At 43.2% G+C, this 72,089-nt stretch overlaps 1 protein-coding gene across 1 annotated transcript; it reads left to right on the top strand.

Moving 5' to 3' along the window:
* Positions 1-35,056: 35,056 nt before the first annotated feature.
* Positions 35,057-38,461, top strand: LOC109756758 (O-methyltransferase ZRP4). The gene is made up of 2 exons (XM_020315594.4): positions 35,057-35,940; positions 37,851-38,461. Exons 1-2 carry the CDS (start codon positions 35,131-35,133, stop codon positions 38,157-38,159), a joined length of 1,119 nt encoding a protein of 372 aa, XP_020171183.1. The 5' UTR covers positions 35,057-35,130; the 3' UTR covers positions 38,160-38,461.
* The last annotated feature ends 33,628 nt before the right edge of the window (positions 38,462-72,089 follow it).

Raw genomic sequence — 72,089 nt, 5'->3', positions numbered from 1 at the left:
TACTCCTACTAGGAGGAGGACTCCTCCTCCTGGCGCGCCCACAAGGGGCCGGCCGGCCTCCCCCTTGCTCCTTTATATATGGGGGCAGGGGGGCACCTCTAGACACAAGTTGATCTGTTGATCTCTCCCAGCCGTGTGCGGTGCCCCCCTCCACCATAATCCACCTCGATCATATCGTAGCGGTGCTTAGGCGAAGCCCTGCGTCGGTAGCATCATCATCACCGTCATCACGCCGTCGTGCTGACGAAACTCTCCGGCGAAGCTTTGCTGGATCGAAGCTCGCGGGACGTCATCGAGCTGAACGTGTGCTGAACTCGAAGGTGCCGTGCGTTCGGTACTTGGATCGGTCGGATCGTGAATACGTATGACTACATCAACCGCATTGTGCTAACGCTTCCGCTTTCGGTCTACGAGGGTACGTGGAACACACTCTCCCCTCTCGTTGCTATGCATCACCATGATCTTGCGTGTGCGTAGGAATTTTTTTGAAATTACTACGTTCCCCAACATTGCCGGCACACGCGCGGATTCAATGAAGGCAGGCGGGGCAGTCTGAAGCCGGTTGCATGTGGCGAGGAGGCGTGTTCAGCCGGGCCTGCAGCGAGTGGGGCCCTCTTGGCCGGCGCACCGGTTCAATGCCTGCGCTATGAGAGGTCGCGTCCGTGTCAGAGCAATCACTCCCTCCAGTCCTTTTCTGTTTGGGTATAACAAAATCTCGTTTTCCATTCACATTTTACAAGTAAAATTCGTGGACAAACTTTGACCCAAAATACGATGGGGACTAGTAAACCAGAACGGAGGTCGTAGTTTTTTTTAATCACAGAAGGGTTTCCCCCTTCCGATTTTCATTACTGAAAACCAACATCTAAATCTAAACCATAGTATTTGCCATAGAACTACCAGGTTCAACATCTCGCAACATAAACCCATACAACCATACGCCAAGGAGGTACGTAGTACTATGAATTCCATTTTTGCTCCATACCAATCGTTCTAAAAACTACTTAGTACTTATAACGTGCCATTGAAAATCAGAACTCTTAACCCCGCTAAAAATGATATTTTAAATGTGGCTACTCGATCTGTGGCAACTGGCGAGCCACCGCCTCCAAGTCGTTCACCTGTAGTCCCGACCATCAACTCCTACGGATCAAATTATCACGCGAGCTGACTATTCCTACAAAGGTGCGCTCCACCACGTACCCGATACCCGCGAATGCAACAATCGTGCACCTAGGGTTTTAGGGTTTATTTTTTAACGTTGCCTTTATGTAACACTCATGTGTGCGAGACAGCGAGAGACCGACTGCGTGCGTGCGCCTCTTCTCTTCGTATATGTACTCCACCGTTTGTCTGGTGTCCAAAAAATTATAATAACTACTAGCAATGTGCCAATGCGTTGCCACACGATCAGAGTAGATTAATACATATTCACCGATTTGATAGAAAAAAGTCTAGTTTTGAAATACGTATATCACGAAAAATATGTTTTGTTTCACTCAAAATTTATTCCTTTGGCGGTTTTGATGAGATAAGGGAGGAATGTTGTTGGTTTCAAGATTCGAGAAGTGGTATATGTCTAATTTCTACTCTTACTAGCAAGATGCCCGTGCATTGGACGGAACATCAAGATCTTGTGGGAGAAAGGATGAACGAGGGAAGGCCTTATCTGCAAATGTAGAGAGGAGTGCGGGTAAATTGCCATAATTTCCTTCCTATCCGTCAGATATAAATCGGACGGCCTATATTGCAGGATGGCAGGCCCACCATCATCACCAACTCTGTTTTTATCCCTACTCTTATAAAAAGCATAGTCGGTGATGATCGTGTGCCTGCCATCCTACAATATAGGCCGTCCGATCTATATCTGACGGAAGGAAGGAAACTATGGAAATTTTGCAAAAATATACCCACACCCCTCTCCACACTTGCAAATAAGGCCTTCCCTCTTTCATCCTTTTCTCCCACAAGATAAACTACTCATACAAATGCATCTTGATGTTCTCTGCAACGCATGGGCATCTTGCTAGTTGTTGCAAAAAGCCCATGTGTGAGATAGAGAGAGGGAGAGAGGAGGAGGACGGAGTGCATGTGTGACAAAGACACAAAGAGCGTGTGTGCGAGAGGTATCAGCTTAAAATGTGGCGATAGTGTGTGTGTGCACGATCGAGAGGGCGTGTCTCAAGAAGGGAAGAAAAATCTACATAGATACAAGGAGCGAGAGAGAGACATGTATGTGATAGTGGAAGCACGAGTGTGCGGGTGTATAAACCTATCTAGAGGCTAGTCGATAAATGTTTGTGAGAGAAATACGAGTCGGGGTTGCGAAAGCGAGAGTTTTGTGTGTGTGAGACAGAGATGGTAGTCGGGAAGGGGAGCGGAAGCAGGAGTTGTGTGTGTGTGTGAGAGAGAGAGAGGGGGGGAGTTTGTCTGATCGGTAAACAAATGAATAATGTCAGTCTGGGATGGAGATGAAAAGTTGACCGCAACAAATGTTGTGTCTACAGGAGAGAGAGAGTAATTTTAGTGGTATGAGTCATATCTAGAGACATATAGGGTGTGTGAGAGAATCCGATAGAGATAAAGACAAAGTGAAAGACGAGTGGAGACTGTGTGTGTGGCGGTGAAAAAGAAAGCTTAGGTACCTAGTGATACCAGAGAACGGTAGAGACGTGAGAGATAATGAAAACTGTGTAATGTATAATGACAGGGAGAGTGTGACACTTCTCAAGGGAGACGTCGAGAGACCATGTTTGCGAGGATAGGAGAAACATGAAGTGAGCGTGCAGGTGAGCTGGAGAAAAGAGAGTGATAGCTACATGAAGGAGCATGCATGCGAGAGAGAGATGGGCGTGAAAGGAGTGAACATAAAAGGGATTCAAATATTTGAATCCGATATGATGATACGTGTAATCCATACTCGAACCAAAATTGATCTATCAAACATGCATACTCATATGAATTCACGCGCATCTATGTTATTTAATATGAAGATATTACTGATCCATACATTTTAGTAGAACATAATTTGGTTTAATTTTTTTGAATTCAACCTTATGATTTTGAGATCATTGTATTTGCAAATCATATTATACATATAAAGGAGCAGAATTCTTTGTTGTGCTTTTGAAAGTATATATAAAAAATGATGTATATAGAATTTTATTCCAATCGAAAATGGATCCCGCCCGAAAAAATAGAATACAAACGGGATTCGAATTGAGTTGGCACGGTAAACGTGCACTCTGCAAAATTTGAACGAAGCGGGGAAAGTCGCAGTAATCGCCTGAAACCAAAATCTGCGAGATGGAAATTACTACTGCCTATCCCTGCCACGCAAAGCCTCTCTGCTCGATTTCTATAGGTTTCAATAGGGGTAGGTTTGTAATTTCACTCAAATGTGACATAATCGCCTCTCACCCGGATTCACATGGTGGGTGCCAAAACACAGTGTGTCCTCGGCCGGACTCCCTCCCCGATTCATACACGGTGGCGCCAAAAACAAACTCTCGTCGGCAAATATTCGGTGTATGCGAGATTACCGTCCTATCCCCAACCGACTAATATTGCTGTGATGTAGGAAATTTGAAACGGGGGCTAAGTTTGTAAATTTCCTCGCATTTGAGACAAGCGCGCCCTGAAGACATGGTTCCCCCTTCCTCTCTACCTCCATTTCCCCATTCGTACTCCGTGGGCGCCAAAACACCCTCTCCACCCCAGCCTCCTCCATCCGCCACCCCATCCACCGCCGTCCTCCTCCACCATGCCGGAGCTGATACCCCGACACCGCCGTCCATTACAAGAGATCGAGCTCTCTCATCCACGGCTTCGGACCGCGATCCTTGCATCCCGTCCTCTCGCTTCATCCCCGCCGTCGTCCACCTTGCCGGCGCCGCTCCTACGACCGTCTCTTCCACCGTGCCCCGCCGCCACCGTCTACCCTCCTAGATCTGCTTCCACGCCACCGACAACCATCGCTACCGCAGCACCGTCAAATTCTCAGCAAATGCATACACGGCGCCGCACCAGAGGCGGTACTCTTTCGTATCTGCTCAACTTATTTATCGCAGCAAGAAAATAGATCGCCACTGCTTTACTCTGATTTCTTGTCCATCACTTACTTGCTAGTTGAAAGCAAACATTGGTTGTGAAGTTGCCTTTGTCCGGTTTGCACCTTCAGATCCGCCATGGCACGCCCAACACTATACTCCCAATGCTTATGGTTTTCCCCTTTTATATTCCACACTAGTTAAATCACAGTAGACTAAATTTCAAAATTGGGTCAGTCGATTTTTCAGAGCTCGCCGGTGCGAACGAAGGGGCTCGTGTGGGGACGGTGGTTGTGGGGGGTGGTGGGGCCTCACCGAATGAAGAAAACTCGACGCGGGTGGGGGCGGGGGTGGGGGTGGGGGTGTGTAGCGACCCGACCTCAGACGGTCAAGTCTCTGTGCTTAAGTTTCATCCCTGGATCGGTATGCTGACACACACAGTACTCGAGGATTTATAACAGAGGTAAATCACATGTATAAAGTAACGTAAATACTATTAGCTCAATCCAAATAGCAGAAGTAACGACAAGGTTGTGGATTCCCATCAACACCAACGGCAAAGTTGAGTGTAGAAATCATAACCCTAACGTATCACTTACTCGTCGTAAGATTCCTGCAACATGAGACGTTGCACCCACAAAGGGTCGGTACATTGAATGTACTGGCAAATTCACACCATAGGATAATGATGAATAATAGCTATCACTACATGCATATATGGCTGGTGGAAAAACTCTATGGTTATAATGTTTTTGTGAAAAGCCAATTTTTCCCTACATCGAAGGAATAAATTTTATTTAACAACCAAGTTGGTTGAAAATTATTGAGAAGGTTCCTCCAACTCAATCCCAATTAAAGTTAACATCCCAACAAATTGCTTAGGTAAAGTGATGAGATGAACATGATAATTCAAGAACCAGATACTCAAGATGTCCATAACCGGGGACACGGCTAATCATGATTAGTTTGTACACTCTGCAGAGGTTTGCGCACTTTTCCCCACAAGACTCAATCTCCTCCGTTGGTTTTCTCGCACTACATGGTGTTTGAGAAACGGATGACCGAGACACAGTCTTTCAGAAGCATTAACTCTAACCCCAGGTAGACAGTACCAACCTACATCCCGTACATCTGCTAGCCTACCACTGGAAGAGGTCATGCAACTTACTCAACTATGCTAGAGCCCATAATAGCTTGTGGCTGCACACGGAAGTTTCCAGCATGAATAATCTTATGATCCCTTTGAGCCTGGGTGGCATTCCATAGGGTGATCACACGGGTCCTCCGGGATCCCCTTGGGCAAGAACTGGGTTCTCTAGGTGCCCTGACAACCACTGGGAGCTCCAGGATGCCTCTTTCAATCCACCCAGATGTGTATTAATGTTGCCACCTTAAGTTAACCATTAATTAAACAATCTCACATCTGTCATGGATACACTCAAACCCAATCCACGTCTAAGAGCATAGCATAGCAATATAAGCATAACGTAGAAGTAACTCCCAAGGTTTGAATGGAGGACAATAGGTTCCTACCTCATCAACTACTTCCCAATACCCACATGTTATCAAGTCCGAACCATGCAGTGTTTGAGGGTGAAACTAATGCATAAAAACTGGGTATGAAAGGGATATGATCAAAGTGTGAACTTGCCTTGTACGATTGATGAAGATGATTCGCACTCATAACTCCTGATAGTTCTACTCGTCACACTCCGGTCAATCTATCGTGAGCAGGCAATAGTAACCGCACATAAGCAATCACTCAAAATATCGAAAAGAACGAAGAAGACAATTCGGAAAACATCAAAACCAAGCAAATAACTCTTGCAAACATAAAAAAATTCTAACAGTAACAAAATTAAGTGAATTTGGCCATATCAGAAAGTTTAGGTCAAGAGCTTCGATTTGCAAAAAGAATCAACTCAAACGGAGTTATAATACTCAAGTTACGATCAAACGAAGTTCAAATAAAAATTGTTTGAATTCAAAGTTTAAAACTTTCAAAAACTTGTTTAAGTTGTTTTACTGGATAGAGGAGATCATAACAAAGAAGTGAGCATTGGTTTCATTGGATTTGGATAAACAAACAAGAAGTAACGAAGGTTTGAAGATCAGGGACTAATTTGTAAATAAAATATTCACGGATGGGTCCCTGGCCGAAGTTAAACAGAAAAAAGAAAAATCTATCTAACGAACGTTCGTTGTAGAAGCTTATAAGACAAAAACCGTTCGCTGCAAACACTAAAACAACGAACGTTCACTACTGAAAGAAAACGGTTGAAACTAAAAAAAACGAACAGATCTAATCCTAACTGTAGATCTCGGATCGGACGGACGAGGGGGAGAGGCGGCGGTTACCACGGCGTGGAGGTCGCCGGCGACGGGGAAGACGGCAGCGGCGGCTCGGACATCGACGGGGCGGCGGCTCCGGTGGGTCTCCGGCAGCGGCGGGGGCGTTAAGGCGCTCGGCGCGGCGTCGCGATGAGGATGGAGTGGGCGGCGTCGGTCGGGAGTGGCGGGGTGGAGCGGTGCGACGGCGTGGATCTCCGGCGGCGGCTAACTCCGGCGAGGGCGCGGCGCAGCTGCGGGGCCCGGGGGCTTCGGTTTTTTAGGGAAACGGGGCCGGGGTGCTCCGTTTATATAGGAGGGGAGGAGGATGGCGTGGGGAAGGGGCTAGAGGAGGCCGGGGCGATGACGGCGGTGCCGGCGGAGTCGGGCGGGAGCCGGACTCCCCGCTGGAGGTCGGGGACGACCGGGGTGCGGCGTCGGGCCGGCTGGGCCGTGGCCTGGCGATTTGCTGGGCTGGCCCAGTTCGGTGGCCTAGAAGGTTTTTTTGTTTTTTTCAAATAAACATTTTTTCCAGACAAACAAAAATGATAAATAAAATAAATAAAAAAATTTATATAGGCATATAATATATCAAAATTTTCAGAAAAAGATTTTCCATGACATGAACATTATTCTGGCTTCAAATAAAATATACATAAATTCAAATAAATCAAAAAGTGCTACTTCTCTAATAAAATCCAATAAAAATCATTTTAAAAATAAAAAATGATTTCAAATTTATTTCTCGCCAATTTTCTGTTGTAGCGAATCATTTTACCCTATTTTTCATATATTTTATTTTTGGAGAAAAATAATTTGAAAAAAAACCATATAACTCCAAATTGCAAATAATTTGCAAAAGGACTTTGAATTTAATTCTTTTCAAACTTCCAACTCATATTTCATATGTTTTGAAGAAGTCATTTTATCTTCTCTCATGAAAATCATTGAGTTGCTTAAAGTTTCTGAATTTGAAATATTTCCAAGTGAGATTCAAATATTTTCAAAAACATTTTCATTTATTTTAATGGAAGAAGTCATGTCATCTTCTCTGTAGAGTTTTGTATTTGAAAAGAATTTGAATTCAAGGAGATCATAAAAGCAAAAGGAAAGTTTGGGAAAGTCCTTTTATTCCCTCTCATTTAACTTTTAAAAGTTTCAAATTTCACTCAATTTCACACAAGCAACCACACCACAATCAAACAAACAATCAAAACTATTTATTTATTATAACATTCCAAAATTTAGAATTTTGGGATGTTACAGGGTGGCGGAGGAACACAGGCGGTGGGGGCCGGTGGTCCGGCCGGCGGCCCGTGCGGTGTTCTGTATGGGAAGAATCAGAGACGAGGAAGAAGAAGGGTTAGGAGACGTAGGATCTTCATCCAACCGCCTGAAATGGTCGACTAACCCAAATGACAAAAGTCATGCGACTTGCATGAAGACATGCCTTTATATTCCGTACCATCATCGTACCTGCTTAGCACTGCTCCTGAATCCATCAAGCTAAACAACGTGCCACTCATAATTCCAAACTTGCTGCTCAAGTACGAATCTGATATGATGCTAATATTACTAAAACAGATAACATTTAATTGGTCAACTAATGTTCTTACTTTACTTTCGAAAAGCACGTGCACCACATATAGAGAGACAGCAGGGAGTTGCTTTCTTAATGTGCTCTGGTTCATCATGTGTGGGCACTGCGCAACGAACATTTTATTATCCAAAATCTGCTTGCTCTTATTTAGTTTGTTCCTCTTCCGTTCTTCTTTAATAAGTACTCTTTCCGTTCCTAAATACAAGTCTTTGTATAGATTCCATCATGGACTACATATGGAGCAAAATGAGTGAATCTACACTCTGAAATGTATCTGGATACATCTGTATGTGATCCATAGTGGAAATCTCTACCAAGACTTATATTTTGGAACGGGGGGAGTATGATAGTAGTACGGTATGTTCCTTGTAGTGAAGATGAGCAGGGACATTTGTAGTGTAGAGGTCTATACGGTCGGTTGTGATGGACACTTTGAACTCTTCGGGCCTCTTTGATTCGTAGGATTTTGTAAACATGGGGATATGATTTTTAGTGGCCTGCCCACTTGAATCCTATAAGAATAGCAAGGAAATGCGGGGAGCTGTGTCGCCTTTGAGAGTTACACTGATATTAACAGTACCGCACCTTCAGTTGAAGAGAGCTGGTATCCTAAGCCTTTCTAGCCGTACCGGCAATACTAGCACATATATTCCAGCAAGTTCCACTTTGCTAATTTTACTCTCATGCTTACGGTTTTCCCGTTATATCTACACTATGATCTGTGTAGCTGCTTTGTGTCGCACTAGCAGCAGTCCACTCTTGAAGCTAAACACTGCAATGACTTACAAAATTGGCACCAAGGCATTGAGTGCCATTCTGGATGCAATGAAACTCATACGCTCCCCACCTATTGATTCTTGTTCAGAATATGATCCTAATGACTATTCTAACCTCGAGGAGTCAAAGGAAGATGGCCTGTCCTATTCACCCATCAAGGTGTCTGTTCTAATTTGGCAAGGTTTTATTGATTGCGCGTATCTTGCATATGTTGTCTTGCATTTCTTCTACTTTGTTGCACCGCCATCTGCTTAGTTTACTCATCATATATGTCGAGATGCCATGCCCATCCATTATCAATACATATTCCATCTGTCATCATACCATGTTTTTTCACTCAAATGCTGTTCTTGTGCATCAGACATCAAAAAGGAAGAGGGTGATTGCTGAACCTGAAGGAGCACCAGCAAAGTCCTTGAAAAACGTGGTGGTGCCGGAGAAATCAGACAGCACCCTACTTATATTGGTTGAACAACCAGTGACACAAAACGTAGGACCAACTCCAGCAGACTGTACCCATAGTTCACTGGCCACACCACTAGCCCCACCACACAGGACCTGCACTCCAGCAAAAGGTATACCGATTTCAGTTGCCATAGCACCAGCCGTACCACAGAAAAATCCCACTCCAGCAAAAAGTACAGCAAGTCCACCGGCCGAAGACCTATCCCAACTTCAGAGACGGCCAATTCCTGCAGATTGGAACCCCATTCTAGTTATTCCTAGTTTAAAAGACAATGCTTTCAATGTTGTTAGGGACTACGTGCATATATTCCCATCATGGGAAGATTATAGTGAAGACAAACACCATTTTCACATCTTCCTGTCCAATTTACGTGTAAGTGCTATTATTCATGGTTATTATTTTCCTGTTTTCTGCTTATTGAACACATCAATGATTTACATTACATTGTTGTAAGTGGGCGAGGCTCAATCTGGATAGTCATGACGAGCAAAGCTTGCTTGTGCTTTTCAAGGAAGCATTGCAGCAGTATCGGTGTTACCTGAGGAAATCACACTTTGATGGCAAGTCTATAAACGAATTTCCGGTGAAGTCTCCTGTGCTAAATTTAGAAGACATTGAATGGAAAAACCTTATTATGCACTGGCCTCGTTCCCAGGATGAGGTACTGTCTATGAAATCACATGACAATTTGAACTTCTACTTTTCCGCATGTGCCTTACGGATCTTTTTTGCAGGAAATCTGCTCGAAGAAGAATTCCGGTTTGAAAAGAACGACAGGATATCGCAAATATGCTGCCCGCTGCTTTGCTCTTGTTAGTACCTGTTGTCATGTATCACTGTACTTGCATACATACCTGGTTCATTATGTGACAGCAGTATGCATGATAGCTTGCTTATCAATTTTGTTCGCTCCAAATTATCTAATCTGTATAAATGGTTACATTAGTGTAGAATATATCCAATGCCAATGAATTTTTTTAGCTCTGCATTGTTCTTGTAAGTACTTGTTGTCCTTTATCAGTGTACTTATATTGATAGGTAGTTGTTCATGTACGATCACTCTGCAGCTTATTTTCCTTTGCCCTCCATTTTCTACACATCAGATCTATATTTACTCTTACCATAAGGTTGGATAACACCGATGGTACTGAAGAAGTTTAGCTGTGCATTGCTCTTGGCTGTACCTTTTTCCTGTATCGCTGTACTTACATTTATAGCTACTTGGTTATGTAGCATCACTGTTCATCTTATCTTAAATATTCTGCATTTTTTCTTATATTATCACATCTACATTTACTCTTAACAAAATGTAGAATAAAGGCAATGCTTATGAAGAAGATTATGTGGAAAACTTCTTGAATTGCCCCCCCCATCAGCATGGACAAGGGCTTTATAGAGCCTGTCTTCACCAATAATGTAATTTTGTCATTCTCAAGCCTTCAAATTTTGTTGTGTATATTTGGTTAGGCATGACTGCAACAGCTGTTTATTTTTGGTGTTTGCATCAAATTGCATGTTTAAAGTTTATTATGTAGTTCATAAACAAAAGTTTGTCCTTCTCAATTTAAGTTTTCAGTTGTACAACCAAGTTCCTTCTTCATACCATGTAAATTAAACTATAAAGAGCAAGTGATCTTCTTTTGCACTGCATGTATGCTTCTTTTCTTGATCCATAATCCAGTGGTGTGGTGAACCTACCCACTACAGCACAATGTCATATTCTGCAATGTCTTAACTATGAACAATGTCATATCATTCTACTATTATTTAAACTGTCTCTTTATTTGCCAATCTGAAATGGGATAAATTGACAGCACACTAACCATTGATACTTATGAGTTCTTGATCTGTAATCCAGTTCTACGATAGCACAGGTATGACTATCTTGATTCTGTCATAAAATCGTCATGGATGTACATGCATGACAGAAAACGCGACCTACTGTGACAAACACGTATCATAACGGAAGTGTATTTTTTTTGTAGTGATGGTTCGACCAAGCCCAACCTCATGCCACCATCAACAACGGCCTTGTCGGCAAGACTAGGATCACGAAACAAAGAGGGACCTCTTTCCTTGCCATTGACCTTCTTATAAATTTGATTTTCTTGCGGCGTGAATCCATCCTCATCCAATTCTTCCGGTGGACCCTCATCATCTGACTCATACCTACACATACGGCTATAAGGGAGGTTACGGTCCGTGTCTTGTTGATGCACAATGAAATCCAAGTCACCAATGGGATTTTAATGAATCTCTTCTTGTTCCGCATACACATCATCTTGAGCAATAGCATCTCCATCAACATGAGCAATGGAATCTTCATCAACATGAACAATGGCATGTTCATCAACATGAGCAATGGCCTCATCTCCAACATGATCATCACCTCAAAGAACTATGGCTCTAGCATTGATGTCCTCTTCATTTGGTTGGCTACTTGGTGGCTGACTACCCGCATTGTGGTCATACACCACGACACCATCATGTATTGGGGAGGACACATTCCGGCTCAAGTCGAGTAGTGGCCGAGGAACTTCAACCTTTACTTGTCTTGTGGCAAATAACTCAAGTGACTTGTCTTGTGATCCCTCAACTTTCTCCTTATACACATCCCAATGCAATTGAGAGGTGATGGACATACTCTTTAATCGGGATTTTACTCCCACTCCCACATCATACCGCCTAATAAGCTTCACACCATCACTCGGGTTAATCCAATTGAGGACGCTTCTCACTTTCACGACAATATCATCATAGCTCGGGCTTGTGTCAAAAACCATGGCCTCCTCCCCTTCGTCGGCATTTCCATCCATGAAAGCCGCCTTGTCCAAATAATGCGCATTCACTAGTTTATCCATCTAAAAATAATGGAACAAAATTGAGTCATCCATGGACCGGCCATTTCATATGGATGAACTATCTAAAATATATAATTTGAATCAAACAACTAGTATACCTTAATCATAACACTAACCCTAACCCTAACCTAACTAAACCGCTAACCCTAGCACTTAAGCTAGCTTGCCACAACAAGGATTGACACAAATTACTTAGGCCAACCATTAATGCACCATAAATGCAAAACTAGAGGAAGAAGCTAGGGATTGCAAAACTAGTTGATTCCAACAAAAGTAGATGATTTGAACCAACCAAATGAAGGGGGAATGGGAGAGGTACCTTGGGTGATGCAAATGCCCACGATCCACCGGACAAATCTCAGGCAATGGAGGGGGATCTAGTGGGTGCTTGGGTGGGGGAGAAGAGGGGGAGAGAGTGAGAGCTCGGGGAAGAAGATGAGTGGAGTGGGTGGGTGGTGGTGGGTAGGCCCCACAAACCTTATCCTCCAGGACCCTACCGCCAGAGACCTCGGCGGTATGGTGTTCGTGCCTACCGCCAGGGTCTACGGCGGTAGGTCCCTTTGCCACGTCAGCGTCCGTTAACGGCCAGGCGGCCGTCAACAGAACCTACCGCCATGAGGGATAGTGGTAGCCTGTAGGTTGATACCGCCAGGGCCTCCGGCGGTAACCAAAAGGGTCAAATCTCGAAAAAAATCATACCGGGGTCAGATCCTGTTAAACTACGCCAAAAGGGTCAAAACACGAAATTTTGCCGCCTTGGGGCGTTTGGGACTACTCAAATAGCTGCTCACACACACACCCACACACATGTGATTCGAAAAGCAACATGCGAGGGTCACATGGCTGGGCCCCATCGTGTACAAACAACTCCCCAACAGTGTTAAAATAAACAATCTTATGCAACGCAATTTCTTTACAAGATTGCAATGATGTATACACCGTAGAAATCAGGAAAAAGCCTAAAAATGCAAATGATGTAGCAAGTATTTACAAAGGTCGTGATAAACGAGTAGTGACTCACACGCAGGAAGAAGTTTGTTACAGTTGGGCCGTCCGGCTTCGTTGCACTGCTAAAGCTAACGTCGACCGGCGTGGAGCTTCGGTGGCCGGGCTTCTCGGTTTTGGCTGCCGACCCCGGTAGCATATCACGCCCCCCTCTTGCAGCAATAGTAACTGTCCCTTGCGGCAGTGGAGGTCCTCTCTTGCAGCGTTTTGCACCTTGCTCGCAGCAACGACAATTAACAGTGTTGCGTCACATGTCTCAACCACAACAACGACGACGGACCATTGCAGCGTCGTGCGTCCGCAACAACTACTACCGGCCATTGCAACATCATGCATCTGCAGCAATGACAACCGGTGATACGTCTCCAACATATCTACTTTTCCAAACACTTTTGCCCTTGTTTTGGACTCTAACTTGCATGATTTGAATGGAACTAACCCGGACTGACGCTGTTTTCAGCAGAATTGCTATGGTGTTATTTTTGTGCAGAAATAAAAGTTCTTAGAATGACCTGAAACTTCACGGAGAATATTTTTGGAATTTATAAAACATACTGGCGAAAGAATCAAGACCAGGGGGCCCACACCCTGTCCACGAGGGTGGGGGCACGGCCCCTGCCTCGTGGGCCCCCTGAGGCTCCACCGACCTCAACTCCAACTCCATATATTCACATTCGGGGAGAAAAAAATAAGAGAGAAGGATTCATCGCGTTTTACGATACGGAGCCGCCGCCAAGCCCTAATCTCTCCCGAGAGGGCTGATCTGGAGTCCGTTTGGGGTTCCGGAGAGGGGAATCCGTCGCTGTCGTCATCATCAACCATCGTCCATCACCAATTTCATGATGCTCACCGCCGTGCGTGAGTAATTCCATTGTAGGCTTGCTGGACGATGATGGGTTGGATGAGATTTATCATGTAATCGAGTTAGTTTTGGTAGGGTTTGATCCCTAGTATCCACTATGTTCTAAGATTGATGTTGCTATGACTTTGCTATGCTTAATGCTTGTCACTAGGGCTCGAGTGCCATGATTTCAGATCTGAACCTATTATGTTTTCATGAATATATGTGAGTTCTTGATCCTATCTTGCAAGTCAATAGTCACCTATTATGTGTTATGATCCGGCAACCCCGAAGTGACAATAATCGGGACCACTCCCGGTGATGACCGTAGTTTGAGGAGTTCATGTATTCACCAAGTGTTAATGCTTTGGTCCAGTACTCTATTAAAAGGAGGCCTTAATATCCCTTAGTTTCCAATAGGACCCCGCTGCCACAGGAGGGTAGGACAAAAGATGTCATGCAAGTTCTTTTCCATAAGCACGTATGACTATATTCGGAATACATGCCTACATTACATTGATGAACTGGAGCTAGTTCTGTGTCACCCTATGTTATAAATATTGCATGAGGAATCGCATCCGACATAATTGTCCATCACTGTTCCAATGCCTACGAGCTTTTCACATATTGATCTTTGCTTAGTTACTTTTCGTTGCCACTGTTACGATTGCTACAAAACCGCTTCTGTTACTTTTGCCACCGTTACCGTTACTTCCATACTACTTTGCTACTAAATACTTTGCTGCAGATATTAAGTCTTCCAGGTGTGGTTGAATTGACAACTCAACTGCTAATACTTGAGAATATTCTTTGGCTCCCCTTGTGTCGAATCAATAAATTTGGGTTGAATACTCTACCCTCGAAAACTGTTGCGATCCCCTATACTTGTGGGTTATCAAGACTATTTTCTGGCGCCGTTGCCGGGGAGCTTAGCTCCATTCTTTGAGTCACTCGGGATTTATATCTGTTGATCACTATGAGGAACTTGAAAGACAATAAAACCAAGATTTATCCCTCAACTACGAGGGGAGGTAAGGAATTGCCATCTAGCTCTGCACTTGATTCACCTTCTGTTTTGAGTAAACTTGCGACACCTAAACCTGCTTCTCCTATTAATTCTGATATGTCGCATGTTATTGATGATGCCACTTCTGCTATGCGTGATACCTATGATGAAACTACTTCTATGCTTGATAATACTGTGCCACTAGGTGAATTTCTTGATGAACAACTTGCTAGGGATAGAGAGAACAAAGTTATTGAAACTGATAATATTGATGAGAGTGATGATGAAGATTCTCCCCCTAGATATGAATTGCCTGTTGTGCCTGAGGGTTATGTTATGGATGAAGAAACTGCTAGACTTTTTAGCTTGCAATGATAGATCTGATCTTAAGAAATTATTAGTTAAGCTGAAAGAAAAGTCTTTGAATGCTAGAATAAAATATGACCCTGCTTTTGCTACTTCACCTATCTGTATTTCCGATAAGGATTATGATTTCTCTGTCGATCCTGAGATAATTACTTTGGTTGAATCGGATCCTTTTTATGGCTATGAATCTGAAACTGTTGTGGCACATCTTACTAAATTAAATGATATAGCCACCCTATTTACTAATGATGAGAAGACTCGCTACTACTATATCCTTAAATTATTTCCGTTCTCATTAAAGGGTGATGCTAAGACATGGTTTAATTCTCTTGATCCTGGTTGTGTGCGTAGTCCCCAGGATATGATTTATTACTTCTCTACTAAATATTTCCCCGCTCATAAGAAACAAGCTGCTTTAAGGGAAATATACAATTTTGTGCAAATTGAAGAAGAGAGTCTCCCAGAAGCTTGGGGGAGGCTTCTCCAATTACTTAATGCTTTGCCTGATCATCCTCTCAAGAAAAATGAAATACTTGATATCTTTTATAATGGACTAACCGATGCTTCCAGAGACCACCTGGATAGTTGTGTTGGTTGTGTTTTCAGGGAAAGAATTGTTGATCAAGCTGAATTGCTATTGAATAATATGTTGACTAATGAAAATAATTGGACACTTCTTGAACCAACTCCGAAGAAAAGGGGTGTTCTATTTCTCAGTCCTGAAGATATGCAAGAGGCAAAGAAATCTATGAAAGAAAAGGGTATTAAAGCTGAAGATGTTAAGAATTTACCACCTATTGAAGAAATACATGCTCTTGATAACCCGACACAGGTAGTAAAAGTAAATTCTCTCTATAGATTTGATGAAGGTGATATTCCTCGTTATAAGTCTGCCAGCCAATGCTTAGATGAGTTTGATAACTTTATTGTTAAACAAGAAAACTTCAATGCTTATGTTGGTAGACAATTGCAACGGAATGCTTATATGATTGAACACTTGAGTGATTATATATCTAGAGTTAAAGGTGAACTTAAAATCATTAGTAAACACGCTTCTATGGTTACCACTCAAGTAGAACAAGTGCTTAAAGCTCAAAATGATTTGCTCAATGAATTAAATAATAAGAAGAATGATAATGATGTTAGAGTTATGACTAGAGGGGGTAAAATGACTCAGGAACCTTTGTATCCTGAGGGCCACCCTAAGAGAATTGAGCAAGATTCTCAGAGAACTAATATTGAAGCACCTAGTCCTTCTAAGAGGAAGAAAAAGAAAAATGATAGGACTTTGCATGCTTCTAGTGAACCTGTTATTGACACACCTGAAAATCCCAATGATATTTCTATTTCTGATGCTGAAACACAATCTGGTAATGAACAAGAACCTAGTGATAATGTTAATGATGATGTTCATGTAGATGCTCAACCTAGCAATAACAATGATGTTGAAATTGAACCTGCTGTTGATCTTGATAACCCACAATCAAAGAATCAACGTTATGATAAGAGAGACTTTGTTGCTAGGAAGCACGGTAAAGAAAGAGAACCATGGGTTCAGAAACCCATGCCTTTTCCTCCTAAACCATCCAAGAAAAAGGATGATGAGGATTTTGAGCGCTTTGCTGAAATGATTAGACCTATCTTTTTGTGTATGCGTTTGACTGGTATGCTTAAAATGAATCCTTATGCCAAGTATATGAAAGATATTGTTACTAATAAGAGAAAGATACCGGAAGCTGAAATTTCCACCATGCTTGCCAATTATACTTTTAAAGGTGGAATACCTATGAAACTAGGAGATCCAGGAGTACCAACTATACCATGCTCCATTAAAAGGAACTATGTTAAAACTGCTTTATGTGATCTTGGAGCCGGTATTAGTGTTATGCCTCTCTCTTTATATCGTAGACTTGATTTGAATAAGTTGACACCTACTGAAATATCTTTGCAAATGGCTGATAAATCCACTGCTATACCTGTCGGTATTTGTGAGGATGTGCCTGTTGTGGTTGCAAATGTTACTATTTTAACGGACTTTGTTGATATTCCCGAGGATGATAGTATGTCGATTATCCTTGGTAGACCCTTTTTGAATACTGCAGGGGCTGTTATTGATTGCAACAAAGGCAATGCCACTTTTCATGTTAATGGTAATGAGCATACGGTACATTTTCCAAGGAAACAACCTCAAGTCCACACTATTAATTCTATTGGAAAAATTCCAACTGTCACTATTGGAGGTTTTGAATTTCCTCTTCCTACTGTCAAGAAGAAATATGATATTCTTATTGTTGGGGACATGCATATCCCCGTTGAGGTAACTTAGTGCTATTCCAAAATTCTCCGGTTTCATGCGATTCGGAATGAGTTTGTTAACAAGACTTGATCAACCTTGTTAGTGGTTTCCTTTTGATGAGCATGAGATGGATGAAGTTAGAAAGCACAACTTTTTGTACCCTCCTTTTACTTTCTGTTATTTAGATTAAATAAAGCAAAAATAGTATTTTCTGTCTGTTTTCTGATTTATCCTTGCAATAAAAAATACCCCGAAAATAAAAGTTCTCCAAATGCCCTGAAAATGAAATATGATTTTTTCTAGAATATTTGAGAATATCTGGAACTAAGAACACATCAGGGGGAGCTAGCACCTGGCCACGAGGGTCCAGGGTGCGCCCACCCCCTAGGCGCGCCCCCTACCTCGTGGGCCCCTGGTGGCCCCCTCCACTTATTCTAGCACCCACACACTCCTTCTTCCTCCCAAAAAAATCACCAACCAGCTCAAGCACGAGTTCTAGCTCATCTTGCTGCCATTTTCGATCTCCTTGCTCAAAGCTCCACTCACAAAACTGTTTTGGGGGGTTGTTCTTCGGTATGTGACTCCTCCAATGGTCCAATTAGTTTTTGTTCTAGTGCTCTATTTATTGCAAATTTTTGCTACTTAGGTGACCCTGTTCTTGAGTTTGCATGTCAAACTTATATGGTCCCAAGTAGTTCTAATGCATGATATAGTCTCTAGGCACTTATGGGAGTAGTTGCTATTAATCTTGTTGAGTTTGATTCACTTTTATTGTGAGTCACTAAAAATTTCAGAAAATGATGAAGATATTTTTGCGAGGCTCTTCGAGCCGAAGCTCGAAGGATCAGCAAAGTGAAGAGGATAAGAAGCCTAAATATAATCTCCCTCGTACTGCGGAGGTTCGGCCGTGTGAATGGCCTTGTGATGAGTTCTTGAAGGCAGTCGGGATTCATGATGATTTTTATTATTTGGCTGAGAATGCAGGCCTCACCGACTTCCTCCACGACCAACTCGATCAGTATCTCCTACTCACAAATATTTTTGTGCAAAATTTTCATTTCCATGCTAGGAGATCACCACCTTCGGTGGATTTTTATTTATATGATGAGTATAAGGAGATGTCGCTTTATGACTTTTGTGGGGTTTGCAAGTTGCCCTTTGAGGGCAGCATAGAGGAACCACATCGTAACAATGTGGAAGGGTTTATTGATATGATCGCTGTAGGGGAGACGAGGAAGGTTTTTGATGCAAGAATTACTAGCATACACTTTCCTGTTCTACGTTACTTTGCAATATTTGCTAGTAGATGCTTAATTGGTCGCGGGAACTATGGAAACCTTAGTGCCCCTGATATTGTTATTCTGTGCCATGCTTTGTTTCGCGATAACACTTTTAGTTTAGGCGCTATTGTTGCCAAGCGGTTAAATCTGAACCGTACGAAGGGCCCCATTTTTGGAGGTATCTTTGCTTCGCGTCTTGCTAAATATTTTGAGATACCTATTAGACACTATGAGAAAGAAGAAAAGTTGTTGCCCCCTATTTTCTTAGATTATAAGAGTATGGTAGCACATGATTTTATTGTTAAGAATAAGAAGAAGATGCTTAACTATAGAACGATATTTGATAAAAATTACTTTAAGACTGTTACCTTGCCTGCTCCTTCTTTGTTCAACATATTTTTAGGCAAGTGCCTTGTTCTACCGGAGGCCATTCATTCCTACCGGAGCCTAACATCAGCTCCAGAGCTCGGGCCGGAGCCACCACTTGATCCTCACCGTCAGTCTGTTTATCAGTGGGATCCGGAGGAGATCGCTAACCAGTGGCACCCGGAGGATCCTCCTCAGTACACCGGAGAGATCAACTTGGATCCTTGGGCATAAACCAACTTAGGCCAAAATCCTAAGCTTGGGGGAGTACGTATTTCTCAGCAACATTACATTCATGTTCACACACTCATTCTAGTTGTCCGTGCTCATACTTTTTCATTGTACTATCCATGCTAGTTTATTTTCTTTCTTAAGCCTTCTTCCTGTGTGTTTGAAAAAACTTAAGAAAACCAAAAAATTAGTTGTAGTTTTTAGCTAGTTTACTTTCCATGCTTCTAGTAGTAGTAATTAAAAGAAAACCCAAAAAGATTTCTCGTTCTTTTTTTGCTTGTTGGGAGCTTTCCCGTGTAAATAGTTTTATTTCTTTTCTTGTTCTTTGGGGGTCGAGAGGAGAAGACCATAATGAAAATGATGAAGTGGCTCTTATATGCATTATTGTTGATTTAACCAAGAGCCCATATTACCTTGTCCTCTCCTTTGTATTAAATGCTTGCAGATTCCAGCTTAGTCCAATGCACGTGCACTATTATTATTATTATCCACACCGTTCGGTCGTGCGAGTGAAAGGCAATAATGACGATATATGATGGACTGATTGAGATGAGAGAAGCTGGTATGAACTCGACCTCTCTTGTTTTTGTAAATATGATTAGTTCATCATTCCTGATTCATCCTATTATGAATGAAACATGTTTGCAATGACCATTAGAGATTATAGTTGCTTATGCCATGCTTAATTAGCTAGGAGTTTATAATGGTTTACCTTGCGTGCCAACATGCTATTAAAATGGTTGTGATGTGGTATGATAGGGTGGTATCCTCCTTTGAATGATTCGAGTGGCTTGACTTGGCACATGTTCACGCATGTAGTTGAAACAAAATCAACATAGCCTCCACGATATTTATGTTCATGGTTATATCCTACTCATGCTTGCACTCAGTGTTGATTAATTTTAATGCATGTTCATGACTGTTGTCGCTCTCTAGTTGGTCGCTTCCCAGTCTCTTTCTAGCCTTCACTTGTACTAAGCGGGAATACTGCTTGTGCATCCACTTCCATAAACCCCAAAGTTATTCCATATGAGTCCACCATAGCTTCCTATATGCGGTATCTACCTGCCGTTCCAAGTAAATTTGTATGTCCCAAACTCTAAACCTTCAAATGAAATTCTGTTTTGTATGCTCGAATAGCTCATGTATCAACTAGGGCTGTCTATATCTTCCATGTTAGGTGGGTTATTCTCAAGATGAGTGGACTCCGCTCATCATTCACGAGAAAATGGCCGGTAACCGGGATGCCCAGTCCCATGCTTAAATCAAAATAATTGCAAACAAAACTCCCCCAGGACCGTTGTTGGTATGGACGGTACCCGCTGTTTCGGACCAGCCGTGGAGTGTGCTTGTTGGTGGTGGGGGAGTATAAACTTTACCATTCTATTTGGGAACCGCCTATAATGTGTGTAGCATGGAAGATATCGAGATCTCTTGGTTGTTATGTTGACAATGAAAGTATAACACCCAAAATATTATTTATCTCTGTTTCAAAAATCGAGCTCTGGCACCTCTGCAAATCCCTGCTTCCCTCTGCGAAGGGCCTATCTATTTACTTTTATGTTGAGTCATCATCCTCTTATTAAAAAGCACCAGTTAGAGAGCATCGCTGTCATTTGCATCCATTACTATTAATTTATATTGAGTATGACTGGATCTCTTTTACCATGAATTACAATGTCTAGTCAGTCCTTGATCTTCAGAGGTGCTCTGCATTTATGTTTTGCGGTCTCAGAAAGGGCTAGCGAGATACCATATTGTTATATCATATTATGATTGTTTTGAGAAAGTGTTGTCATCCGAGATTTATTATTATTGCTCGCTAGTTGATTATGTCATTGATATGAGTAAACATGAGACCTAAATGTTTTGAATATGGTTAGTTCATAATCTTTGTTGAAAACTTGAATGCTGGCTTTACATATTTACAACAATAAGAGCAAATAGAGTTTGTAAAAGTTTTTCTTTATCACTTTCAGTTTGTCAACTGAATTTCTTGAGGACAAGCAAAGGTTTAAGCTTGGGGGAGTTGATACGTCTCCAACGTATCTACTTTTCCAAACACTTTTGCCCTCGTTTTGGACTCTAACTTGCATGATTTGAATGGAACTAACCCGGACTGACGCTGTTTTCAGCAGAATTGCTATGGTGTTATTTTTGTGCAGAAATAAAATTCTCGGAATGACCTGAAACTTCACGAAGAATATTTTTGGAATTTATAAAAAATACTGGCAAAAGAATCAAGACCAGGGGGCCCACACCCTGTCCATGAGGGTGGGGGCACGCCTGCCCCCTGGGCGTGCCCCCCTGCCTCGTGGGCCCCCTGAGGCTCCACCGACCTCAACTCCAACTCCATATATTCACGTTCGGGGAGAAAAAAATAAGAGAGAAGGATTCATCGTGTTTACGATACGGAGCCGCTGCCAAGCCCTAATCTCTCTCGGGAGGGCTGATCTAGAGACCGTTGGGGCTCCGGAGAGGGGAATCCGTCGCTGTCGTCATCATCAACCATCCTCCATCACCAATTTCATGATGCTCACCGCCGTGCGTGAGTAATTCCATCGTAGGCTTCCTGGACGGTGATGGGTTCGATGAGATTTATCATGTAATCGAGTTAGTTTTGTTAGGGTTTGATCCCTAGTATCTACTATGTTCTATGATTGATGTTGCTATGACTTTGCTATGCTTAATGCTTGTCACTAGGGCCCAAGTGCCATGATTTCAGATCTGAACCTATTATGTTTTCATGAATATTTGTGAGTTCTTGATCCTATCTTGCAAGTCAATAGTCACCTATTATGTGTTATGATTCGGCAACCCCGAAGTGATAATAATCAGGACCACTCCCGGTGATGACCGTAGTTTGAGGAGTTCATGTATTCACCAAGTGTTAATGCTTTGGTCCGGTACTCTATTAAAAGGAGACCTTAATATCCCTTAGTTTCCAATAGGACCCCACTGCCACGGGAGGGTAGGACACATGATGTCATGCAAGTTCTTTTCCATAAGCACGTATGACTATATTCGGAATACATGCCTACATTACATTGATGAACTGGAGCTAGTTCTGTGTCACCCTATGTTATAACTATTGCATGAGGAATCGCATCCGACATAATTATCCATCACTGATCCAATGCCTACGAGCTTTTCACATATTGATCTTTGCTTAGTTACTTTTCCGTTGCTGATAATCCCCAAGTGCAGGGAATCATCGTAGCAATTTCCAAAGGTGGAAGTGATAAGTATGGAGTGTCAAACCCACAAGGAGCTAAAGGTAAGATCAATATTCTCTCAAGTCCTATCTGCCACTGATATGATTCTACGTACACCGAACGTTTGTTTCCAAATAGAAACGAGAAATAAAACTACGTTGTGGGTATGAAGAGGATAACTTTGCATAATATCGGAGAGCTAAAACATAAAAGTAGGTGCTGTTATCAAAAAGTAAGAATATATTACTAAATATTATAAATAGTGAGTGTGGAATAATGATGGGTCGGTGTGCGGAATTATCCTAGGCAATTGTTAACAAGATCGGTGGTCGTCATTGCAATTTCATATGAGGGAGAGGCATAAGCTAACATACTTTCTCTTCTTGGATCATATGCACTTATGATTGGAACTCTAGCAAGCATCCGCAACTACTAAAGATCATTAAGGTAAAACCCAGCCATAGCATTAAAGTATCAAGTCCTCTTTATTCCCATACGCCATGTCCCGCTTACCCGTGTTTGTGTTTCAGTCACTCACGCAACGCAGACAATAAGAAAACCATGGACATATTGCAACACCCTACAGCGGGAATCCCTCACGCTTGCGCGACACGGAGGGCACCATAGGACAGCACCAAAATAAAACATACAACTCATACCAATCTAGATCATCAATCAACCCAAAGACAAAGGATATCTACTCAAAACATCATAGGATGGCAACACATCATTGGATCATGATACGTGGCATAAAGCACCATGTTCAAGTAGGGATTACAGCGGGGTGCGGGAGAGTGGACCGCGTAAAATAGATGAGGATGGTGATGATGATGGTGACATTGATGAAGACGATCACCGCGACAATGATTCCCCTCCCGATGGCACTCCGGCGCCACCGAGAGAGAGGAGGAGAGGTTCTCCCCCTTGTGCTTCCTCCTCCATGGCCTCCCCCCTGGATGGGGAGAGGTTCTCCCTCTGGTCCTTGGCCTTCATGTTGATGATGGCCCCTCCGGGATCCTCCTCCATAGCCTTCGGTGATGATGGCCCCCTCCGGCAGGGTGCCGGAGAGGGCCTAGATTGATTTCTCGTGGCTACAGAGGCTTGCGGCGGCGGAACTTCCGATCTAGGTTATTTCCCGAAGGTTTCTGTATTTATAGGAGAAGTTGGCGTTGATTTCACGTCGGGGGGACCCTCGGGGAGTCCACGAGGCAGGGGCGCGCCCCCCACCCTCGTGGGGCCCCCGTGACTCCCCTCCGGTAGATTTTTGTTCCAGTATTTTTCATATTTTCCAGAAAAATTCTCCGTTGATTTTCATCGCGTTCCGAGAATTTTTATCTCTGCACAAAAACAACACCACAGTAGTTCTGCTGAAAACAACGTCAGTCCGGGTTAGTTCTGATCAAATCATACCAAAATCATATAAAACTATTGTAAACATGGCATGAATACTTCATAAATTATAGATACGTTGGAGACGTATCAGTTGCCACTGTTACGATTGCTACAAAACTGCTACTGTTACTTTTGCCACCGTTACTGTTACTTCCATACTACTTTGCTGCAGATATTAAGCCTTCCAGGTGTGGTTGAATTGACAACTCAACTGCTAATACTTGAGAATATTCTTTGGCTCCCCTTGTGTCGAATCAATAAATTTGGGTTGAATACTCTACCCTCGAAAACTATTGCGATCCCCTATACTTGTGGGTTATCAAGACTATTTTCCAGAAAAGAGCTTGATGTCTACTACGCAACCTTCTCCTTGTAGACGTTGTTGGGCATCCAAGTGCAGAGGTTTGTAGGACAGTAGCAAATTTCCCTCAAGTGGATGACCTAAGGTTTATCAATCCGTGGGAGGTGTAGGATGAAGATGGTCTCTCTCAAGCAACCCTGCAACCAAATAACAAAGAGTCTCTTGTGTTCCCAACGCACCCAATACAATGGTAAATTGTATAGGTGCACTAGTTCGGCGAAGAGATGGTGATACAAGTGCAATATGGATGATAGATATGAGTATTTGTAATCTGAAAATATAAAAACAGCAAGGTAACTAATGATAAAAGTGAGCGTAAACGGTATTGCAATGCTAGGAAACAAGGCCTAAGGTTCATACTTTCACTAGTGCAAGTTCTCTCAACAATAATAACATAACTGGATCATATAACTATCCCTCAACATGCAACAAAGAGTCACTCCAAAGTCACTAATAGCGGAGAACAAACGAAGAGATTATTATAGGGTACGAAACCACCTCAAAGTTATCCTTTCTGATCAATCTATTCAAGAGTCCGTAGTAAAATAACACGAAGCTATTTTTTCTGTTCGATCTATCATAGAGTTCGTACTAGAATAACACCTTAAGACACAAATCAACCAAAACCCTAATGTCACCTAGATACTCCAATATCACCTCAAGTATCCGTGGGTATGATTATACGATATGCATCACACAATCTCAGATTCATCTATTCAACCAACACAAAGAACTTCAAAGAGTGCCCCAAAGTTTCTACCGGAGAGTCAAGACGAAAACGTGTGCCAACCCCTATGCATAAGTTCACAAGGTCACTGAACTCGTAAGTTGATCACCAAAACATACATCAAGTAGATCACGTGAATATCCCATTGTCACCACAGATAAGCACATGCAAGACATACATCAAGTGTTCTCAAATCCTTAAAGACTCAATCCGATAAGATAACTTCAAAGGGAAAACTCAATCCATTACAATAGAGTAGAGGGGGAGAAACATCATAAGATCCAACTATAATAGCAAAGCTCGCGATACACAAAGATCGTGCCATGTCAAGAACACGAGAGAGAGAGAGAGATCAAACACATAGCTACCGGTACATACCCTCAGCCCCGAGGGTGAACTACTCCCTCCTCGTCATGGAGAGCGCCGGGATGAAGAAGATGGCCACCAGTGATGGATCCCCCCGCCGGTAGGGTGCCGGAACAGTGTCCCGATTGGTTTTTGGTGGCTACAGAGGCTTGCGGCGGTGGAACTTCCGATCTAGGTTATGTTCTGAAAGTTTGGGTATATATAAAAGGTGTTCGCGTCGGGAACAAGTCAGGGGAGTCTCCGAGGCGGCCACGAGGTAGGGCGCGCCCCCCACCCTCGTGGGTGCCTCGGCACTCTTCTGGTCCATCTCCGATACTCCGTGGGCTTCTTCTGGTCCAAAAATAGTCTCTGTGAAATTTCAGGTCAATTGTACTCCATTTGGTTTTCCTTTTCTGCGATACTTAAAAACAAGGAAAAAACAGAAACTGGCACTGGGCTCTAGGTTAATAGGTTAGGCCCAAAAATTATATAAAACAGCATATAAAACATCCTAGATGGATAATATAATAGCATGGAACATTAAAAAATTATAGATACGTTGGAGACGTATCAACCGGCCATTGCAGCATCATGCATACCCGGTCCTTGCAGCGTCATGCGTTCCGATCGCAACAACGACTACCGGCCATCGCAGCGTCGTGCGTCTACAGCAGTGACAACCAGCCATTGCAGCGTCGTGCACCCAGTCGCAATGACGATGGCCGGTCCTTGCAACGTTGTGTGTTTCGAACGCAACAACGATGACCGGTCCTTTAAGCACTGCACACTCGTAGCAATGACAACCGACTGTTGCGGCATCGTGCGTCCGATAGTAGCGACAACGACCGGTCCTTGCAGCATCCTGCATTCCGATCGCAACAACAATGACCGGTCCTTGCAACGCCGCGTGTCCCACTCTCAGCAACTATGACCAACCATTGCAGCATCGCGCGTATTGATCACAGCAATGATGACTGACCATTGCAGTGCCGCGTGTTCATACGCAGCAACTGCGACTGGCTATTGCAGCGTCACACATCCCGATCACGACAAGGACGGCAGCATTGCGCGACCCACTCGGAGCAGCGAAGCGTGGCCATCACAGATGCCCACAATAATTATTTTTGCTAGTAGAGGACACACCCACTCTGTTTTTAGAAGAATGGTAATACTCCATCAAAGGACTAGTATCTAAGTAACTGGTACATGCTGATGCAAACATCACCACGTCATGCATAGCAGCAAAAAGTACTAGGCGTAGAATTTAAAAATGAAATGTACTAGTACAGGCGTAGTAGCAGTGGGGACCCGCATCATGCACAGAAGCCTGCATGCGGCGCTCTCATCACGGAACACGCGCGAGTGGAATCGAACGGCGGAGCGGGCGGCTGATGCCACGCAGAAATCAGTCGGTTGATTATAACCTTTTCCCTTTAATTTGACTCCTGTAATGTATTTCTTTTACGTAAACCATGTGTATCTTTTTCTGGAAATGACAATGAGCGAATGTTCGCAAACGGTTCCTGGCATGAATGCTCTCTTGTGCGTTCCATCTTGCACACGAATCCCAATATTGTGACAACATGGCAATCCTCGTGGGTGCACCATTCGATGCATCCCCTACCGAGCAGACGACGTAAACGTTCACTTCATCCTTTCTTTTTGAGCAAACTAGCAAAGTGGCCCGCTCGATGCGCGGGCTAGGATTTTATAAAGTTTAATAATGAGTCTCCAAATCCATATAGACATACCTAAATGGTTAAAGAGAAATTAACAAACACTTGCATATGAATATCTTTAGTCACACAATTAGTATTGTAGTAAACTTTTTCTACATATTTATTTTTCCACCAGTTTTCATTTTCAATTTATATCTTATCATGGCGATTCTTGATAATATTGTATAAATTGTGAGAAATTTTGTCACTTGACCAATTTGGACACTATAATATAGAAGCACTTGTCTATTTGTGGTTGAATTGGCCTGACTAAGTGATGATATATTGGTAGTTGGATGGACAAACACATAAAACAGGTTATCAGCAATCTACTAAAAACTAACTCTTTAGGTAGCCTTTTAGGTGTAGGTACGTGTCAAGTTCTCCAAGAAGCTTATCAACCATGGATGGCTAAAAAATTAAACTCTTTAGCAGAGAGTAGCCAATTTTTTATCATTAGAATACACATGCGTAAACTCTTACACGGGCTTTAATTCAGTAAGAAAGTATATTCCTGCTTTTGTTAGTTGTTCATCAAGTGACTGTACTAAACACAATTTTTACACATAGACATATCTTTGGTGCTTTTCAGGATAAGAGAAATTCCCTTTTCATGTTTGGGGAAATATTGGGCGTGAACTTTCTCATTGAATTCTTCGGGAGCGCGGGAGAGTTATTGATTTATGTCAAAACATGCCTGATGGTTTTGCATGTCATATTAGATGAGTGCAAAAAGGTTATCATAAATTATTATAGATCAACACGTCCAATTAATAGTCTGTTCCATGGGTTGCACAAAAAGATATAATATTGTGTGTACCTAATGAAGTCTACTACCCCAAGTTTGCATTTTTTTTCTTTTCTTTTGAGCCTATTTATACATGATAAAGATCAACACATGGATCAAGTTTTGACAAAAAATGTTAAAACTATTACATAACATATATAATATGGTGAGGTAACTCAACATCAAAGGATGGGACCGAGTCATGCGATCTGATCCGGATTTCAACCCATTAGGAAGTCTTGTAGATTAGATATCATGTGGGTAGATCATGATAAATTAGATCACGAAGAGGCTATAGGGAATATTAGTAACTATAAGGACGTACTCCAAATTACATGGTCCGAATCTTTAAAAAAAATTTAAGATGTTGTAATTTAGTAAAATATCAGTAAGACAAAGGATAAACATGGCAACTATAGGATCGCTCTAGTGCAGATGTTACTCAATGAGCAACATGTACGATGGTTACGACGTAACAAACTTACATAAATAGATTTGAAATATCAAATAGAAAATATGCCTTATATGCAAAATGTTCTCTTGTAGGAATAATAGTTTTGACATTTTGGTTAAGTTGATCCGTTCTTCTTTTTCTAGAAATAGCACTTCCCTAGTCGATCATTCACCATGTCTTCATGAATTTCGGATAAGCTACATGTGTAGATGGACAATGTTATGAATTGCACTGGAGTTAGATTTTAAGGGAGTTTGTTTTAGGGGCAAAAGACATCAAATGGATAATTAACTCCAAGACTTACATTATAGTTGAATTATGCTTAATAAAAAATGTATTATTCGGCTTTGGATGCACATTGATACAATGTCTATGTACATTACTCTCTGATGACAAATATACTGTCACGTTTCTCTCTAAAATGTATTTATGTTCATTTTATAAAGAAATATTACATTTAAGTATTACAATGATTGTGATCACGGTCAAGCACGGTGGTTACATCAAACTAATAGCTCAAGAAAATTTACCGCTTGGTTCTACGATGCAAAAAGGGTCAACATGTTAATGGAGATATTATTTGGTTTCATGCCCTGATCTTGATATCCCATATTTTTCGTCCTTGGTACAATAGAGAGATGTACTATATATTTCTTCTTCTCGTAACGTATTGAAACTAATTATGATTTTTTTTGTACTTTCATATTTATTTAATTTCGGCTGTAAATATATTACCACTTACTGCATCATTTGATGTAAAATATGACTACCTGAACTCAGTGAAGTCATGGTTCATTGTCCGAGTTATATATGATTGGTTAATATGCAGCTTAATCCATCGGAATCTTTTAAACGGTTTTATAATTCCATTAGGGACCATGGACAAAGAGTTTCCATGATCACTTGTAAACTTATTGCCTTGTAATTATAACTTTTCTTGCTTACCATTACTCCCAACTGCAATCTACATGCATGATAATAATTGTTTCCGTGCCATGTTTTAGTCAAAATGTTTGTTTTTTGGTAGGCACGGTGTGAGAGATTTCCGACCAATGATCAATATAATTGTTTACAATTACTTTTTTTATTGTACACTATGTCTGTATGGTGATCTTCCCACCTTAAAATCAGTGAAATAAAAATTAATATCACAAATGAAAACTACTCCCTCCAATAAAAGTTAAGTGTCGCAGTTTAGAACTAAGCTTAATTCAACCTTAGATCAAAATTGAGACACTTATTATGGATCGGAGGGAGTATACTGTAAATGTCAATGATGCCATTTTTGTATTAAATTTATCTTGCAACTAAGAGTTTGAGTACAAATAAAATAAATAAATAATCATTATTACCTATTTTCGTAAGGCAATTATATTTAATACAATTCAATGTTTCTTCTAGGCTTAGGGAGTTCTCGTGATAGAAATTGCTTACTTGAACCCCTTTACATGCACATCGATATGTCATCAATGTTATCCCCCACGCAACATGCTGAGACAAATTAAAGGGGTATAAGAGCAAGTAGCATACCTGCACAGAGTCATGCATGCGTGCTTGCTTGCTGCCTATAACACCACGGTGACAGTCATTGCTTGGTGTGTCATCCAGTAATGCCCGAACCTGTTCAAAAGTTGTCCCAACCTCAAAATCATGTTGGCCTCTCCTGGCTGAACCCTGATACTCAAGCGACTGCGAAGCCACGCAGCAGTTCCTCTCCAAACATGTTGGTAGTACATGATGGCGCAAGCAGCGAACGACGGCCGCCTCGGCCATGCAGCGGTCGAATTCCTATACTCTTGCATCATCAGTTTGAACCATCGCAATATGTCCACGGATTTCCCTCATGACCCTGTCGGCTAGGCTCGGAGACATGTTACAGGACTCCGTGTTTCTGAGGTTTCGCAAGCTTCGGTTTCGTCAATCGAACAAAAGACAATGTTGGAGGATGCATCGTTGTCGTCGATGAAGTTAGCTCTTGACCAACTTGTCGTGGCCGGCGCCAGAGTGCGTGCAGGCCGTAGATGAAGTACATCCTGAGGCTTCGATCTGGAATTGGAAAACAACCGGCTTGTCGGTGGGTTGGCACTGTCAAGAAAATGAATGAGAACTTGGATAATTCAAATAACTGTTCAGATATAGTGCAACCTACTTCCTTTCAAAAGCAATTAAGTGCAGCAGTTGGAAATATTAAAAAACCAATATTAATATGATGAAACACATGCACTCCTACAAACTACTACCCCTATTGTCTATGGGTCACGCTAATCTAATTTACATAATAGTATTAGTATGTACAGTATGATGGAAATATTGGTTCAACTCTTATTTCATACAAGAGAAAAGTCTATTTCGACATGCAGGTATAAAATATAATACCAAAGCATAGCGCTAGTGGTATTGTTTTCGTACCTTGCTCAACCAATGCGAACTTGCAATTTTTCTTTCCAACTTAATTTTTAGTTGGCGTTGAAGTTTACAGACATAAAATAATTAAAAGCTGCCATATACTTAAGCAAGAACTGCAATATAATTAAATATCTGTCATCTGTAAACCTGTTGGTGAGGTCCGGGGTAACCTCGCCCACGCACTGAGAGCGCTCCGGGCATGCACGGCATGCGCAAGCTGGCTCGATGCTAGCATGCACGCCTGATGGGTTACTTTGCCCATATTACTTTTGGCCGATTGTTACAACGTACTGAGCTGGATCTCTACCGGCCGGAGACACACGTACAGCAAGCAGGTCGATTGATCTTTCATGCTGCTAGAAACGCACACATCGCATGCACGTGAAAACACCGGCTGATTCTGCAGAATTGCTTGGGACCCGTGGCAAGATAACAAATCTGGCGCAAACCTGAGTAGATAGGATTGGACGAAGAGCTTGGGAAGATCTCCAAACATGTTCCTAGCGGGTGGAGCCTGAGAGTAAATCTCTGGGATATCCAACATGAGACTGCTGATTGTGTAAGGAAGATCGCATCGAACTGGCCGGCCGCCTCTGGGGATTGCTTCCAAACGATGGTTATCATGAATAGAAAAATAGGATGTATCTACATTGGAGAAAATAGGTTTTGAGGGTTAGAGCACGCGGATGTATGGGAAGGGCATTGAGGTTTTTTTTACGTAGGTGAGATAACTTATTAAGGGCATTGGTGGGTAATTTTTAATCTTTTCAATCCAATGGTAGTGCTTGTCTAATCAGTTTAAATTAACGGACAGATGTTCGTAATTATTATGGGATTTTCTAGCCTAATTATCTTTTTTCTGGTAACCCCGTAAAGCACTTTTTATATATAAATAGATGAGACCTGCACTGTGAAGTCTAGTCTCTTTCCTTCTTCCAGATCTCATTCGGGTGACAACCTTTTCATGTGTATATAGATGGAAATTTTAAACCAGTGATGGTTTTTTCTAGAGCATGAAAACTTCCATGTGTAGCATGACATTCCCCTCTGATATAGCATGTCAATTACTGAAAACATGTGTGGCAACTTCTCTACGTAGCATGTCATTCTTTTCCTGCTTGTAGCATGACAATTCACTCTGTCGCAGCATCACAATGCCTGGACAGGTGTGGCAACTTTCTCTGTTATACCATGACAAATCTTTTTCTATAACATGTCAATCCTCATATGCTAGCATGCTAATCCCTGAACATGTTTATCTTCTATAGCATGGTAATTCTCTCTGCTACAGCATAACAATTCCAGCATGGCAATCCGTGATCATGTGGCAAACTTCTATGTTGTAGCATGACAAATTTCTAAACATGTGGACAACTCTCCCTTCTATATCAGGGAATTCTTCTCTGATGAACATTTTTCATGTTCTAATATTTATAGCATGATAATTTTCTTCCCGCACAACATGGCAAATTCTGAACATATGCCAAGTTTTCCCTGTTGGAACATGACAATTCTCTGTTCTGGTAACATTTTCACATCATGCCAATCCTCAAGCAGTGTGTGTGAAGGAGACGAACGAACCATATTACCAACCATCACGGCCGCATACTCCCCATTATTTTTTTCATCCATTATGAATGTGCCTTTAAGGTACTCGTGCATGGAAATTACTGAATTATAAAGGCACGAGTGCTTTTTTAAGGCGCTCGTGTGATTCAATAAAATATGTATCTATTTGTATTTCCAAATGAAAGAAGAAAAGGAAAACATGTTTTTCTTGGATCCTTCCATAATGAACCATTGGTCCATATGTAGTGTAATTACAGAAGCATATTTCATTATTTTAGCTAGTGAGACTTGGGACATTTCATACATCTCCACAATTTGCATGCCAAGGTATTGGAAAGAGTTCTTTTTTTACTAGAGGCCTCGGGGTTCATTACCTGTCATGTTAATTAACAAAAAATGGGCAAAACCCATCACAAACCATCCACTGTGAAGATGATCTCGTCGAGGCATTGGTGTCACCCTCACCATTACTCCTCGAGCAAGCGACTCCAAGTTCGTCGCAAACGATTGACGACCAAGCCCACAATGCAGAGGCCATGAGAATGTACATGAAGCTCCCCAAGCAATCAACCACATGTGTTGGTGACAATGCAACTCCAATTCTGACGGTGAGCTAACGAAGAAAAACTATTCCAGCTGATACTGTGGAAGATCACACAATATGTCACCAAAAGAAATAAAATTATTTGCAATGTTCGTCGTACATTGCTTGAGGATTGGACAATGAGATCATGGTGAAAAGGAAATGACTCGCGCCTCAGAAAAGAAAAGATAAAAGGAAAGAAAATGGGAAAGCTTATTTTATTCAGTTATATATATACTCCTGGCACTAGGCCACTAGCTACGTCATGGTCGATAACCTAGATGGCGTCCATGTGTGTATTATATTAACCAAGCATCCCAAAAGAGAGTCCTTCCTAATCTCTTTACGTACGATGCTTACGTTGACATAACCATATATAGTACCCATCACGCGGAGCACGAGGTCGAAGCGTAATTTGCTGATGTGATTAAACTGTTTACAGGTTGCAGCGGTGAGCTCATCTATTTTGTTCTTTAATGTTTGGAAACATTTTTATGTCTTGGCACACTTTGGGGATGTTTCGATTTCTTTTAGAAACCATGTGGGAAACGTGATGGCGACAAATTTAGCAAGTCAAAGTCAGTCAACAACCAAATCAATTTCGGATTTACCCTTTTAAGGCACATTTTTGTGAGATTACTCCTTTCTTCCTAGTTTATCAGGCGCCCACATATTTCGAGAATTCCCCTCTAGTTTATCATTTGTGTTGTTGGTTAACCCACTGCATATTTTGAGATTGGTTCATTTAATCAGCTCAAAATTCACACTATTTTGAGTTAGAACGATTTTGTTTTATTTTATTTTATTTCATTTCGTAAAAATACCTTGGAGTTTGCTCATAAGTTCATGGTGGCATTATCCGAGTGATGGAGGCATATGCATGGAACAAGGACTCACAGACTCCATCCCTCCCTTGATGTGCATGCGGCATTTTTGTCGAGTCAAACACGGCTCTAGACCTAGTAGGTCATCATCTGGTGCTCGATCTATCACGGCATGGCAGCAAATGGCAGCATGTATGATCTCAAGTTTGGTTTCTTCGGTGGTTCTCCCGTTTCACTTTTTTGTGCTCCCAATCTTTCAAGGGTGGCTCGGGAGGTCTTTCAAAACTTACAAGAGGCTAGTGCAATTTGTGCAAATGCGGTCTTTCATAGTTTCTTCATTGTAAGCTTGAACAAAAGTCGAGATGCAAAAGATAAAACTAGAGCCAATAATGACTTGACTTGATTGAACTGGAGATTTTTGTTGTCCTTCTGTGCTCTAGTATACTCATTTTATTACAATTTTTCTAATTGATGAATGAAGTTAGATCTTGATTGGCGAATGAGAACTTGACTCGAAGTATGTAGGAACATCATAACATATAAAAATTAATGATAAGTAAAGCCAAGGATCAAAACAGAACAAATCGACATATAAAATAAAAATAAAGAAAAACCTGAGGCCATCTGCATTGCACATGTTTTGCGATAGTATCACCACAATCCTTCCGCAAACTTTATGATGTAATTCACCCATGAAGCGACATGTGACCTAACAAAGGACGCAAGACTCCAAGAGAACATCTTCGAGAAGGAAGTCCCTCGTATGCTGATGTTGACTAGTACATTCACAAAGTCAGACCTAGGGCTATTGCCCAAAAGCCGAACTTGGAGCCAACATCGGACAGGACGGGAAAACAACGTGCACCGTCTGATCTCTTCCTCATGGTTTTCGAGGGAGGTGAAATTATGGATTTTCACCCGGAGAGAATGTAACCTCGGTGTCAATGGTCAATGCCACCATCCACCTCTCTACCAGCCTGCTTACATGGAGTGAAAGAACTATCTGGCCAAACGAGAATTCTTCTTCATAAGAGAAGATGTCACCATGTCGCTTCCGGTCCACCTATGTTCAATCTTCAGTAATATTCTATGAGGGAGGGCTAGATTTCGTCAATCTTAAAATGCAACTGCACTTTCTCGTGATGAATATTAAAATCGGAGCAAGATTCAGTTCATGAGTGGTGACTGGCAGACTATTTAGCGAGCAGTACCGGCCGGAGATCTACCAACAAGTACGAAGAACGAGCTAAGAACAACCACCCTGCACGTAGCACTCCATGGCGCTCACCGGCGATTACAAGCTCATCAGCACCGACGACATGCTCCAAGGCCACGCCGAGCTCTGCATCCACGCCTACGGCTTCGTCAAGTCCATGGCGCTCAAATGCGCCATAGAGCTCGGCATTCCCGGCGCCATCCACGGCCACGGCGGCGGCGCCACGCTCGGCGAGCTGGCCACTATTATCGCGCTCCCTCCCTCCAGGCTCCCGCGCCTGCGCCGTCTCATGCGCGTGCTCACCGTCTCGGGCGTCTTCTCCGTCCAAAACCAGCAGCCGGACGACCCCGCGGGCTGCGCCGCCGTCGTCTACGGGCTCACTGCAGCCTCCCGCCTCCTTGTCGGCGACGGCGAAGCATCGTCGGGGCTGCCCCGCCTCGTGTCCCTCATGGTCGACCCGAACCTCACCGCGCCGTTCTCCGGCATGAGCGCGTGGTTCATGGACGACGAGCAGCCGCGCTCCTTCTTCGAGATGCACCACGGCGAGGACATGTGGGAAATGGCCGCGCGGGACGCCGCCCTGAGCAGGACGATAGGCGACGGCATGACCGACGACAGCCGCTTCGTCGTGGAGGTGCTCCTGAGGGAGGGCCGCGCGCGTGACGTCTTCTCCGGGGTGCGCTCGATGGTCGACGTCGGCGGCGGCACCGGCACCATCGCAAAGGCCATCGCGGCAGCGTTCCCGCACGTCGAGTGCAGCGTCCTGGATCTCCCACACGTCGTCGCGGAGGCCCCCGCCGACGGAGAGGTGCGGTTCATCGCGGGCGATATGTTCGAGCACATTCCCCCGGCCGACGCTGTTCTGCTCAAGGTAATTTCACATGTGTTCCATACTTTTTTTTACTAACTAAGTCTTTTAAAAGATTTCAATATGGATTATATACGAAGCAAAGTGAGTGAATCTACACTCTAAAAATATGTCGATATGCATAGATTGTATTGAAATATCTAAAAGGAAAACGTTTCCACCCGGCGGACCGGTCGAAGTTTGGGCCGGTCACGCGCGGGCCTTGCGATAGCAAAGCGATTCGTGGCTACGATTAGTCCCCGCCCAGTCGACATTATCCTCTCGCGGGGGTCGTCTTCTCCGCGCACGGCGGCCAGGGCAACAACGAGGGTTGCGCAGGGGGTGACGCTAGGGATTAGCGACGGGATGGGCGCGTGCTGGGCCACCCGCAACAGCGCGGCGGTGGTGCTGCGTATGGCCACAATAGATGCGGCGGGGACATCGCCAAGATGCTGGACCTGGACGATGGGGAATGGCGGCGGCTATAGATGCTTCAACCACGGGGCGGCAAGTTGCAACGATGAGAAACGGTGCTACGACGACGATGGTTGCGACGAGGTGCTGCAACCGCGGCGATGGTGGCGACGAGGTCACCAGAACAGAAGACAGCCGATGCTGGAACCAGTCACAACAAGTGTTACAACCAGCATGATGTTTTGCTATGGTCTGACACAGCATGACCCCGGCGGCCTCAGGCGGCAATGTGGTTTTCGCTGGAAACGGTTACACCAGATGCTTCAACCGGCACGGCGATTGCTGTGACCGGTCACATCTCCCGACGGCCATGGCCGGCGATGTGGGTTGGCAAGGCTTTTGTGCTACAACCAACACCGGCAGATGCTACAACCGGCATGGGTTTTCGCTGCACCAGTCACTGCATCGCGCCCGGCGACGATGGCGGCGATGTTCGTTTTGCTGCAACCGGCTTTTCAGATGCTACAACCATACATGGCAGTGTTGGAACTGTGTATTTGCGTGGGTTACGACCTTTTTCAATGGCGGCCATGACGGCGACTAGGTGCTGCAACCAGGCAATCCATTTTTGTTGGAACCGACCATGGGAGCTGCTACAACCGGAGACGACCGCGGTTGCCATGGCCATGGTAATTTATTGGGGGTGCTACAACCGGCCAACTAATTTGCTGGAACCAGCAATGGCTGTTGCTACCGGTGCCCGACACGACGCGGGGGGGGGGGGGGGGGGGGTCTGTTGCCGACGACGAGCCAAGTGGCGGCGATTTTTGGTGATACGATGATGGAAGCTACATCCAGGGGAGGCTGTGATGGGGGCATACAGCACACGACGAGCGGTGGCGGCAGATAGCGAGTGCGAGATGCCTTGCTGCAAGTCGAGGGGGTGGGGCGGTGGCGGCGGCGGTGGCGCTGTAGCGTTTCGCTCGGTGAAGAAAAAAGGAGAGAGCGAGCGCGGGGGAGACGACGATGCAGTTTTTTTCAGGTACCAGATCCAACGAACAAAAGTTGTTGCATCGAAGGGCTAGGAGGCGACCGGCCGAAACTTTCGGCTGGTGCGCCAGCGCCTAACAGTCGCCTATCTAAAAAGACTTATATTTAAGAACGGGGGAGTAGTCCGCATGTGTTCCATACTTGCATTGCAAGTTAGTACCTAGCTACTGGTATTAGTCATTAATCATTTTGCGTAGAAGTACTTTTTTTTTCTTGTTAATAGAAGCTTTATTTTTCTTGAGGCACTAATGGAGGCTTTATTGACTGAAAAACGTCAAATATGGTCATACAAACTCATAGAGCTTAGACCTGACCTTTGCATACCAGGATGACATGCACATATGCATTTTATTACCGAGGGCACACGTGACACTTACGTGCTTGATTAAGTTGAAATATTGAATGCACAAGCCTAGCTACATTCACTTTGATTAAATATGCCACATCATATCGATATTTTCATATTGCAGTCAGTGATGCACGATTGGCGAGACGACGAGTGCGTCAAGATACTGCGAAGGTGCAAAGAGGCAATCCCTTCCAGAGAAGCCGGAGGGAAGGTGATAATCATAAACATGGTGGTTGGTTCTGAAAAGTCGAAGGGCAATAGTACTAAAAAGGAGGAGGCACAAGCATTGTACGATCTCTTCCTCATGGTTTTCGAGGGAGGTGAACGAGAAGAGCACGAGTGGGAGAAGATCTTCTTGGAAGCTGGATTCAGTGGCTACAATATCATACCTGTGCTAGGAACTAGGTCCATCATCGAGGTCTATCCTTAACTAAACACCATATTTGCTATGCAGTCTTGGTAAATAATGTTCAAGCTTTGTAAGCTAATTATTGGCTATATTAATTTATGGTTTATATATGTATGTGCACCGCATGTACGCCTTACTTGTCCTTCAAGTTTGTACGGGTTTAATTAGCTCAAATTAGCCGGTTTTCATGTTTGGGTCGGAGATGAATGCACTCATTTATGTATCTTGGAGCGTATGCATGTTACTCCAAATTGTTTTTCATCAGTGTAATATAGATGTGTTGATAATATTATGATGACCCCCTTATATATTAATTATTCATGGTATTTATCAGTTTTTGCTGCCACGAATTGACACACATGACGAAGGCAATATCATTGAGATTTAACATATCAATGCAAGGCAACATATATGTTGGGAATATAAAAATAAATCTTATGTAACTATTCTTGATTGCTTTCTTAGTTACTTCGTTGAATTCTATGTGGTCTCGCCTTCATCGATCTTTGATGTGATCGGGATGCCTGGACTAGTGGACAAGAAACTGCTAAGACACAAACAGGCACACGAGAACAAGATGCAATCCGAATAAAGAGCTAGATTTCAAGCTTGTACCCAATTTGAGATGGTCGTTTCAATTGCTTCTCCATAAGAGTTAGAAAGATCTCTTGGTAACTTCAATGACTGCGGTCGATGAATGGAACCAAACTTTCGTAAAAGATGTTTACCATATGTATCATCGATTTCTTTTGTACATTGTCACTGCAATAAGGTTACGAAGTGGGAAAATATGATAAGAAGAAACCAAACTTTCATTGCAAGGCTTAATTATCTAAAGCTCAAGTTGAGTTTTCATTTTCATCACTGGCCACGACTATGTAATAACGACATATCCCGACAGAATGGATCCACATGACATTAATAAGAACTAAATAGGTAATCAAGCATCATGTCTTCTAGTTGAGATGCATGAAAGGGACATATAACATTCAAGATGCTCATGTATAATATATATTAATGTTGTATGTAACCCTTCTATATATTTATAAGCAATGAGTAATGATATAGAATAAGTGAGAGTAAACTTAGGATGTGCTATATATTATGTATCAATATTATTTTAACCAATTCTATATAAAAGTTTAAAGGGCCAAGGTTGTGCTATAAAATAAGTGAGAGTCAATTTAGGATGTGCTAAATATTTAACCCTAGCTATACTGGAAGATTCTGGTCATCATGATTACGTGTGCAAGTTGCAACACACTCTCTATGGACTTAAGCAGTCTCCTCTATCTTCTTATGCTTGCCTCGGTGATAAACTTCATCGTCTCGGCTTCTCGTCCTTCAAGGCAGACACCTCATTTTTGTATTCTCTTGCAGAGGTGTTATTACCTTCATGTTGGTATATGTCGATAATATTGGTATCGATGCGTCAACATCACATGTTCCTACAAAAAAACTACTGGGCTGTTAATTGTCTTGTTCAGTCTCTCTCTCGGTTGCCTTTCTAGTCAAGGATTTTCGCCAGCATGAGTATTTCTCGGCCTGGAAGCAGCTTATAGTTTAGGGGCTTCTTTTTGAGTCATGATAGGTATGCACCAGATTTGCTTCATCGAGCCAGTATGAAGAATTGCAAAACTACTTCTACACCAATATCCGCAGAGGAAAAGATGGGACATGATAGTGGCTGGGCCCTTGGTTTAGATTCCACCATTAAATACATATCACGGTGTGTCTTCAGGTTAAATCCTTATGATCTACACTACTCTTCAACGGCGGAAGTTGCTATTCTTCTGCGTTGGTTCTACCACTACTAGGAGAAAGCCTACTAGGAGCGCTGGAAATACCTACAGCAGTAGGCTGGGGCAGCGCTACTGCTAACGCACTACAGCTAAGTTGTAGCAGTAGCGCTAGTGGTAAGTATGGTTAGCAGTAGCGCTGCTCCAACCAGCGCTACTGCTAATTATCTATAGCGCTGCACCTAAGCAAACGCTGCTGCTAATCCAGCGTTGCCGTAAGAAGCCTACCAGCGCTACTGCTAATATTGCTGCTTTCATATTTTTTTATTTTCCCTCTACGTATTTGTGATGTATTTGTGCATGCTCTATATGGTAGTTTCATCATATCATAACAAACATACATTATTCTCATCATATCATACACATACAGTAGTCTCGTCATACCATCATCATCATTATCATCATCGAAAACAAATATCATCACATCTCGAAAATAGCGATACACAAGTCATGTCATGTCTCGAATAAATGCAACTGCATGGTCATGACAAACACACAAGTTTCATCATCTCTATCTAAACCATGATGTAGAAGAGAAGAGCGATCAACATGAGCAAGAGCGCGACTATGTAGTACTTCTTGAGGCACCGGTTTCGCTCCCTCTCTTGCCAGAGCGTCCACCTCAAGTAACTATTTTCCGCTTCGGCTCTGCTGTCGAACCCTCTGTAGCTAGCGCCCGGGTACCTGTCCACCTAGGCCTGAGCTTCTGGCCAGTGGTCGTACACTCCTGGAACCCTCCCAACGAATACGGCGTAGCAGTCCTTCGCCATCTCTGATCTATGTACCTGCATCGTCAGTTGATGAATTCAACGATAATATGCAACATAATGTACTTAAGAAACAAAAAGAGGCATAATTAGCAAAATACAAGCAACCTATAGTAAACAGAAATAACAAAGTTCCTTATACCCAAACTAATTAACTAGAGCGATCTACGCTAGTTTAGGAGGACGGTTTAATTACATCACAGAGTTTCGCCGTGCATAAATTCAAAGTTTTGCCATAGAAAGACAGTAGTGACACATTGTTATCAACAATCAGTCCTCCATGTCGGCGGTCCAATCTTCATTGTCAGGGAGGAAGCACCCGAGCTTGTTGAAAGGCTTTAGGTCCAGACGCTGAGCGAGTAGCAGTGCTTGGACATCATCCCGCGTGATTGGCCCATGGTAGAACATCCCTGTTAGTTCGAGGACCTCCTTCATGATCACTTGGGCAAGTTCACACTGTACGTGATAAAACTAAGCTCAGATTCGATGATCCGGTGTCTTTCCTATGCTTGTGGCCCAGTTGACAATCTCGGCATCGTTGGAAGTAGCTGACATGCGAAGGCGTTTATTATCCCTTCTGTACTCGAGCAGGTGATGCATGAGGTAGAATCCATTAGCCTTACTGGTGTACAGTTGCTGGATGCAGCAGAAGTCGGTCTTATGGCCGAAACCCAGCCCGTTCTTCCTGTACTTTTTCTCCTTGATATATCCACCAGATAGGCTGAAGGTTAACAGGGCACTATCGAGAACACTCTTTATGTGCGTGTAATCCTTTTTCTTGATGTTCTTCGATGAGTCCAAGTACATAGCATGGGAGTATTCTGGGTACAGACAGATGAGGACGCCCCCCTGCTGCGCAAAATAAGTACACCTCAAATTAGCCACCATGCTTGCAAAGGAATGAATAAACTTACGAAAGGATATCCGCGGATGACTTACATGGGATGATAAGGCAGGAGAATCATTTCCTTGTCCTTATTAGCGATCCTGAACTCGCCGATGTACTTGCTCGCATAGTTAAGGTGCTCTTTGCAGACTGCCAAGAAGCTCTCGTGCATATAGTACGGGTCCGTGACGCAGATATATTTTATGTTCCATGCCTGATGATGTGTTGGAAATATGCCCTAGAGGCAATAATAAATGGTTATTATTATATTTCTTTGTTCATGATAATTGTCTATTGTTCATGCTATAATTGTATTATCCGGAAATCATAATACATGTGTGAATGCATAGACCACAACGTGTCCCTAGTAAGCCTCTAGTTGACTAGCTCGTTGATCAACAGATAGTCATGGGTTTCCTGACTATGGACATTGGATGTCATTGATAACGGGATCACATCATTAGGAGAATGATGTGATGGACAAGACCCAATCCTAAGCATAGCACAAAAGATCGTGTAGTTCGTTTGCTAGAGCTTTTTCCAGTGTCAAGTATCTTTTCCTTAGACCATGAGATCGTGCAACTCCCGGGTGCCGTAGGAGTGCTTTGGGTGTGCCAAACGTCACAACGTAACTGGGTGACTATAAAGGTACACTACGGGTATCTCCGAAAGTGTCTGTTGGGTTGGCACGGATCGAGACTGGGATTTGTCACTCCGTATGACGGAGAGGTATCTCTAGGCCCACTCGGTAATGCATCATCATAATGAGCTCAATGTGACTAAGGAGTTAGTCACGGGATCATGCATTACGGTACGAGTAAAGAGACTTGCCGGTAACGAGATTGAACAAGGTATTGGGATACCGACGATCGAATCTCGGGCAAGTAACATACCGATTGACAAAGGGAATTGCATACGGGATTGATTGAATCCTCGACATCGTGGTTCATCCGATGAGATCATCGTGGAACATGTGGGAGCCAACATGGGTATCCAGATCCCGCTGTTGGTTATTGACCGGAGAGGCGTCTCGGTCATGTCTGCATGTCTCCCGAACCCGTAGGGTCTACACACTTAAGGTTCGGTGACGCTAGGGTTGTAGAGATATGAGTATGCGGAAACCCGAAAGTTGTTCGGAGTCCCGGATGAGATCCCGGACGTCACGAGGAGTTCCGGAATGGTCCGGAGGTGAAGAATTATATATAGGAAGTCCAGTTTCGGCCACCGGGAAAGTTTCGGGGGTTATCGGTATTGTACCTGGACCACCGGAAGGGTCCCGGGGGTCCACCGGGTGGGGCCACCTATCCCGGAGGGCCCCATGGGCTGAAGTGGGAAGGGAACCAGCCCTTAGTGGGCTGGGGCGCCCCCCCTTGGGCCTCCCCCTGCGCCTAGGGTTGGAAACCCTAGGGGTGGGGGGCGTCCCACTTGGCTTGGGGGGAAGCCACCCCCCTTCCCCCTTGGCCGCCCCCCCCCCATAGATGGGATCCCAAGGGCCGGCGCCCCCCCAGGGGGCCTATATATAGTGGGGGGGAGGGAGGGCAGCAACACCACAGCCCCTGGCGCCTCCCTCTCCCCCTGCAACACCTCTCCCTCTCGCAGAAGCTTGGCGAAGCCCTGCAGAGATCCCGCTACATCCACCACCACGCCGTCGTGCTGCTGGATCTCCATCAACCTCTCCTTCCCCCTTGCTGGATCAAGAAGGAGGAGACGTCGCTGCTCCGTACATGTGTTGAACGCGGAGGTGCCGTCCGTTCGGCACTCGGTCATCGGTGATTTGAATCACGGCGAGTACGACTCCATCAACCTCGTTCATTAGAACGCTTCCGCTCGCGATCTACAAGGGTATGTAGATGCACTCCTTTCCCCTCGTTGCTACTATACTCCATAGATGGATCTTGGTGATGTGTAGGAAATTTTAAAATTCTGCTACGATCCCCAACATGATGTAGTCGAGATACAGCGCATACATGCGGATGAACTGGAAATCCAGCTTGGTCATGTGGAACATGTCATAGATGTAGTCAAATCGCACGATGAACTTATCCGTGGGCCATCTCTCAACGTACAACTTCCCGCCCGGCACCTGAGCCGCGTAAAGCAGGTATCCTGGTTTTTCCGAGATGAGAAGGTTTTTCTCTCTAGACAACGCATCTTCATGAAGTCTCCTTAGATCATTGTTCAGTATGTGCTCTACGCCTTCAGAGGTAGGATTGGGTGGCCGGCGACATGGAAACGCTCCGCACCTTCGACAGGTATTCTGTCTACCTCTCGGGGCTTCAGAGGTGGCTAGCTGCTTGAAGTAGCTCTGGCGCCTTGAGGGCCTTTCTTGTCCAGTCTCCTCCTTTGCTTCATGGCGGGTGGTGGTAGGGAGCCCACCATACCTTCCCTAACCACCACCCCTAGTGTCGTCGGGCTAATCAGTGGACGGCCCTCGGGTTGTTGTTTGGTAGAGGCGGCATCTAGAGGCGTATCCTGTGAGGATCGCATGAACAGAGATTTTTTGCATTCCGCCTTAGGACGTTCTGGCTCCAACAAATCAGGCAGCATCAAGTCATCTCCACGCTCATAGCCCGAGTCATAGTCCTGAGCCATCAATCCTCCATCGTCATAGGCGGTATTGATATACTTGAGAGGGTCATCATCATCCTCCTCCATGATATCATCAGCATTTGCTTCTTCGACGGGGGCGACGTCATCTGGCACTAATGGAGGCTCTCCCTCGCGTTGTCCGCTATCACCCGCCACGACAGGTGCAGGTAATTTGGTAGGTGGGGTGGTGTTCATGCCTTCTTAAGGAGTTGTCGTTGGTGTGATACCGGGTGCCTCGACACGAAGAAGAGTCTTCGGCCAACGCAAGAACCAGCTCTTGCACGCACCAATCTGTTTAGGGGTCTCCTCGTCATCGACTGGTACCTGAGGAGGCAAATCCTTGAAGCCCGCCTTGACACTGGGCACGTTAACCTTGAAGACGCCATCGGGCATCTCCCGGTTGTGGAACATGCGGTCCTTCGACTTCACGATCGTTGCCTTTCCCACAACCACCTTCTGGCCGTTGATGTCATACAGTAGGGTGCACGGGGTATCGTCGGCCTACGAAGACATGTCTGCGATGTCAAACATCCGAAAGGCAACTGAAATGGAAGACTATAGACATGCTGGTGAAAAGGGTATGACGGGTGATTACCGTGAGAGCGTCGAGCTCAGGCGAAGACAAAGCCCCGCCGAGCATGCTAGAGACGGAGGTCGGGCTGCTATGAATAGGAGCGGGACCTTTTGTGGTTGCGTGAGCAGGTGCTGGTGGTGCGATGTTCACCGAATTGCTCCCGATGTAGCTGGGAAGGGGAAAGTCCTCTTGCCCTTTATCTGGATTGCTCTTCGACCAATCGATAATTGCCGGAATGAAGCTGGTAATAATGGAAGATTGGAAGTCAGCCGTGACGCCAGCTACCACTGCATTGACTACCCCGAGCAACTCTTCTTTGGTCTCAGCTTTGGTCTTATTGACCGCAATCGCGACCTTCTCGTTGATGATCTATTGAGTAAGCAACCGTCTCTTCTTTCTTTCCTCTGGCTGCTCATGGTAGCACGTCTTCCACAAGGCGCCATCTCCGACGCTGTGCACACGTCCATAGGACGGTGGTTTGTCCTTCGGGATCTTTTTCAGTATGTTCAGGCCCGGTTGAAATGGGTGTCCCACTTGGGCCTCGCCGATGACTATGACGACTCATCGCTTTCGGCTGCCTTTTGGTGCTGCTCTTTCTGCAAAAGAAATATGGATGGTTTACTAATGTGACAAAACTTGCAGTCGAATTGATTGGAAGCTAATATAATAAGGTGGTAATATAACAATTACCAGAAGCTCATGAACTCCCTCGTGTTCGGGTCCGTGTAAAATATCTTATTGATGCGGTCCCACTTGTACTGGGCCCTTATCCAGTCACACTCCCGCAGGTCGGTGAACTCGGCCAAGGGGTCTGAGATTCCGTGACTTTCATGTTCAGCGTCCTCCTTGGACCATACATGCCTCTTCCCCTCGTAACCACGGCTTCCGAGGCGATGGGGAGGCGTGTTCCTGGCCTGGAGCGCCTTCATTTTCTCCAAACTTTGCTTGACTTCTTCTTTAGCGCAAGTCTCCTTGAATTCTTTAAAGTCATCTTCCTTTAGTGACGGATTGTCAGCATGAATCTTGGACCATGGTTCTTTCTTCGCAATCGCTTTTTTCACCCTAACTTTCCAGGCGGTTAAGTCGTCGCTGAATGTCACCATCGCCTTGCTGTTTATCTTTGTCATGGGTTCATCGTCCCATGGATCTTTGCTTTCATCCCGGCCGGGGAGCATGAACCTATTGTGCAACTTCTTTAGGAGCATGTGCTCCATATGTGGTATCTTCTTCAACTTCTCATCGTTGATGTTGGCAGTTTCCCTGAGGATGCATCCTAGTTGATTGCCCCAGCACGAGCGCGCTTCCTCCGGCGCAGTTGGCTCTAATTTCTTGGGGTGCATCTTTGTGACCACAATTTGTTCGATGCCGAGCTCGTTCGGTCCTCATGTCCTCTTCTCCTTCGGTGCTTTACCGACTATGACAACATTGTTGCCGGTCTCGGGGGTGGTGTTGGTGCCGGTGCCAGTGTCGGGGTTGGTGCCACTGCCGCCACCCTGCACCCGCAACTGGTGTTCGTCCAGGTAATCGAAATAATGATTTGCTGCCTCGACAGGGTCTTCTTCGAGGCGACCAGAACCCCCGGCTTCGGCGTGGCTAGACATGTTTCCTATTCATCAGTTGTAAATAAAAGATATAATGAAGAGAAAAAAGAGGCCTATATTTGGTCGGAATGTTGATTCATTCCCCTTCCGGCAAATCCCGGGCACTCCATATGTCCTAGTTTCTAGCGCAAATCGCGAAAATTTTCGGCATGACCTTTGCTAAAAAGTGGACATATGGAGCGCCTGAAATTTGTCGGAACAGAAATGAATCAACATTCCGGCAAAACATAGGCCACTCGGATATTCTTCGATATTCAACCAACATTGCAAAATCATATAGCATCAATGACATATATCATATAATATCAATGACATATGAGCATCACAAAAGCACATATATAAAGCAAGTACACATAGTGAAATGACCTCACTAAACATTGAAAATAGTGGTCATTTCAAAAACCAAAAACATTTGCAAAATGACCTCACTAAACATTTGCTACTGTTTTTTATTTATAGCTAAAAAAGTCTAGGAAGGGAGCTACTGTTTTTTATTTATAGCTATTTTATATACCTACAAAAATTTCCTAGCTAATTTCCTAAAACAATTTGCTGCTGTTTCTTATTTATAGCTAAAAAAGTCCACTGTTTTATTTATAGCTAAAAAAGTCCACTGATTTTGCAATTTTTGGGAGCTACTGTTTTTGATAAATTGCCTAGCTAGAAATAATTTGCTACTATTTTTTATTTATAGCTAAAAAATTTGCTACTGTTTTTTATTTATAGCTATTTTATATACCTATAGAAATTGCCTAGCTAATTTCCTAAAAAAAACTTTGCTACTGTTTTTTATTTATAGCTAAAAACGTCCATTGTTTTATCTTTATCTTTACCTAATATTAAAAGACAGATTGTTTCTCGAAAAAAATTCGTCCACGGTGGGACCCATATAATTTTCGTACGTCCCCGTTTCCTCGTGCGGCCGTTTTCTGGTTCTCCCGTTTCTGTCAAAAAAATCGCAGCATGCACACAGCCGCAATGGGCCGGCCCATTAGCGTACAAACAGCCCGCGCCACTGAATAAAAAAATTCCAAAAAGTATAATGCACCACAAGGTATCGAACCCAGTTGCTCTTGGTATAGCACCTAGAAAGCTAGCCACTAGACTAAACCAGACTATGTGGTTTGTTAGCAGCGCGAAATTTTAAATTAAATACGCAGTCACGCTAGATACTGAGAGGAAATATTTTTTTAAATGAATATATTTCAGAACGCGAAAATTTTGCAAAGTTGTTAATAAGTTTTTTAAAGTCGAACATATTTAAAAGAAAAATATTTCTCTTTTTGTTTTGAAAACTGAGTATTTTTTAAAACACAAACAAATTTTTAAAATTAGGAGGTGCTGTTGTGATTATTTTTCGAATTTATAAACATTTTAAAAACAGAAATATTTTTTGAACTTTAAATTTGAAATTGCAAACATTTTTAAAAATATATTTAAAAAAACTGGGAGGTACTATAGCAAAATTGTTTTAATCTATAATCCCTCCGTCCGGAAATACTTCTCAAAGAAATGGATGTATCTAAATGTGTTTTAGTTCCAGATATATTCACTTGTATCCATTTCTACGATAAATAATTTCGGACGGAGGGAGTACCTGTCAATAAAACTTGGCTTTTTGAAATATGCCCACATGATGTATTGTTTTAGATCAATTTATTAAACTTGGGATATAGAATAAATCTTTTTCTCTATCGCATCTTCACGTACGACCAGTCTCGCTCAGCCCAGTGACTCCTGTCAAAATGCATGAGGAGTCCAATTAAGGTTTCATGGTCTATCTGACACAAACTACTCAATTTACATGATGACACGGACATATATTATGTGCGGTGCTTTTTATATTAGCCAGATGATAAAAAAACTTTGTTCAACGCTCTGATCTTCGTCAGACACGAAGGCGGCTCAACAATCCAGCTATTGGACCTTGCCAACCTTGGTTTAGTGACTGGTACTGCGACCACCAGCGACGAGGACGGCAAAGACGACAAGCGGAAACATGTGTCTGGTGTTATATTGAAATGAAAGATGTGAACCTGAGGATGAGGTATTAGTCATGTTTGTTATGTTATGGACATGAGGGTGAGGTGTTTACCCATGCTTAGTGGGTAAAGGCGTATGAGGGTTGTTTTCTCCCGTTGCAACGCACGGGCATTTTTGCTAGTTTATAGCTAAAAAAGTCCATTGATTTTGCAATTTTAGGGAGCTACTGTTTTTGATAAATTGCCTAGCTACAAATAATTTGCTACTGTTTTTTATTTATAGCTACAAAAATTGCCTAGCTATTTATAGCTATTATATATACCTACAAAAATTGCTAAATGCTCTCGCTCTCTCTCTCTCTGCTACTGCCCTAACCTATTTATAGCTATTATATATAACATATTTGCTAATTTAGCTAAATTTGCTAAATTTGGTACTGCCCTAAAATACACATGATGATTTTGACTATCTACTCATCACCCTATGAACTTGAATCAATGTTTTGTTATGCCTATTTCCATACTACAACACGCCTAAAACTTGCAAGGTTAATTTGCATACATAGTTGTCAACCAGCGCTGGCATTGTCTTTTCTATGGGATGTGGCAAGGCTTATGTATGTAGTGATCAATATACTTGTAAAGATTACATTCCAATGCACCTTTTGCAAGCAAGCACACAACACCAAGTAGTCATCTGTTGTTTCCTTTATAATACCAATGATGCCTAGCAGATTCCTGCACACAGCAACAAGTGATAACTTTTTTTGCAGAGGTTCGATATACCAATGATTCCTAGCAGATTCCTCCACCTCAAATTCTTGAGTATCACACTCTGTGGACTGGCCTGTGATCCTTTTATATACTAGAATGACGACAGTAGCTAGGGTTCATCACACAGAGAGAGAGGAGGGCAAGGGAGAGGAGAGGGAGAGGCTTGCGGGCTTGGGCTCGGGCGGCGGCGGTCGAGGGCGGGCAGGGGAGAGGGCAGCGGCGAGGTCGAGGGTGGCCATGGGAGAGGTCGGCGGCGGCACGACCCGTAGATCTTCAGATGTTGATTTGCAGAGCAGCCTGTCTTCCATTTCTCTGAAGATTCCGTTTACAACACAACATCAAACTCCAATTTCATGAATTGATAGGTAAGGATCGCTGTCGAAACAAATTGTTGATCGAGGATCAAAGACATTGCTAAAGTAGACGCCTACCGAACGGGAGTTCTTGTACCTGCTAGAACGGCATCTGCTTGAACTTTTGTCCCTCGGAGGGATCAACTACTTCGCTTAGGCAAAAGATTTTCAGTGCCTTTTTCTTATAGTATACAAAATAGGATTCTGGTAGAAGCTTTGAACGTAGACCCGGATACAAATCTTTCACTCACTGAAAAGTGAAAACCAGTGAGCTCAAGGGCGGGCAGGGGCTCGGGCCGGCGTCAAGGTCGAGGTCGAGGGGCGGGCAGGGGCTCGAGCCGCGGTGTTGAGGCCGAGGGCGGTCAGGGGCTCGGGTCGGCGTCATTGTCGAGGTCGAGGGGCAGGTAGGGGCGACGGCCGACGGGCAGTGGCGATGGCGGCACGCGACAGCAGAGAGGAGGGGGGAGGTGGGAGGATGGGGGGAATGGGACTTGGCAAAATTTTGAGCCCGCACGACGGTTTAACTAAAAATAGCAGTAGCACTGGGTTAGGATCCAGCGCTATAGCTAAGTTAGCTATAGCGCTGAGTGATAATCCAGCGCTATTGCTAACAGTTCCAATTTTTAGTTTTTTTAATTCTAAAATACACGTAGCAGTAGCGTTGGATTAGGATCCAGCGCTATAGCTAAGTTATCTATAGTGCTGGGTGGTAGTCCAGTGCTACTGCTAATGTTCCAATTTTTAGTTTGTTTTAATTCTAAAATACACATAGCAGTAGCGCTGGATCATAATCCAGCGCAACTGATATGTTTCTTTTCTTTTTATTATTTTCCTTTTCTAGTTTTTAGTTTTCTTTTCTTCTTATTATTTTCCTTTACTTTTCTGTTTATTTCTCTTTTTCTTTTGTATTGCCTTCTCCCTTTTGTTTTTGTTTTTTGTTTTTCTCCCGACGGCCTCACACGCAGTCAACGAGAATGTCTCCCTCCCACACTGCGCGAATATCACCGGAACAATGCATGTGGTGGTAATTGAAGGGGATACGATGTATACATCATTTGACCGATAATGGTTACTGAAAGAACATGTGGTGCCCCCATGTTTGGTTTTGGTAATTGACGACAATCTCTATGGACTAATGGTTGCCTTGAGTTATATTTGAAGGTTTTGTCCATAGGCTTTTCTTGGAGTACATGTGTTGGTTTCAAGGAGAGTTTGTGTTGACCAAGGTGCTATTAAGGAATTATCCAAAGATTGGTCATGTGAGATTTGAGCTTATTGCAAGCATGTCTTGAAGAAGAAGATTGTGTGATCATTCATGTTTACCTTCAAGACATCATCCAAATGACGAGAGTTGGAAAGATTCTAGGTTGATCAAGACTAAGTCAAGAGTGAATCAAGTTGATCAACTCACAAAGCGTAGAAGATGTACCGAGAGGGATCAAGTGATCCCATGGTATGGTAAGCATTGTCCATTGTGCTTTGTGTACTAACCCATGGTCTATGTGAGAGTTCTATGTGGGGTTAGGTACATGTTCATGGGCTTGCGTCAAGAGGAAGATATCACTCAACCCATGGAGACGATGACATCAAGTGGTGATCGTCATCAAGATTGCCGTGTGCAAGTTCAAGTGGAGCATCACGAAGAGATCAAGTGCTTGAAGCATGCCGTCCATTGTGGTGACAATGGACTTGTGAAGATGTGCCGAAGAGTGGTTCACCCATAGTGGACTATGGGGAGTAATCATCTAGTCTTCGTCGAGCCAACGCAATCAAGAAAGGTGGTCCAACTTGAGGGAGTCAAGATCGTCATCATCTAGCTCAAGTGGACCATGTGCAAGGCAAAGGTTTGCCCTTGATAGGTTTTCTATTTTACCGGTCTCATGGTGGTAGTTGGGAGACCGGGTTATAGGATAGATAGCCGTACTATCAAGGGGGGCTCTCAAGTGAGTAGCTTGATCGTATTGTTCGTCGAGAGCACAAACCATTGCATCCTTGCATCATGTTTCTTGGTTCTTGTTTGGTTCTCTTTGTGATTCTTAGAGCTTATGGTCATCTTGATGACAAGCTTGAGTTCATCAAAAACGGAGTTTGCATGCGTCTTCTATGATGTTTTCGATGTTGGAGGTTTTACCGGTCTTATCCGAGGAAGGGTTCTCACATTTTCTTTTGGGACTTTTCTCATTTTCTTCTTATTGGTATTTCTATCAATATTCTGTTAGCCCTTGTCGCTAGCTTTCCAACAAACTTGGTTTCGTCGAATTCGGAGTCCGTTTGCAGAAGTTGTGTCAGTTTTGGTGTTCTGAAAAGGCTGCAGCGGTACTACCGCGGACAGGAGCGGATGTAATTTTTTACTACCGCTCTTGGGAGCAGTACTACCGCTTGGAGCAGTACTACTGCGGCTACTTTCGTGGCTACTTCCGCTCGGGACCAAAAACTCGTCACAAGTCCAGCGGTGGTAGGCACGGATGTAATTTTTTAGTACCGCTCGCAAGCAGTAGTACCGCTACCCTTAGCAGTAGTACCGCTACCCCTAGCGGTAGTACCGTGAGGTCAAGCGGTACTACCGCTCCGACGGTTCTTCTGGCTTTTTTGCCTCCTCGCTGTTGTGTTTCAAAGGGCTACTACCGCCCTAGCGGTAGTACCGCTCCTTGGAGCGGTAGTACCGCTCGGTGCGGGCTGTGAGCATAACGGTTGGATTTTTTCCCACCTATAAAAGGGGGTCTTCGTCCCCAATGAACTTTATCCTTTGAGCTCATGTTCTTCCCCCATTGTTGACCTTCTTCGAGCTTGCTAACTCTCAATCCCTCCAATGATTCTTGCTAGTGCGTGAGGGAAAAGAGAGAGGAGATCTAGATCCACGTTTCCACCAATCACTTTCTCCTCTAAGTGAGGGGAACCCCTTGGATCTAGATCTTGGAGTTCTTAGTGTTCTTCTTTCGTTCTTCCTCTCATTTTCCTCCCTAGCATTAGTTGCTTTGGTGGGATTTGGGAGAGAAGGACTTGGGCACTCCGTGTGCCCTTGCCAGTGCATTTGGTGCATCGGTTTGAGTTCTCCACGGTGATACGCGGAAGTGAAGTTTGAGAAGCTTATTACTCTTGGGTGTTTGGGCACCCTAGAGCTTGTTCCTCTTGGGTGCCTTGGCACCCAAGATGGTTGGTGGTGTTCGGAGCTCAATCATTGTGGTGTAAAGCTCCGGGCAAGCGTCAGGGTCTCTAATTAGGTTGTGGAGATCGCCCCGAGCAATTTGTCGGGTTCCGGTGACCGCCCCCAAGGGTTGCCAAAGTGTACGGGTTCGGTGACCGCCCCCAAGGGTTGCCATTTGTACGGGTTCGGTGACCGCCCTCAAGGGTCCCTTAGTGGAATCACGGCATCTTGCATTGTGCGAGGGCGTGAGGAGATTACAGTGGCCCTAGTGGTTTCTTGGGGAGCATTGTGCCTCCACACCGCTCCAAACGGAGATTAGCATCCGCAAGGGTGTGAACTTCGGGATACATCGTCGTCTCCGCGTGCCTCAGTTATCTCTTACCCGAGCTCTTTACTTATGCACTTTACCTTGTGATAGCCATATTGTTTCTTGTCATATATCTTGCTATCACCTAGTAGTTTATATTGCTTAGCATAAGTTGTTGGTGCACATAGGTGAGCCTAGTTGTTGTAGGTTTTGTGCTTGACAAATTAACCGCTAGGTTTATTTCGCATTTGTTCAAGCCTAAACAGTAATTATTTTAAAGCGCCTATTCACCCCCCCTCTAGGCGACATCCTCGATATTTCAATTGGTATCAGAGCCTCTTCTCTCTTTATAGGGCTTAACCGCCTAGAGAGTAAGGATGTCGACTAGGGGTTTAGGATTCTCTGACACTCTTAGTTTCGATGGCACAAATTTTGATTTTTGGGTAATTCGCATGCTTAATCTCTTTAGGGTCATGGACCCAAATTTAGAGCGAATTGTAGATATGGGTTTTCTCCTCCAAAGGATCCACAAAGATTATCTTTAGAGGATGAGAAAACTCTTATCTCAATGCTCAAGCTTCTAATGTGCTTTTTGATGCTTTGAGCAATGTAGTTATATTTCAACTCATGCCGTTTCGGGATGCTCATGAGTTGTGGACAAAGCTTCAAGACAAATATGGCATGTCCGAGATTTGTGGAGATGATTGTCCTCCTTCCACCTCCGGTCGTATAGTATTCTCAAGTTCTTCTACTTCACCTACATGTGGTTTGCCACAAGGTAATGATATGGTGAGTAGTGGTGCTCATTGCAATGATTATAGTGAGCTTATTATTGATGATCCTTCATCACTTTATTATTGCAATGCTTCACCTTTGTACTTTAACACTTCGAGCACTCTAAATGTTTCACATGCTTGTGTTAAAAGTTCTTGCATATCTTGTAGAAATTGCTTGCTCAAATCTCATGATGATATGCTTGCTATGTCTTGTTGCCATGATAAAAATGTATCTATTTCCTCGAGTTGTTGTGCTAACAATGTAGAGGAAACCCAACACTCCATGGAACAAGATGTGGTCTTGAACGGTGCTTCAAGGGATCCTACATCATCATCGATTGCTTTTTGCCTTATGGCCAAGGCTTTAAAGGTATCTCCCACTTTGAATCCCAATATATCTTGTGATAATATTGATGATGGCAAGAGTGATGATGATGTCGATTATGATGAAGAGAATGATGATGTTGCCTCCTTAAAAGTTAAGGGGGAAATAATTTTTAAAGCTCTTCTTAAGAATAAAATTGCTCGTTCCAACTTCATGGAAATCATGTCTATTGCTATTGAGGGCAAGAAATATATTGATGAGTTGGAATCTCGTCTTGAGAAGCATGAGGTCACCATTGATAAAATGGAAGGTCATGAGCTTGATTACGCTAATGAGATTGCGGACCTCTCTCAAGCTCTTGAACTTGAACAAACCACCAAGGAATCTCTTGAGGAGACTTTTGCTCTAGAGTTATCTAGAGTGAAGGAATCTCATGATAGAGCTCTTGAGGTGGCCAATGTTTTTGAAACTAAAAATGCTAAGCTTGAAGTTGCTCATGCTAGACTCCTTGAGGATTTTGAGCACCTCGAAAATGGCTCAAGGGTCATCAAGGGTGAGCTCATCAAACTCACCGAGGCTCATGCTCAACTTGAAGCTTCTTATTTAAAAGAGCTTGCCAAGTTGCCTTCTTCTCTTGTTGTTAATGATGATGCTTGTGCTACTAACTCTATTTCTTGTGAAGCATCCATTTTAAAGGAGAATGTTGAGCTACGGGCTCAACTTGAGTTGCTATCTAGCAATTATGGGAAATTGGAAGAAAGCCATGAAAAGCTCTCAAGCTCTCATGATGATCTTCTAGTATCCCATAATGTGCTAAAGATAGCTCATGAGGCCATGATTGCTAAGGTAACATCTAGTGAGCCTCATGTGGACACTAGCACTACTTTTAGTCAAAATGCTATATTGCCTTGTGCTAGTCCTCGCGATTCATCCATGCATAACGTTGGTACATCTTGTGATGAATTGCTTTCCTTGCCTTGTTGCTCTAACGATGAAGCTTATACTTCCTCTAGTGCTTGTGTTGAGACTAACCATGTAGAGGAAATCAAAGAGCTCAAGGCCCAAGTCACTTCTTTGAAGAAAGACTTGGAAAAGAGTCATGAAGGGAAATTTACACTCAACAACATCTTGAGAGTGAAAAAATCCCCCAATGACAAAGGTGGACTTGGATTCAACTCCAACAAGAAGAAGAAGTCCAAGATGAACAAAAAGAAGGGCCAAGAACAAGTCAAGAATTCGGCCAAGATTGTTTGCTTCAAGTGCAAAGTAGAAGGGCATCATGTTAGATCTTGCCCATTGAAGAAGAAGGCCATTAGTGACAAGCAAAGAGGGAAGCGGCCACAAGTTCGATCTCATGCTCAACCACAAGTTGAAGAAAGTCCTCTTCCCAAGAATCCTCAAGGTAATGCTTCTCAAGTTGAGAAATCAAGTGAGAAGAAAGTGAAAAGTAGATGTTGCTACTTATGTCGTGAGAAAGGTCACATCGCCTCTTCATGCACTAGTGGTAACTTATCCAACCCAATTATTATTGATGATATCTATTTTCTTGGGAAGGATAATGTTGGCCATGTGTTTACCAAATTTGTTGGTGCTCAAAGTGGTGTCAAGAAAAGAACCATTTGGGTAGCCAAGCCTATTGTGACTAACCTCTTAGGACCCAACTTGGTTGGGGACCAACTAGCTCAAACTTGATCAATAGGTGTTGTTGGAGGGCATTGGAGACATGGCTACATTATGAAGATTTAAGGGGACTTCATCATTCTTCTTGTCTCAAGCCAAGTCAATTGGGTTATCAAGTTTCTATTCTAGATCCAACGTGCCTCCTTTCGGTAACTTGTACTTAAATTGTTTACATCGAAAGTTACTTGCCCCTTTGCATGTTTTGGTTTTGTTCCTTGCATGTGGTTGTATATGTTGTGCCTCCAATTTGCTTATCTTGAGTAATCAAGTATGTGTGTGTTGGTTTGCACATCATGTACGTGTGTGTAGTGCGCTGAGCCTTTGCGCATCTTGTTTGTATGTTAGTTGGCTCTTGTGAGAGATTAATGGAACATCCCATTTTGGGGGAGTGATGTGCTTTGTGCACCTCACGGTCCCATAAATGTGTTTACATGAGGAATACCACCTAGTATTGATATTGCAAGCTTATCTAGTCACTATGTGGTATGTCTTCTCATGAGAAATTCAAATTCTAAATAGTCCATTAATTATCTCTTGTTGGATCCTCCTTTTGCCTCTTGTTAAGCTTTCTTTAATTGGTATCACATTATGGGGGAGTAATATGCTATGTATATTACTAGCCTAGAAAATGTGTACATTTGAGATATTGTCACCTAGAATTGATATTGTAAATTATTTTGTTCCTACGTGGCATGTTAGCTCTACAAGTTGCAATTTACTTGTGTTTGGTGTGAAGATGATGTCGGATATCCTTGCTATCTACCACCGGGAATTATTTCCAAATACTTCTTGTCTCTTGACAATTGGTACTCACTTATGTGTGGTAGAAATTATTAATCATCTTCACGTTGGCGTTTGGTTTTTATTTGCCTTATCTCTTGCCAAGTTTGTGTCAACTCCCATTGCCTTCCGTGCCACTTGAGGATCTTGTTGTTTTCTTGATCTTGTCTAGTGTTTTCCTTGATATAGTGAACGTGGTGATCCTACCTTGTGCATTTTGTATTCAAATGCAAATTCTCTATAATGCACAACTCGTGGGGGAGCTATCATATTTTCTATAAAACTCTAAACTTGTGATCCATTTTAAGTGTGTGTTGGTGGACGGCAAGCCGTTTCTTTTTGGTACTTGTGCCATCATGAAACTTTGTAGAGAGCTTGGTTTGTTTGGAACCATCCTCTCTTTTGGGAGTTTGATATCATTTTGTGGGTTCCAATGGATATCTCATTCCTTGATGTATCTTTTAATGATATCTTCCAAGTGATGATTTCTCCATTTGGTATTCTTTTCACTTGGTATTTCCTTGTATTTTGGTATCGGTTCTTGAAAGTCTTGAGCATGCATATTAACTTCATGTAGTTTCCGTTGCATGCTTTCTCTCTTTGACCCAATATATAGGGGAAACTCCACCAAGTCTCAAATTGGATGAGATATGCATGAAATTCATTTCCATATCTATATGCACATATTTATGTGGAGTTTGTCCTATGTATTGTTGGTGTTTCTAACTCTTTGGTCCCAATGAGTTTGGGTACCATTTTGTTTGTGTTGTTGTTCTAGGAACAATTGGAGATGCATTGGATGCTTGGCTCACTCACAAGGAAGGTGTTGTCACCATGTGCTTTTTGGAGTCAAGCTAGGATGATCAATGAACTACTTTGTACCTTCAATTGGTATCTACTACATCCTTTCAATGTTAACTCGGTAACAAGTATCTTCATATACTTCATGCACACATTTCTTGCATCAACCTTGTGTAGGTTGTATCATGGCATGTTATTCATTCTCTCTTTTGATACTTGTTTCCTTTCTCAAAGCATCGCAACAATGATCTCTTGTTGCTAGTTGTGATGTCTTTGATGGTTGTGTGGTAGGAATTCATTTATATACAATAAGACCATATCTAGCCATGTGCTATGCTTCCAAGCAAATATCTTATTGGTATATCTATGACTTCCTTTTGGATATCTTGTTCCTTCGTGTTGTAACTATTTCGGGTGTACATCCTTCTTTGTAGATATATATAATCATGATCTCGTCTACCTAGAACCTTATACACTTGAGAGAAATTACATCTCTAGATGATATCCTTTCTTTCACATCCACCTTGTCTTTCTTGTTATTTCTTTGGTGGCTCTGTGAAAGCTTTTGCCTTGAGTGCATGTCTTATCTCGTTGCATCTTGATGCACTCCTGTGTGGTGAAGATTATTTTCCTCATGCTTATCTCTACGAGGCTTTTGCCATATTAATTGGTATCCCTCGTCTTGATGAGGCTTTCATCTTCTATCTTCACCATGGGTTGTCACAAGTGTTGGTTATTCATTTTGCATTTTTAGTGTGCTTGTGAACCCTTTTGCTTGGTGTGTGTGGGGAGGACATGTCATGCACCTTGTATCTCCACTATCCAAGACTATGTTGATGCTTAATGCTCATTCGTACATTAGTCTTCTCAAGTGCTCTGCCATGACTCACACACATCATTTTGGTTGAGCCTACTCTTAAGTTGCCTCTTTTATATGTTGCTCAACCATTTGTTTGTTGCAAGTTCTAGGCTTTGTTTCCTATATGCTCACTTGCACTTGTTGTGAGTTTCTATTGATTTTCGAGGAGTGATGACCCTATTTTGTGCACTCGGTATCCTAATGCAAATATTGTAAGAAGTGCACAAATCATGGAGAGCTTCACTAGTGTCTTTAGAACACTCTGTTGCTCTCTTGCACTTGTCGTGAGGTTCTATTGATCTTGGGGGAGTGACGATCCTATTTTGTACTCGTTGTATCCAGTTACAAAACTAAATTGTGCACAAATCATGGGGAGCTTCTCTAGTTTCTCTAGAACACTCCTTTGGTCATATCATAATTTATTTCATTCATGTGACACGTAGGATCATTGGTCTAGTTGGCTCAATTGATGTCCGTTGATTGCTTGCTTCAATTGGTATCTTTTGATTGCTTGTTTGCTTGTTTCTCTCTTTCTTATGTCTTTGTGGCATATCTTTCTTTTGTAAACTTTGGGCCTAAATATAGTTTGTTTTCCTCCTAGTATTTACCGTCAAACTTGTGTATTGCATTCCACTCTCTTGTTGAGAAATACACAAATTATGGAGGAACACAATTTATATTGGCCTTCTAAGCTTTTCTCCCATTTTGGCAATCGATGCCAATGGGGGAGAAGTTTCAGAGAGTTTTGTGGAGAAGTTTAGAGAATTCTCTCCTCTTGCTTTGGTTTTGTTCCTAAGCATTTGCATCTCTTACTCATGCATCATTGGTTGTTGCATTGCATGGTGATTCATAATTCCTTATATAAACTCTCTTGAAAGTGATTGTCATCAATTACCAAAATGGGGGAGATTGAAAGAACATGTGGTGCCCCCATGTTTGGTTTTGGTAATTGACGACAATCTCTATAGACTAATGGTTGCCTTGAGTTATATTTGAAGGTTTTGTCCATAGGCTTTTCTTGGAGTACATGTGTTGGTTTCAAGGAGAGTTTGTGTTGACCAAGGTGCTATTAAGGAATTATCCAAAGATTAGTCATGTGAGAGTTGAGCTTATTGCAAGCATGTCTTGAAGAAGAAGATTGTGTGATCATTCATGTTTACCTTCAAGACATCATCCAAATGACGAGAGTTGGAAAGATTCTAGGTTGATCAAGACTAAGTCAAGAGTGAATCAAGTTGATCAACTCACAAAGCGTAGAAGATGTGCCGAGAGGGATCAAGTGATCCCATGGTATGGTAAGCATTGTCCATTGTGCTTTGTGTACTAACCCATGGTCTATGTGAGAGTTCTATGTGGGGTTAGGTACGTGTTCATGGGCTTGCGTCAAGAGGAAGATATCACTCAACCCATGGAGAGGATGACATCAACTCTGGTGATCGTCTATCAAGATTGCCGTGTGCAAGTTCAAGTGGAGCATCACAAAGAGATGAAGTGCTTGAAGCTTGCCGTCCATTGTGGTGAAAATGGACTTGTGAAGATGTGCCGAAGATTGGCTCACCCATAGTGGACTATGGGGGAGTAATCATCTAGTCTTCATCGAGCCAACGCAATCAAGAAAGGTGGTCCAACTTGAGGGAGTCAAGATCGTCATCATCTAGCTCAAGTGGACCATGTGCAAGGCAAAGGTTTGCCCTTGATAGGTTTTCTATTTTACCGGTCTCATGGTGGTAGTTGGGAGACCGGCTTATAGGATCGAAAGCCGTACTATCAAGGGGGGCTCTCAAATGAGTAGCTTGATCGTATCGTTCGTCGAGAGCTCAAACCATTGCATCCTTGCATCATGTTTCTTGGTTCTTGTTTGGTTCTCTTTGTGAGTCTTAGAGCTTATGGTCATCTTGATGACAAGCTTGAGTTCATTGAAAACGGAGTTTGCATGCGTCTTCTATGATGTTTTCGATGTTGGAGGTTTTACCGGTCTTATCCGAGGAAGGGTTCTCACATTTTCTTTTGGGCCTTTTATCATTTGCTTCTTATTGGTATTTCTATCAAGATTGTGTTAGCCCTTGTCGCTAGCTTTCCAACAAACTTGGTTTCGTCGAATTCGGAGTCCGATTGCAGAAGTTGTGTCAGTTTTGGTGTTCTGAAAAGGCTGCAGCGGTACTACCGCGGACAGGAGCGGATGTAATTTTTTACTACCGCTCTTGGGAGCGGTACTACCGCGGCTACTTCCGTGGCTACTTCCGCTCGGGACCAAAAACCCGTCACAAGTCCAGCGGTGGTAGGCACGGATGTAATTTTTTAGTACCGCTCGCAAGCAGTAGTACCGCTACCCTTAGCAGTAGTACCGCTACCCCTAGCGGTAGTACCGTGAGGTCAAGCGGTACTACCGCTCCGACGGTTCTTCTGGCTTTTTTGCCTCCTCGTTGTTGTGTTTCAAAGGGCTACTACCGCCCTAGCGGTAGTACCGCTCCTTGGAGCGGTAGTACCGCTCGGTGCGGGCTGTGAGCATAACGGTTGGATTTTTTTCCCCACCTATAAAAGGGGGTCTTCTTCCCCAATGAACTTTATCCTTTGAGCTCGTGTTCTTCCCCCATTGTTGACCTTCTTCGAGCTGGCTAACTCTCAATCCCTCCAATGATTCTTGCTAGTTCATGAGGGAAAAGAGAGAGGAGATCTAGATCCATGTTTCCACCAATCACTTTCTCCTCTAAGTGAGGGGAACCCCTTGGATCTAGATCTTGGAGTTCTTCGTGTTCTTCTTTCGTTCTTCCTCTCATTTTCCTCCCTAGCATTAGTTGCTTTGGTGGGATTTGGGAGAGAAGGACTTGGGCACTCCGTGTGCCCTTGCCAGTGCATTTGGTGCATCGGTTTGAGTTCTCCACGGTGATACGCGGAAGTGAAGTTTGAGAAGCTTATTACTCTTGGGTGTTTGGGCACCCTAGAGCTTGTTCCTCTTGGGTGCCTTGGCACCCAAGACGGTTGGTGGTGTTCGGAGCTCAATCATTGTGGTGTAAAGCTCCGGGCAAGCGTCAGGGTCTCCAATTAGGTTGTGGAGATCGCCCCGAGCAATTTGTCGGGTTCCGGTGACCGCCCCCAAGGGTTGCCAAAGTGTACGGGTTCGGTGACCGCCCCCAAGGGTTGCCATTTGTACGGGTTCGGTGACCGCCCTCAAGGGTCCCTTAGTGGAATCACGGCATCTTGCATTGTGCGAGGGCATGAGGAGATTACGGTGGCCCTAGTGGCTTCTTGGGGAGCATTGTGCCTCCACACCGCTCCAAACGGAGATTAGCATCCGCAAGGGTGTGAACTTCGGGATACATCGTTGTCTCCGCGTGCCTCGGTTATCTCTTACCCGAGCTCTTTACTTATGCACTTTACCTTGTGATAGCCATATTGTTTCTTGTCATATATCTTGCTATCACCTAGTAGTTTATATTGCTTAGCATAAGTTGTTGGTGCACATAGGTGAGCCTTGTTGTTGTAGGTTTTGTGCTTGACAAATTAACCGCTAGGTTTATTCCGCATTTGTTCAAGCCTAAACAGTAATTATTTTAATGCGCCTATTCACCCCCCCCCCTAGGCGACATCCTCGATCTTTCAGTTACTTAAGTGCATACACAAAATAGATACATATATATAAATGATGGTTTCTAAGCTGCGTTGAGGACGTTTCACATTGAGCTTCTTCCCTTTCTTGTACGTTATCGAATAATTGAGCCCCTCGTTGTGATTTTTCCGGAACCATGGAGTACGATCTTTCTTACGTAATGTAGTCTTGGTTCTTGTTTTCACGTATGCTTCATCGTCATCATCATCTTCCCTCATCGGGTTGCCGTATTGGTCGTAGTCTTCCTCGTCGGCGACTCCATCCATTCCGACGATGCTCCTTTTGCCTCTCCTCGACAACACGGCTGGGATGGGTCGGGTCGGTTATGAAGAAGCATTTTGTCACGTGCTTAGCATGTACCCATTGCCCTGTTTTGGCGATGTCGTTAACATTCACGGTAGCGCTCTTCGCGTCGGCTATAGACATGGTAGTGAAATACTTGTTTTCTCTTACGATGTCCATAGCCCATCTGACAAGGAACATCATCGCATCGCGCATTCCACCGTACTCAAGCTCCCAGATATTTTCGACCCTTCCGTAGAATCTTTCAGTTGTGTCGTTGGCGTCGGTCATGCATTCAATCGTCACCCCTGAGTTCTGGTAATCACTGTCCATGTCTTTGGCCTCCGTGTAGAACGTGTACCCATTGATATCGTATGCCTTATTGGTCGCGAGTTTGGGCACAGGGCCATGTGCTAAGGCGTGTATGAGCAATCCGTCTGAACTGCCTTCTTCCGGGGGATTAGCAAGAACTTGCTATTTAAACCAATGCAAGAAAGTGGTGTTGTGCTCTATAGTAACTTCGTCGTCCGTCTTGCACATCCCCTTATCACGGTACTGAAGGAAATATGCCCTAGAGGCAATAATAAAGTTGTTATTTATATTTCCTTATTCATGATAAAGCTTTATTATTCATGCTAGAATTGTATTGACCGCAAACTTAAATACATGTGTGAATACATAAAAAAAATACCGTGTCCCTAGTAAGCCTGTACTAGACCAGCTCGTTGATCAAAGATGGTTAAGGTTTCCTAACCATAGACATGTGTTGTCATTTGATAACGGGATCACATCATTAGGAGAATGATGTGATGGACAAGACCATTCGTTAGCTTAGCATATTGATCGTTCAGTTTATTGCTATTGCTTTCTTCATGTCAATACATATTCCTTCGACTATGAGATTATGCAACTCTCGGATACTGGAGGGATACCTTGTGTGCTATCAAACGTCACAACATAACTGGGTGATCATAAAGATGCTCTACAGGTATCTTCGGAGGTGTTTGTTGAGTTGGCATAGATCGAGATTAGGATTTGTCACTCCGAGTATCAGAGAGGTATCTCTAGGCCCTCTCGGTAATACACATCATAAGCATACAAGCAAATGACTAAGGATTTAGTTACAAGGTGATGTATTACGAAACGAGTAAAGAGACTTTCCGGTAACGAGATTGAACTAGGTATGAAGATACCGACGATCGAATCTCGGGCAAGTAACATACCGACGGACAAAGGGAATTACGTATGTTGTCATAACGGTTCGAACGATAAAGATCTTCATAGAATATGTAGGATCCAATATGGGAATCCAGGTTCCGCTGTTGGTTATTGACCGGAGAGGTGTCTCGGCATGTCTACATAGTTCTCGAACCCGCAGGGTCCGCACGCTTAACGTTCATTGGCGATATAGTGTTATATGAGTTATATGATTTGGTGACCGAATGTTGTTCGGAGTCCCGGATGAGATCAGGGACAGGACGAGGAGTCTCGAAAATGGTCAAGAGGTAAAGATTGATATATAGTACGATGGAATTCGGACACCGGAATAGTTTCGGAGTGCACCGGTTAGTCATCGGGTCACCGGAAGGGGTTCTGGACAACCCCGGTAAGTGTATGGGCTTAATGGGCCAAAGGAGGGGACAGACCAGCCCACTAGGGGGCTGGTACGCCCCTCTACAAGGATGGATGGCCCTAGGGGAAGGAAAGGGGAGGGGTGGCCCCTCCTGCCTTTCCCTCTTCGTGAGAGAAAGGAAAGAGGGGGGGCGCCTCCTCCTCATGCCTTCCTCCCGCACTCATATACGGAAGGGGGCGGCTTGGGGAAGTCCCCAAGTAGGATTCGGCCCTACTTGGGGCGCCCCTTGGCCTCTCCCCTCTCCCTCACCTATATATATATATGTGGGAAGGGGGCGCCTAGCACAACCGCAACAATTGCTTAGCCGTGTGCGGCGCGCCACTCCACCGTTTACACCCTCGGTCATATTTTCGTAGTGCTTAGGTGAAGCCCTGCGAATATCACTTCACCATCACCGTCACCAAGCCGTCGTGCTACCGAAACTCATCCACTACCTTGCCGTCTTGCTGGATCAACAAGGCGGAGGACGTCACCGAGCTAAACGTGTGCTGAACGCGGAGGTGTCGTACGTTCGGTACTTGATCAGTTGGAGCGCGAAGAAGTTCGACTACATCAACCGCGTTACTAAACGCTTCCACATACGGTCTACAAGGGTACATAGACATACTCTCCCCTCTCGTTGCTATGCATCTCCATGGATAGATCTTGCATGTGCGTAGAATTTTTTTGTTTTCATTGCAACATTTCCCAACAGTGGTATCTAAGCCAGGTCTATGCGTAGATGATATGCATGAGTAGAACACAAAGAGTAGTGGGCGGTGATATTCATACTTCTTTCCACGAACGTCTTATTTTGATTCGGTGGTATTGTGGGATGAAGCGGCCTGGACCAACCTTACATGTCCACGCACATGAGACCAGTTCCACCGACAGACATGCAACTAGTTTTGCATAAAGGTGGCTGGTAGGTGTTTGTTTCTCCTACTTTAGTTGAATCAAATTTGACTACGGCCGGTCCTTGAAGACGGTTAAAACAACAAACTTGATGAGTCATCTTTGTGGTTTTTGCGTAGGTAAGAACGGTTCTTGCTAGAAGCCCGTAGCAGCCACGTAACACTTGCAACAACAAAGTAGATGACGTCTAACTTGTTTTTGCAGGGCATGTTGTGATGTGATATGGTCAAGATATGATGTGATATATGTTGATGTATGAGATGATCATGTTTTGTAATATCAACAACCGGCAGGAGCCTTAGGGTTGTCTCTTTATTGTATGAAGTGCAAGTACCATGTAATTGCTTTACTTTATCGCTATGTGTTAGCAATAGTTGTATAAGTAATAGTTGGCGAGACGATGATACGTCTCCAACGTATCTATAATTTTTGATTGCTCCATGCTATTATATTATCTATTTTGGATGTTTTATATGCATTTATATGCTATTTTATATTATTTTTGGGACTAACCTATTAACCTAGAGCCCAGTGCCAGTTCATGTTTTTTCCATGTTTTTGAGTTTCACAGAAAAGAAATACCAAACGAAGTCCAAACGGAATAAAACCTTCGCGATGATTTTTCTTGGACCAGAAGACAACCAGGAGACTTGGAGATGAAGTCGGAAGAGCCACGAGGCGGCCAAAGGACGGAGGGCGCGCCCAGGGGGTAGGGCGTGCCCCCACCCTTGTGGGCCCCTCCTGCACCTCCTGACCTAATTCTTTCGCCTATATATTCTCATATATCGCCAAACCAACAGAGGCATCCATGAAAACACTTTTCCATCGCCGCAACCTTGTGTACCCGTGAGATCCCATCCAGGGACCTTTTCCGGCACCCTGCCAGAAGGGGATTCGATCACGGAGGGCTTCTACATCAACTCTATTGCCCTTCCGATGAAGCGTGAGTAGTTTACCTCAGACCTACAGGTCCATAGCTAGTAGCTAGATGACTTTTTCTCTCTCTTTGATTCTCAATACCATGTTCTCCTCGATGTTCTTGGAGATCTATTCGATGTAATACTTATTTGCGGTGTGTTGGCCGAGATCCGGTGAATTGTGGATTTATGATCAACTTATCTATGAATATTATTTGAATATCCTCTGAATTCTTTTATGCATGATTTGATATCTTTGTAATTCTCTTCGAACTATCGGTTTGGTTTGGCCAAATAGATTGGTTTTTCTTGCAATGGGAGAAGTGCTTAGCTTTGGGTTCAATCTTGCGGTGTCATTTCCCAGTGACAGTAGGGGCAGCAAGGCACATATTGTATTGTTGCCATCGAGGATAAAAAGATGGGGTTTTCATCATATTGCTTGAGGTAATTCCTCTACATCATGTCATCTTGCTTAATGCGTTACTCCGTTCTTTATGAACTTAATACTCTAGATGCATGTTGGATAGCGGTCGATGTGTGGAGTAATAGTAGTAGATGCAGAATCGTTTTGGTCTACTTGACACGGACGTGATGCCTATATTCATGATCATTGCCTTAGATATCATCATAACTTAGCGCTTTTCTATCAATTGTTCGGCAGTAATTTGTTCACCCACCGTATTATTTGCTATCTTGAGAGAAGCCTCTAGTGAAACCTATGGCCCCCGGGTCTATTTTTCATCATATAAGTTTCCGATCTACTCTTTTTGCAATCTTTTACTGGTCGATCTATAAACCAAAAATACCAAAAATATTTACTTTATCGTTTATCTACCTCTATCAGATCTCACTTTTGCAAGTAACCGTGAAGGGATTGACAACCCCTTTATCGCGTTGGATGCAAGTTGTTTGATTGTTTGTGCGTTGTCTCCTACTGAATTGATACCTTGGTTCTCAAAACTGAGGGAAATACTTATCTCTATTTTGCTACATCACCCTTTCCTCTTAAAGGAAAAAACCAATGCAAGCTCAAGAAGTAGCAGACGACCCTGAAGCAACTCAAAATTTGAATATTTTAAAAAAAAAGAGAATGAAATGAAAATCAAATAAGAAAACAAACAGAAAAAATGAAAAAAGAAAAAAAAACAGAAAGGAATTTGAAAATCTGAAGAACAAAAAGGAAATAGAAAGAGAAGAAAAAGGAATTGAAAAATGAAATAAAGAAACAGAAAAACAAAGAAAGAAGAACAAAAAAGAGAAAGAAAAAAGAAACAGAAAAAGAAAAAAACCAGTGAAAAACCGGTTCAAGAACCTTCTGGAAGGTTCCCAAAAAGGTCAGGATCCTCTCAGAAAGTACCCAAAACCGGATACTGTAGCGCGTGTCTATCTCGTAGTTGGGCCGGCCCATCTTAATCGCTAGGTCGCTCGCCTCTGTGAGTTAGCTCGACATTCTGCCGCAATGAGCGTCCGTTAGGATACTCCTATGCTAAGAGTCGGGATAGTCTCGATTTGTCCCTCTATGATTCAAAATAGCAGGTAGCGAACTGGGGTTGCAGTAATGTGCTGGCCCAATCGACGACACCGAGCGCTACTCTCATTAGGTTTTCTAAGTAGTTTTTTCTTTCCGGTTTTTCAGTTTTTGTTATTTTTCCAGTTGCTTTTACATATTCACAATTTTTACCAAAAAATAGAATTTCAAAATATTCCATGGTTTTGGAAAAATATACATGGGTTTCAAAAAGTGTATATCAATTTTATCAAATGTTCACTAATTCAAAATATGTTCACAAATTTTAAAACATAAAGATATTCACAAAGTTTAAAAACGTTTGTGTATTAGAGAAAAAGGTAAAAAGAAAAACCAGCAAATGATAAAGGAAAAGATGGAAACAAATAATATAGGAAAGAAATCTGAAAGGACGAACATCAAGAAAACCGTTGGAAAAAATATTGAACGGAAGAAAACTTGAAAAGAAGAAAAATGCGAATAAAGATTGGAAACATGGGCCGGCCGGTTAAATTGCCTTTCTTTCTGTGTGCTAGTCATGTAAACAGTTGCAGAACGCGGGAGTTATATTTAGGTGAGCAACTAACTGGATGTTACTCCTTGCGGGGATCTCCAGGAGTTACTTTTGGTGGCCTGGGGCACACCAAGTGGTGTGTCCAGCCGTCGCCACATGTCACGTGTTGGCCCCTTCTTTTGAATTTTGTTTTTCCATTTCTCTGTACATGCTTTCGGGTTTTACATGAGTATTTTCGGGGTTTTTTGGCTCTTCGGTTTTCGTCCAATTTTCCCTAGGTTTTAGTGAGAAAAATCGTGGATTTCTTTGGCATGAAAAAAAACTGTGCTTCCTCAAATGTGCTTCTCGGAAAGGGAAAAATATGTGCTTCCACGAGAAGCACATATTTGCTTCTCGTGTAGGCGCAGATTTGCTTCCGCGAGAAGCACGACTATGCTTCTTGAGAAAAAAAAAGTGCTTCCCCAAGAAGTATAGATTTATTTCTTGTGGAATCACAAATTTGCTTCTACGAGAAGCACAATAAAAAGATAAAAATATTTGCTTCCATGATAAGCACATATTTTCTTCTCATGAAGGCGCAAATTTGCTTCTGTTGTGCTTCTCAGGAAAAAAAACTGTGTATTTCCATGGGTAGCACAGATTCGCTTCTTGTGGAAGCTCAATTGTGCCTCTCAAAAAAGGGGGAAAGTCAAAAACAACAACCGTTCTTCTAGCTCCTGGTTTTTCGTTATTCGATTTATTCTTCGGTTGCCGGGTTTTTCACTTTTCGTTTTTACTCTTTTTGTAAAAAATAGGTTTTTGTTTTTTTTTCTTTTTGTGAAAAGAAAAGTTTGTCGAAACCTATGAACGTGGGATCTAGTTTCAAAGATTTTGATGTGAGGAATCCAACGATGTAAACGGTTCAAGATTTGGACTCACGGTTTAAGATATAAAATGTTTTGAATAAACGAATCTACGAAAAAAGGTAAACTTTCAGGTTGCAACAAGTGATGCATATGCAGTGTGTGACTTGTCAGCGCGTGAGAAGGTGATGGTGATCTTTGCAGGGGATAACCCTTAGCTAGTTATTTCGTATATGTACGCGATTGCTTGATGGGTGTTGGTTCCTAAGAAGTGATTTTAGGAAGCTTTTATGATCTGTTTGTACCAGTTTTAGAAGTATCTATGTGTTTTGTTTTCTGTGCTTTTGACCGGTTTCTTCGCTTTTTCTTTTCTTTTCCTCAACGCTATTTTACTTTTTTCAATACACATTGTCCATTTTTCGCATACATGTGGAACTTTTTTTGACACAAGTTGATACTTTTCATAAACATGACGTACAATTTTTCAAATACATGTTCTATTTTTTTGAATACATGTTAAATATTTTTAAATACACATTGAACATCTTTTAGCGGTACACAATATTTTTTAGCTACACAAACATTTGTTTACATTTTAAAGTGTCACGAACATATAATGAAATGCCTGAACATTTTTTTAGATGTCATGAACATTTTTTGAATGCTACAGAAGTTTTTTAGATCTCATGAACACTGTTTTATGTCACGAACATTGTTTTGAAACACGTGAACATTTTATAAATGTCACAAGCATTTTTTCTAAATAGTGCAACATTTTTTAACAGTTGGACGGACAAATTTTTTAGACAACATTAACATTTTCTAAATGCGCAATGAACACTATTTATAATTTAAGTAACATAATGTTTGAATATATATTTAGAATATTTTTAAAGTTGACTAAAAATAGTATTTTCAAAATATAAAAATAATCCAAAAATTTGGAAGAGAAATGCAGTGACACACGTTAAGCGAGGTACATCCGCGCCCGTTGCAAAGAGGGGCGAATAAGGATTTGCCAAGAACCGGCTAGTATCCAGGTTAGGTAGAAGTAAATATTCTGTTGAGATTTGTAATGATCGCGGTGGGGCCTTGATTGATTTGTGGTCGGGCCATGATTGATTAGTTGCCAGACTGTACTTGTACCAAACCCATCTATAGAAACAAGATCAGGATCGGCCATACTTGAAGAACTGCTTGATACTTCTTTTTTGACAATCTGCTTGATACGTACTTCTGCTGATCAGTACCCAAATCTGCGGCTGGTGGGTGTAGCCGAGGTGATTGCGACCGCCTGTTGGTATTTATGGTGGGTTCGCAGGCAGGCAACTTATGGCGAAAGCTTTCCGCCCATCACAAATTGGAAGATGTCCATTATAGCAATGTGCAATTTTTTTGTAAAAGCAAATCAGTATCACATCGTGAGGGAGGTCACACGGTGGTCCAAACCTATGAGTAATATGTTGAAATTAAATGTTGATGGGTCATATCATGGAGACGAAGGAGAGGGAGCTACAGCCTACAGGGGCGATCATCGGGGATGGAAATGGAGATTTCATTGCCGTTCCTGTTCTTTCATCACTTGTACATTAGACCCTACCACTATGTAAGCTCTTGCTATGAAGCATTGTCTTATTTTCACTACAGCGCTCGGTATATACATCAGATCATCACAGATTTTGACTCTTTGCAAGTTGTTAATGCATGCACAGGAACAAACTCATGGTAGGCAGAAGCTGCGGCAATTTACGTGGATCGTATGGATCTTATTGTGGAAATTGGGAACGTCCATTTTAAGCATTGTTTATGCGAAGCAAATTGTACTGCTCATGAGATTGCTAGATTTAGTTTTGAGTGTAAGGTTTCTTGTAATTGGGTCAATGAGCCCCCTGATATCCTTATCTCTATCATAAACGATGTAAGTGTTATTTGAGATCAATAAAGTAAGCCATGATGACATTCCTAAAAAAGGGTTAAGAAATCTATACAAATAAGAGAAGAAATCCTGCGGGCTAATCATGACAAAAATAGTTTTCAAACTCAGACATAGCCCTCGGCCCCGTGCTGAACATGAGCTCAGTTTTTGCTGATTGTGTCTTGATTTGGCCACGGGCATTATTTTATTTTATTTTGAGGAAAATACTTCCAATCTATTTATCAAGAATCATGACAGTACAAAGAACATCAGAAGTAAAATAAGTTACATCCATGCTAGACCACCTTACGACGACTACAAATACTGGAGCAAGGTGAAAGCGCGTCGCCATCATCAGCCTACCCTCATCAGAGCCAGACAAACCTTGTTGTACTAGACAGTTGAAAAGTCATTGTGTTAAGGCTCCAACAGACCAACACACCCAAACAAGAACCGTCATCGATGGAGAGAAGCGTAGATCGAAGAGACCTATACACACTCAAACGTAGACCGGATTGGCCACTGGCATTGGAAGCACCATGTATTCAGCAATTTCCTTCGCAATGCCTAGCTAGAGCAACTGTTCCTTGGGAAGTAGCAATCCCTATGTGCACTGTTCTAAATAAGGAATCTCCCGCATGCTAGTCCTTGAGGGCATGTGCACTAAAACTTTTCGACTGTCATCGGCAAGGTCAGGCCAGTTCTGGTAGGAGAGCAGCGACAACAGCGCGTCGGCGGCTCTTTCTGATGGTAGTATTTGTCGTTTGATGGTCTAAATATCTTAGTGTAATTTTTTATATTTTAGATTTGAATATATTTTTTTTCAAAAAAGGAATCTCTCAAATGCTTCTACAACGTCATGCACCTTTTCTTTCGGCAGTGCACGCAAGGAGGCGCATGAACACGATTCTACCTAAGTAGTGTACCACCAAATCAGAATATAATCATACACGATGATGGTGTCACCATTTGCATGGAATAAGGTCTCCTGCCTCGCCTCATTCTGATGATGTTTCTTCGTATCGCCGGGAAGCGTGTAGAGGATGGGGTATCTTAAGATCTGGTTCTTCGGGCCTGGTTTTTTTTTTCCTAAATTTTTGTCTCGGTTGCGCTGTCCTCCGGAGCAAACAACATGGTTGTGCCTCTTGGTTCTCCGGTTCTAGTTCTGACCGGCAAAGGTTGGCCAGCCTCGGCTTTGTCGGGTAGTATGTCAGATTTGTGTTCTTCAACTCCACCTTGTTGGAACTTGGGCGTTCTAGAGGCTCTCTCCGATATTTTCTTCTCTGGAACCGCGATTTACTATGCAAATTGCGGCCGTTGATATCTTCCTGTCTACATCATTGACTTACCAACCGCGTCCAAAAGGAACAAAAAATCTGATTTTCTGACCTTGACCAATGTTTTTTTTTTTTGCGGGGTGACCTTGACCAATGTTAACACATATGCATTGTTCTGTTGTTGAAACTGTTTTTCGGAGCTCGACTCTAGAGGCGAGAATCTCATTCCACTTTGGATCGACAACATCGGCGCACGAGCTCCTCAACTTTCAAGATGTTGGATCACCGACATCGAGTAAGCATGTGGGACGAGTTGACAGACACAACACAAGCACCATTTGAGGCTAGATCGGTTCGATAGATCGAAAGCGGCGGTGGCAGAGCGTGCGGGTAGCAGAGTCTCGACGAGATGGGTCGATCGAGTCGATCTCGATCTGTTCGGCACAGGCTGCGCTGCAACGCAGGGGCAACGGCCCACGTCAGGCGTGGCCTGCACGGCTGCAGGGGCCGAGGCCCAGGTAAGGCTGGTTGGCAGGCTGAGGCGCGCGCGGGATCGCGGATCGTG

The sequence above is a fragment of the Aegilops tauschii genome, chromosome 1 (genome assembly GCF_002575655.3).
Source record: "Aegilops tauschii subsp. strangulata cultivar AL8/78 chromosome 1, Aet v6.0, whole genome shotgun sequence".
Classification (NCBI taxonomy): Eukaryota; Viridiplantae; Streptophyta; class Magnoliopsida; order Poales; family Poaceae; genus Aegilops; species Aegilops tauschii.
The sequence above is the reverse complement of the archived record's forward strand: the minus strand, read 5'-3'. Positions and strand labels throughout refer to the sequence as shown.

Excerpts from the sequence above, each read along its gene's own strand:
- LOC109756758 (XM_020315594.4), top strand. The coding sequence starts at position 35,131 with ATGGCGCTCACCGGCGATTACAAGCTCATCAGCACCGACGACATGCTC. Across the intron at positions 35,941-37,850 it reads CCGACGCTGTTCTGCTCAAG|TCAGTGATGCACGATTGGCG; the intron begins GTAATTTCACAT and ends TTCATATTGCAG.